Source organism: Protopterus annectens, chromosome 13.part0, assembly GCF_019279795.1.
Source record: "Protopterus annectens isolate FY-2018-M chromosome 13.part0, PAN1.0, whole genome shotgun sequence".
In the NCBI taxonomy this organism is placed as follows: domain Eukaryota; kingdom Metazoa; phylum Chordata; order Ceratodontiformes; family Protopteridae; genus Protopterus; species Protopterus annectens.
This window is the reverse complement of record NC_056747.1, coordinates 411,473,971-411,546,059: the sequence shown is the minus strand read 5'-3', so window position 1 is coordinate 411,546,059 and position 72,089 is coordinate 411,473,971.

Below are 72,089 nucleotides of genomic sequence, written 5' to 3'. Positions count from 1 at the left end.
TATTGAATCTCTACATTGGACTCTGGAACAGACTGTCTATGTCAAACAGAGCTCCTCATTCGCACTCTTTAAGAAAAATCTTGATGATTGGATGGGAAATAGGAAATTCACCCTGGGGATCACTTCTGTGTCTCTGCTTGACAGGGGCGCAGGAAAATCATTTTCTTGGGTGGCAAAAGCCAGGGTACCTTTTTGGCTATGCTTGTATAGGCCCTAGGGCCAATAGCCTAGTACCTACTTATGAATGACCTCATGTATGGTATTCCACTGAATTTCATACTTGTCTTTTTTAATATTTATAGAGTTGTTACCTGTTAATTGACTTATGTTATGTCATGGCATGCTATTACTTGCTAGTAGACTTATGTTATCTGTTGATTATATCTTTGTAACTTTTGTAATAATCGTTAATTTTCTGGAGATTTTTCCTCAGATCTCCACTAAAAATGGGCCCCTGGCTCAGCCGGACTAATCTGGTTAACAAATGTCAATAAATAAATATTTAAGTGTAAAACTCTAGATATAAAATGAATATGTAGATGTATGTAAAAATATCTTAATGAAATATTTAAAGATCATCTAAACAATAATAACTTTTGCTTAACACAATATCCAAATACAAACTTTTAATAAAGAATACACCATTAAATGAGTGTTTTTAAGTAGAGAACACCCTTTTGAGTTGGTGGGGGGGGGGTGACTCAGTGATGAAATTATGGTTGGGTGCGGTACCAAATATTCTCCCCTTTAAGTACAGGATTGGTATATTTATTAAATGACAAGCATCCTGTACCAAAGGAACCTAGGCAATTTAGTATGCTTAGTAAAAAAAAAAAAAAAAAAAAAACACTATTCCCTGGAGACAAAGATGTGATTATTTGGTGGGATGAAAAGCTTAAGCTATTTATGCTTAAACTTCTTGGTTTACATGGAGATCATTTTGATGTGAAATTAACTTTTTTTTAACATGTTTTTAGGCATTGATTTATGCTGGTTCACTGTTCTATGTATTTAGGTACCAGGAAGGCTGCTATCTCTTACCCACTTCCAATAATTTCAAACTTTATTTTTTACTAAGCTGTTTGCTCTTGTACCTTTTACTTTTATGTTTCTCTCAGAAAAGAATGTCCAGACCTCTTGAGATTTATTGTCTGGACCTCTAGTCAGCTTGTTTCCATGGAAACATAACAGAATGTATAGCTGCTGACTTATCTAGATTATGGGAGTTGCCACCCTGAATATAAAAAAAAAAAGGAGTGGTAAAAGGTCAATTGATAAGGGCAGCTAGGATGGTTAGCTCTGAAACTGATTTTTTGGTTGAGTTGGATTTTATTTGTCACATGTTTAAGCAAAGAGGATATCCTGACTGGCTTTTGGAAAATGTAACCAAAGAGGTTATTTTTAAGTGCAAGCATGGGGTATACAAACCAATTTTGGATTTGTTAGAAATACCAGTTGTAAGTGATCAATGGATGACTTTAACTTGGCTTTGGTGCTTACATATAATGGGATGGCTAATTCCATTATTGAGGTGTTAAATGACCATTGGGAAATTTTGCAGTGTGATATAGGTATAGGTTCCAAACTTGGAAAAAAACCCAAGTATGTTTTTAGAAGAGACAAATGTATTAAGAACATTCTTGAAGGGGTGAGACCTACACACAAGATAAATAGAAGAGTGGGGAATTTCAAATGTAATGCCTGTTCTTTTTGTCCACATATATTTCAAACTGGTGATTATGTTAAAATGAATGGACGAAGGCTGCATATTAGGAGCCATTATAATTGTAACAGTAAAAGGGTGATTTATATGGCTAAATGTCAGGAATGTCCTATTTTCTACATAGGTAAAACTTGTAGGAAATTAAAAACTAGAATGGATGAACATCTAGGTGACATCAGGCGTGGTAGGGCAACCAGTGCATTATCTAGACATATAAGTGAATACACCACACATTGCTTTAAATTTCTGGTCTTGCAACACCTCAACGACGAAAAAGGGGGTATTTTGGATGTACATTTAGATGTATTGGAACTGAAATGGCAATTGTTTATGGATGCCTCTAGGTATCCAGGCATTAATAAAACTATTAGTATTGCCAGTATTCTTAAACTTGATCAAATTTCAGGTTAGTTTTTGGAGGGTTAGTTTTTAGGAACATTTCTGGCCTTTTAACCTATGTGATACATTTTATAAATATAAAATAATGTAATATTTTGTTAATCTATGTTTTTTAAGATTTTTAAACGTGTTGGTGAATTATGTCATATTGGAAGCTATGATATTGCTTTAAGAATTTTAATTGTTTAATTGAACAATTGATGGGTGTATTTAACTTGGTTGGGTAAGGTTAATTTTTTTGTTCTGAAGAAGTCTCTGTAGTGGAGAGGAAAGCGCTTAACTGTTTGTGGAATAAATTTGGTGTCATTTGGAGTGCTCACTTTCTTCTGATTTTATTCTGTGGATAGCTGCTGACTTCTCAACTCACACTGAATATTTACTTATTGAAGGAAAATGTTTCAATGTTAAGTTGTCAATCTCGCCTTCATTCTTGCTGGATGGGTTCGGAGCCAATCCTCGGCTCCGACTCGGCACTTGCTTTAGCTTGAGAACTCCTTTTACCAGCTCGAGGCAACCCTATATCCCATGATGCAAGGCGGAACTACCTCAGATCTCGTTTGCCGCTTAGCGAAAGAGGTCTCCTTTGCCAGCTGAGGTAAGTAATTTTCTTGTTAAAAGAGAAAAGCTTAGTTAGGGTTTTATTTTCCCCTTGTATCCACTTTTATAGTCTGTAGTGAGTTACAGCCCACCCTATTCCCTTGTTTTTCAAACTTTTTATTACCTTTAGTGTAAAAGTTTTAGTTAGGCCTAAACCCCATTGGTTAATCTCTTCCTGTGTGTTGTGTGTTAGGGGATTAATTTTGTGTGTTTGTTGGGGTTTGTGTGTGTGACTTCCTCCTAGGATTATGTCTAGGGAAGGTAAGGTCTCAGGCTTCAAGAAGTGTGACTCGTGCTGTCAGAAAATGTCTCTGACAGACGGTCACACTTCTTGTGTTTATTGCCTGGGGCCTTTGCACCTGAAGGACTCCTGTGCTTTGTGCCACTCTTTTAGCCAGAGAGTCCTGCAGGAATGGAGGAATAAGCTTATCCACCGTGGCTTACTTAAGCCAGAAGGTTCTCCCTCTAAAGCAGGGTCTGGGAAACCTTCTAAGCCACCGAAGGCTCAGGCTTCAGTATCCAAGCCTCCTCCGGTGGCTCCGGCTCCGTCAGAGCCGAGATCGGCTCCGGCTGGAACCGATGTATCTACCTTAAAAGTAGTGGGTTCGGCACCGGCTGGTTCCGATACCTTGTCTACTGTGGCCTTGTCGGCTCCATCTGGAATTCAGGGGACTTCGGCTCCGATGACTTCGTCTCGAAAGAGATCTCGGTCCCCTTCGTTACAGAGTATCCACTCGGCTCTGGGGTCTCCTCTTTTGTCGGAGCGGAGCCATCGGAGACGATCTTCGAGATCTTCCAGGCTGTCTGACCACAACTTAGAGAGGGTGGTAAGCAGGCTGTTGAAGTCACAGGCACTGGCCCAAATGATCCATAGCCCGTCTCAACAGACTTCGGCTATAGCCTCACCCCTTGAACTTCCTCCTCCGACTCCACACCAGAGTTCGGAGCCGGAGCTTCTCGGGACAGCGACTGTTTCGGTGCCAGAGCCGATACATCCTTCGGCTCCGTCGTCCTCGGCTCCGATCTCCTCCTTGAGGCCTTCCTTGGAGGGATCCGGTCATCGGGTTTCCCTTGTCGGCTCCGAGGGGGCTAGTGGCATCGGACCCTTGTCCGACCCTGCTCTCCCTCTCGGGGCTTCGGCTTTGGTAAGCTCGGCGCCGACATCGGCCTCGAAGCCTTCCCTCTCAGTGGAGCCGGGAATTCCTGTTTCCTTGGAGCGGGGATATTCCGGCCTCCCGGGGAGGGGAGCCTTTGAGGTGATGAGGAGTGTCCTGGCCTCTGAGCCTGGTCAACGGTCCATCCCTCTAGCTGCTCCCTCTTCAGTGCCTGTAGACGCCTCTTGCCAGCCTCTTGCTCTCAGGCCCAGGGATCCATCGCCCCAGGTTTCCCCATTGGGAATTTCCTCCTCTTCGAAGTTTCTCCTGATCCAGCAGGTGAACCCCTCGGAAGAGGACGTGTAAGAGGAAACACACAGACTCCCGAGTCTACTACATCGGATACCGACTTAGATGTGTAGGAGGGTTCACCACGATCCCCCTCTGAGGATGTCTCCATTTCAGATATCCTTGAGCTCCTCAAACAGAGGGGATTTGGCCATCCATTGATCCCTCCGTGGATGTCTCGGTATACCTGGAGGCTTTGGATCCCGACCCTCCACCTCCTGGGTGTCTCCGCCTTCGACCCACATATGCAGGTAGTGGCTCGGAAGGCGTGGGCTCCAGATTCTGTGGAACCTGTCCCCAGGAGACCATCCAAATTTATCACGGCCCCTACGGACAAACAGTTCCTTTCCAAGGGTGTCTCTGTGGATGCTATGGTGGTGGCGGCCACTAAGAAGGAACTGGCGGATCCTTCAGTACCTGTCCATCCTCCTAACAAGGATTCTAGGACCATGGACAGGTATGGAAAGCGGATGTTTTCTTCAGCGACCTTTGCTATGCGTTAAGCTGAACTACCTTTGTCACTTCACCAGGCTTCAACGAGATATTCTCAAGGAACTGGGTGAAGTAGTCCAGGATCCTTCTGCTGCTGGGGCTCAAGAAAAGATTGCCTCGCAGCTTGCAATCCTGAATTCCCTATCTAACTCCTCCATGCGGCTCATATCCTATGCGGCCGATGGAGCGAGCAGGGCCGCAGGCACAGGAGTTGCTCTTAGACGCCAAGCCTGGATGCGGCTTTGTAATTTTGCGGACCCCTTTAAGGCGTCCTTCACTAATACCCCCTTTGATGGTTCGGCTTTGTTCGGACCTCAGGTGAAGGATACCTTGACCAGGTGTGAGCAGGACGGTAAAACTCTTTCTGCCGTTGGAGTCCAATTTTCCACTCCTTCTAGACCATATCCCAAGGGTCAGAAGGGGGGAAAGATGTGGTTCCGTAAAGCCCAAGGAGCTACACCGGACGCACGTGGTCAGTTTACCCCCAGAGGCAGAGGGGTGACAATAATAGACGCCGCCCTAGAGGCAGGGGGGGGTCCTCAGAACCAGGGCAACAGGGAGTCTCTTCCTGAGAAGCCCTTTCAGCATCCCTGAGGTGTTGCCCGACTGTCCACCCTTGGAGGCAGCCGGGGAAGGATTTCACTGTACCCAGTAGCCTGGCAATCCCTATCACAAGAGATGTGGGTACAGTCGATCATATCCGAGGGTTACAAAATCCCCTTCGAAAGGTTTCCCGTACCTCTACAATCCCTTCCAGACATCTCACCCGGTCAAAGGGATTTGGCAGAACAGGAGTTTTCAAAGCTCCTAGAAAAAGAGCCGTCCAGACTGTGCCGGCAGACCAGGTAGGATCCGGCGTCTACTGAGATTCTTTTGGTCCCCAAAAGGACGGGAGATTGGAGACCAATATTAGACCTGAGCAATCTAAACAGATTTGTCAAGAAGGCAAGATTCCGGATGGTCACGCTTCAGTCCATTCTGCCCTTTCTGGGCAAGGACAACTGGATGTGCTCTATAGACCTTCAGGATGCGTACTATCACATAAAGATTCACAGATGCTCCAGAAGGTTTCTGCGCTTCGGCTAGGGACCAGTCATTACCAATTCAGAGCACTGCCCTTTGGCCTCACTTCAGCCCCCAGAGTGTTTACCAAATGCATGGCAGTGATCACAGCTCATCTGAGACGTCAAGGATTCCAGGTGTTTCCCTACTTGGACGACTGGCTCCTCTCCGCCACCACCAAGTGTCAGCTTCTTCAGTCCAGAGACTACACTCTACAGCTTTGCAGGAGTTTGGGAATTTCAGTAAATTTCGAAAAATCTTCTCTGCTGCCTTGCCAATCTATCACCTTTATAGGCGCAGAATTAAACACCGTCAAAATGTTAGCCAAACTAACAGATCAAAGAATTCTGGACATCCAAAAATTCTTTCGGATTCTATTGCAGAGCAACAAGATCAAAGCCAGATTTATACTGAAGGTTCTAGGTCTTATGGCTGCGGCCATTGTTCTTCTACCACTGGCTCGCTTCCACATGCATCTTCTGCAGTGGATGCTATTCACGCAGTGGTCGTACCACAGTCTCCCGATGAGGCACGAAATCTTAGTCACACAGTCGTGCAGAGCTCATCTGAATTGGTGGATATCTTCCCCTCTTCTTCATCAGGGCCGACCCTTTATTCGCCCTGCTTCAGTTGCCACAGTGACTACGGATGCGTGTCTGATCGGGTGGGGGCATTATCAGGGCAGGATGGTCCACGGGACGTGGCAACCCATAGAATACCATCTGCACATAAATGTCCTGGAGATGAGAGCAGTGCTTTTAACGTTGCAAGCCCTCAACGACTTTCTTCCCACGGGGACTATTGCAGTACAAACAGACAACATGTCCGTGGTCTGGTACATCAACAAGCAGGGCGGGACCAGGTCCTATCCGTTATGTCGAAGCTCTCAGACTTTGGCAATGGGCGATCTCCTCTCATCGGTTTCTGATAGCAACGCACATCCCCGGCAGGTCCAACCTATTGGCGGACAGGCTGAGCAGATCCATTCTGATGCCTCACGAGTGGTCTCTCAATCAATCTGTAGTGGATCAGATTTTTCTGAAGTGGGGCACTCCTTGTTTCGATCTTTTTGCTACTCCTCAAAACAACAAGTGCCCCGATTTTTTCACTCTCTTTCCCCTTCCAGGCCAACCCCTGAGAGACTCTCTAACCCAGGATTGGCCCCGGGACTTCTGTACGCTTTTCCTCCCTTTCCCTTGATTCCACAAGTCATTCAGAAAGCCACCGTTTTGAGGGCCAAGTTGATCCTCATTGCCCCATATTGGCTTCGACAAATTTGGTTTCCGTCTCTGCATCGTCACCTTCTGGTGCAGCCCTGGCATCTGGACCCAGTTCCGGATCTCTTGATCCACCAGTCGGGTCAGCAGCACCGGGCCATTCATTCTTTCAACCTCACTGCTTGGTTGCTCCACTTCCTTCCCTAGCCAGGCTACCTATGATTTCTGACTCAGTCAGAGACATCTTAGTGTCTTCTTTAAAGTCGTCCACTAGGACTGTTTATGCTAGCAAGTGGCGACATTTTTCTATTTGGGCAAATTCCAGAAATATTGATCCCTTTACTGCTCCTGTACATTCTGTTTTAGATTTCCTGGCGGAGGTTTTTCATTCAGGATCCTCGTCATCTACAGTCAAAGTACAACTGGCTGCTATTTCCAAGTATCATGTTGGCTTGCATGACAATAACATTATGTCTCATAGATTATGCAAGGCCTTTCTGAGAGGAGTTTTTCTCCTAAAAGCCTATAAAGCATCCTCCTCTGCAATGGGATCTAAACTTAATGTTGGCATCCTTGATACTACCTCCTTCGAACCGCCTGCTTCATGTTCTTTGAAGTTATTGACCTGGAAAACTATATTTTTACTGGCTGTCACTTCTGCAAGAAGGGTTTCGAGATTCAAGCTCTCTGCATTCGTTCCCCTTATTTGGTTTTCATAAGGACAGGGTATCATTAAGAACGAACCCTTCCTTTCTCCCCAAAGTTGTGTCTCAAACCAATATTAACCAATCTATAGATCTACCAGTCTTTTCCCAAACTATTCCGACAGAGCTGAACAGAAACTGCATTTTTTGGATGTCCATCGTCAGCTCAGGTACTATTTGCATAGAACTAAACAATTCAGGAAATCGGACCAATTATTTGTCTCCTATGCAGAAAACAGGATATGTCTTCCAGTTTCTAAAGTGACCTTATCCAGATGGTTGACTTCCACCATTTCCTATGTGTACTCTCTCAGAGGCAAACAGCTATCTTCTAAACCAAAAGCACACTCAACCAGGAGTCTATCCACTTCTGCAGCCTTTCAGGATAGACTACCCATTGATACCGTTTGTGCAGCAGCTACTTGGGCCACGCCTCATACCTTTGTCTCTCATTACAAGTTGGACTTGGCCTCCAGAGATAGGGCCAGTTTTGGTTCCACAGTTCTCAAGAGTCTGTTCCATTGAGCCACCCGGGATACAGGTGCTAGGGACGCGGTCCCATCCAGCAAGAATGAAGGTGAGATTGACAACTTAACATTTAGAAGTTATGTACCTACCATAACGTTCCATGTTAGTTGTCTTCTGTCGCCTTCTTTCTTGTGTCCCTCCCTCCTTCCCCCTGGCCTGGACAGATCTTGAAGAGTTCCTATCAGGTTGTTTTCCTCCTGAGCCTTCATATGAGGACTTCTATTATGAACTTGTGTTCCTAATTATGTTAGGTTAGTCTTTAGCAGGGTAGGTTAGCTACCAAACGAGATCTGAGGTAGTTCCGCCTTGCATCATGGGATATAGGGTTGCCTCGAGCTGGTAAAAGGAGTTCTCAAGCTAAAGCAAGTGCCGAGTCGGAGCCGAGGATCGGCTCCGAACCCATCCAGCAATTGAGGTTGCCCGGTGTTTCGGCTGTTCGTGGAGTTCCGGATTCTGGTGTGCTAGCTCCTGGGACCAATCGGAGGGAGTCTGGTGGTGCTGGTGCTGCCTCAACCAATCGGAGTCGACCTGCCAGAGAGGCCTTGTCAGGGGAAGTGCAAAGTGGAAGACGAAGCCATGATTTGCAGTCATGGTTGGAGGCTCCGGTATTTTCAGTGGATGTTAACGGTTTGTTTCGTTCTGATATGCAGTCGGCGAGTTTCTACAGCTTGGAAGAGCAGATAACAAGGTATGACAAGCTCTGTGTAAAGTATAGGGCACTCCAGCTTGACAATTTGTTTCTCGAGCAGTCCAAGGCACTCAAACAAGTGCCTAAAGGGCTCCGGTTGTGGAAATTGCCGATGGGAATTGTAGAAGGCAGTGAAGCCTTCTCTGAATTGATTACTCTTTTTGACAAGGCAGGGTTGGATATGCTAGACATTATCATCAGGAACAATGTGGCTAGATTAACAGCACTGCGAGGGGAAATTTGCAGATTACACGACAGCATTACCACAGACTTAATTTTTTTTCAACATGAAGAAAAATTTCAAAGGGTTCTTAGGAACCTAGAAGCTTTTGTGGCCAAAAGCAAGGCATTGAAACAGAAAAAGTTAGCTAGGGATAGACTTGACTATCAAAATCACACTGCCTACCCCCCAGGTAACAAATTGCAATATAACCGGGTTGGTGATTCTTTTTTTCAAGGTGAGGTGGGGCAGGGAAGATCTGTCTCTGGCCATGCTAGTAATTCTGAGATGGCTAAAACTGGATTGCATGATATTGGTTTTGAAGAAGAAGTTTTTTTGGAGCAGGCAATGGGACCTCGCAGGTCCGAGAGACTGAGGAACAAAGACCGGAGGCCGATAAGGGTGGACAGATTTTTGGAGGGCAGTCCGAGGGGTTACCAATTGAGGAGGCTATAGTGACCTTTGTCAAATTGGACATTGATGTTAATACTGTCAATATTGTTTGTGTGGAGCCCGATCACACTGATATTTTAATGTGTGTCAACAATGGGGGGGGGGGTGTTCATTGTAATGAATGTATGATATTGCACGATGGTGTTATATGTAATAGCAACAATAACAATTGTTTAATCGATGGTGATGATCGTGAAGTGAATGACTCTGATGATACAGGCAATTTACATGATATAGTATCACCTCATTGTATCAGTGACAATAGTTGTAATAGACTAGAGTGCAAGCAAAAAGATATCAACTATGGGTGCACGTGACAACTCGATTGGGTTATGTGTTGAGTGTAAAATCATCAAACAACAAGGTTTTTTTATATACAATTACACTGATATGATAGTTGGGGATGTGCATTTTCAATTGTTTGCCAAAGGAACTAGTTTTGTACCTAGTTTCAGATTGGATGTTTCCCAGGTTTTGATTAACATTAAGTTGTTTATGAGGAGACTAAACCTGGAGTTGTATTTTCATGACAAAAAGGAGACGGATTGTAACAACTATGATTCCAAGTTAAAAAGGAAGAGTACATTTATACCACCTAGTAATAATGTTATTTCAGTCCTGGAAAATCTCATGGAGTTTGAGGTTAGGAGAATATGTGGTAGAAAGGATACTAGTTCTGACAACCTGACCCCTGCAGAGAGAAATGTTCTTAAAGAGCTCGAATCATCGAATAGTATTAGATGCATGAAACCAGACAAAGGTGGGGGAATGGTGTTGATGAACCAAATAGATTACTCGACATCTATGATGGGCTTACTTGCAGATGCAGATACTTACACAAGGGTATCGGTTAATGAAATGAATGTGGCCTACAAAAGAATTGATTTGTATTTATTGGATGCTTTATTTCAAGGTGAGATAACAGAATCGGAATTTGATTTTCTTACAGTTAGATACCCTGTTACCCCAAATATTTTTGGTATACCCAAAGTGCATAAAGGGTTGGAGCAGCTACAATTTAGGCCAATAGTATCTGCCAGGGGTTCTAAGACTGAACCCCTTGCAGCTTTTGTGGATGAAGCTTGTAAAATAATTACCAGTGATGTAGTTCATATCATCAAGGATTCTTGGCACTGTTTGGAGAGGTTGAAGGCTTTTGGTAAGTGTACTAGGAACTTTTGTTTTTTGACAATAGATGTGGTCAATTTGTTCTCGGTCATTCCGCATAGTGAAGGCATGGAAATGTTTCTTGACAGTTTATTGCTTAGTTCCAGTTTTGACAAAAGTAAAATTAATATTACTTGTGATTTGATGGAAACTGTTTTGAAAAATAATTTCATTAAATTTGAAGGTGAGGTATATCAACAGTGTTCGGGAGTAGCTATGGGTGCAAGATGCGCGCCAGTGTTCGCAAATCTTGTACTATTGGCATGGGAGAGAACTTGTATTTTTCAATCCAGATTTTGGGAGAAAGTAGTGTTGTATAATAGGTACTTGGATGATTTACTCATCCTATGGGATGGTGATGAGAGCAGTGTTATTGAGTTTATTGAATATATTAATTCTTCCACTAGTTTTTTGCGATTCACCTACACATATTGTGTGGATAGAGTGAATTATTTGGATTTGACAATTTTCAAGGATGGTGAAGGATTGGCTAGTACATTATACAGGAAAGATAGCTATTCCAATTCCTTTTTGCATTTTTCCAGTTGTCACCCCTATTATCAAAAAAGAAGGGTGGCAAAGGGACAAATGGTACGGTTATCTAGGATAATCAGTGATGACACTCTTTTTAGAGAGGAAATGTACAAGCTTGTGGGTATGTTCATGGATAGGGGGTATCCACTTAATCTTTTACTAAAGGTTAAAAGGGAAGTAGTTAGAAAAAGGAATACTGTTTTTGTGCCTATATTGAGAAGTGAAGTCAATGTGGTGAGTAGTATGGATTTGAATAACATGAATAAGGATATAGGGAATGATAAAGCATGCTTGATTCTTAACTATAATGAGAAGGCCACTGTCATTGCAGCATCGGTACGTGAAGTGTGGAATCACTGTATAGATAATGACACTAAGGACATAATTGGGAAGGCACCTAGGATTGTGTTTAGTAAAGGTGTAAACTTAAAAGCAATTATGGAAAGAGTGCCTAGGGTCAGGAAATCAAATATGTCCAAGTGTGGTAGCTGCAGAGTTTGTAGATTTATCAGTGAGGGTACACACTTGGTTATAAAAGGTTTTGATCGTACAATTGCTTGCCCAGGTCAGTGTAATTGTAACACAAAATTTTTAGTTTATGTAGCTTCTTGCGTTACGTGTGACGCATTCTACGTAGGGATGACTACACGTAGGCTGCGTGATCGAATAAGTGAGCATGTACGCAGTATAAAGAACAAAGATGCACACAATGCTTTGTTTATACATAGTTGTCAATGCAAGACTTTTAAAAAATTATTGTTTTTTGTCATTGACAGAGTATATGAGGACCAAGGGGGTGACATTACCAATAAGGTGGCCCTTTTAGAAGTTCAATGGCAGGTGAGATTAAATGCCATGAGGTTTCCTGGTATTAATGAATGTATATCCATCAAACCAGTGTTAAAACAAAAAGCAAGTTGTATTTAATTAAATGGGTGATTGCATTGTATTATGCTATATGCATTAAATCTGTTTATAGAGTCATCATTTTAAGGTTTTTAGGCTGAAACATGTGCATTTACATTCATACATTTGTAGGTTTTTTAACATAAAAGTGTATATGTATAAGAGTATGTGTTATAGTATGTAGTTTAATGGTTGTGACTTATTTTGTGTTTGTATGGTTGTCATTCCTTTTTAGTACTGTATTAGAATAGGTTTTGTATTTTTAAGTGGGTTGAGGCAGTGCTTGGGCTCATTGGTGCATTTAAAATGTGATGTCATTGTTTAACAAGCTTTAATTATTGTATAAATATGTTAATTGTGATGTTCAAACCGACTCTGAGGATGCCTTTTTAGGTGAAAGCGCTTAGTCGGTGGACGTGTCAGTGAATAAATTCTCTGGGTTTTTATTGTTGGTCCTGGGTTCTGGTTCCTGTTGTTGCCTTTCGTTATTACTTTTTGCAATGTTATGGTAGGTACATAACTTCTAATTATTGTCAGTGTGCTCTTATTTTTAAAGACGCCCATGCTTACACAAGAAACTTCTTATCGGATTAAGCGAAGGGCATTAATCTAGACATTTACCTTTGCAAAAGTAAGAGAAAACATCTCCAACTGTAAATATATTATCAGTGCACTTTTACACCCCATCCCCCACCCAACAGGGCAAGATTACAGCCTTGTAACTTAAGAATGCTTTTTTCAGCCTTCTGTTTGCATATTGTAATGTCTACTTTTCTTAAAACTAAAAAAAAATGTACTTGTTTATTATCTTTATCACATACAATTGCTGAAAATGCTTTTCGGTGTACAGATATTAAGAACAAAAATTGTTTTGCTTGATTAATCTTTTTCCTTTTAGTGTCTAATGACATGAAGTGTGGGGTATATGCCTTTCAGTCCCCACACAAGTTTACAAAGCCAGCAAAAGTCCAGTCTTTCACAGCCCCTCTTTCTTGTAAAGCCATAATTAACAAATGTGATTGATGCTTTATACTCTCACATTTATTCACTAATTTGACTATTGCTGGACTACTTCTTGTTAATTTCCATCTCCCATCCTCAGAGTCTGATTCAAGTCCAGGGTATGCCCAATTCTTCCAGTCAACTCCTGTGTTTTTATCTTTCTCTCAGGCATTTATCTTTGGAACATTCTAAAAGGTTTCACTGGCAAAATCTCTTTAAGAGAATTGTTATTAGAAGGAAAAACAGAGTACCGTTCTGTTTAATGGTTTATTTTTTTGTTGGACAATATTTTGGATTTCCTTCTTAGCCTGTTCTACATCAAAAAATGACTAATCCTCATGGAACAAATACTCTGAAGACAGCTAGATAGAGCAACTTGAATCTTACACCTGCCTCTTGACATTCACTGATTACTGGGATTAATTTGCTTCTCTTCTGTCTAGTATACAGTGAATAATCATTTTTCACAAACATTCCAATTTTTAATAGTTTGTCCTTCTGCCACAGTTTTGTCAGGAATAACTCATTCTGTTGGTATGATTAATTCTTTATTAATACAGGTCATGGCCAAGTTCGGGGCATACACACAAAGGGCATGCCCTTTCAATTACCAATCCAGGTGTGGAGTACCAGTCTAGTTGTGTTTTCATAAAATCACTACAGTCTATTCCTTCCACTTTCTCTGGTACAGCAAAAATCTCAGGTTTCCCCTATATTTCTGTATTCTAACACTACAGTTTTCTGAAACTGCTCTCTCTAGTAGTGTCATACTTGGACAACCTTTTCTTCATTTCGATCTCTGACTTTTTGCAGTTTTAGAGCTGCGGTGGTACAGCAGTAGTGTTGTTGCCTCATAGCAAGAGGTTCTCCTGTTCAATTCTTGGCTGGAGTGCCTTCTGTGTGGGGACTGCATGTCCTCCCCATGGTCGAGTGGCCTCTGAAAGACATGCGTGAATGGGCATGTCTTCCTGAAGGCTGGGCATCGGGCTGGCAACTCAGCACCATAAAAATTGACTGCCAATCATTAGTGGACCGGAGTTCCTCTGTGGCGACCCCTAACCGGAAAAAGCCGAAAAGACAAACAACATCAATTCTTCTGAATGGTTAAGATTCTTCCATTTTTTCCACCGTTTTGTTATTTGAGTTTATATACTCCAATGTTTCATTTATTGTAATGAGCCTTAAGCACATTTGATGTATTATCTCTAAATTACTGGAAGTATTTCTTGTCTTGCACCAAAGCCAGAGCTTGAAATGCTTTTTGCTGAACAACTGCAGGATTCTTCCTGGCCAGTGTTTTGTCCCTATATTTTGTGGTTGACTTTCTTTCAAGTTCTCTAAATTTCTTCTCTGCTGGCATCCAGGCAGTACACTTGCTAGTTAGTAACTGAAATTTAACCAGAAAGACAAATTCACTGGTTCTGTCTTCACACTGGGAGAGCTGACATTAAGCTGTCACTCCGTGTGCAGCCATCTTAGAAGTCTACTACAGAGACCTTTTATTAAACAGTTACATTGTGCAATATATACAATTGATGTGAATGAAAGATGTTATATTGTTAATCCTCGTTCAGTCATTACGCATGGGTATCGGTTCCAAGCTCGGAACCGAGCCGGCCATTTTCCAAGATCGCGTCAGCTTCAAACTCTAGAGCTAAACTCTTACCCACAATCCCCCTCTCCCTGTTACCTCAGATTTCATTTGTGTTGCCATTTGGTCGTGTCAAGCTACTTCTCTTGAGCTAAGTACATTCAATTGTTGTTTAATAGTTTTACAGATTACTTTTCTGTCAGGAAAGTTCATATTTTGTTGTCTCTTACCCTATCGCATCTAGCGTTCATAATTTCTTCAGGTTTTTCTGCTCCTTTCTTTACCACTTTTACCGCAAGGAATTCTCTCTTTACCATCATTGGTAATCCTTTTCTCTGTTCTCTCATACCTTCGGGTACTCTTGTACCATTGCTGGTACCTTCTCTATTAATTAATTTACTGTCATGGCAGATAAGAAAGGTAGTCCGGGGTTTAAGCAGTGTTCTGATTGTGGACACAAACTGCCTACTTCTGATGCACACTCTTTGTGTGTTTATTGTTTGGGAGCTTCCCATTTGTCTGTTGACCCACCCTGTACTATTTGTGAGAACTTTCCTAATAGAACCTTGTTGGAAAGGAAAAACAAGCTGTTACTGAAGGGACTTCTAAAATCTCCCTTTTCAGAGGCTATTTCTGGGTCAGAGGCTTCAACCCCACCTAGAGCCCATAAGAAAACTTTGGATGTTCCTACTAAGGCTAAATCCTTGCTTTCGTCCCTGGCTGGGGTCTCCTGCCAATCAAAACCTAAAAAGGCTAAAGTTTCGGCTCCAGAGCTGTCTGTCAGCACCAGTGCTTTTGGTGCCTAGACCTTTGGCACCGAGGCCTTTGGCTCCATTAGTGATTTCGGCTGAGTCTTCTCCTACAGCCTTCTATATATCGGCACCGAGGTGCTCCTTGGTTCAGACCATTACCACTGTATCGGCACCGACCGTTCAGTCATTGTTGACCTTGACCGCATCTGCTCCGAGATCTTCATCAGAACTGACGCCTTTATTGACTCCTGTCTTGTCAGTTCCAGCTTCAGCACAGACAACCACTTTGGCACCGACTCCTGTGTTGGTGCAGACCATGACCTTGGCACTGATGACTTCTTCGGTGCAGACAACAGTAGTCCAGTCTCTCTCGGCACCGTTGTCCTTGGCGCAGTCAGATGAGATGGCCACCGAGTCTGCCTCTTCTGTGGACAGGTCTGTTTCTCCCTCAGTCTCTGTGAGGTCCACTAGACGCCTTTCTGAACATGATGTGTTGCGTCTTCTGGACCAGGTACTCTTGGACAGAGGTATCCCACCCCCCAGGAACTATCCTTCCTTGGGAGGTGATCACCCATCTCCAAAGACCCCTTCTTATTCTCCTCCTTCATTGCCTTTGAAGTCCATGGATGTAGCACAGTCTTCCCCTTCTGTGGTTCACTTTGTGGATCTCACTAAGGAACCATAGTTGCCTTCATGGCAGGAAAGTTTTGCTACGACCCAGGATGTCAGTTGTGACGCACACAGTTTGCTGCTCCACAGCCATCCAGGGACTCCGGGTCAGCAGGCTGAGCCACTTAGGGGAGGGGTGACCCCTGCCCTAGACATGCACTCCTCTTTGGGTGGACCAGCCTTCCAACTGATGGAGAAGGCTTTCGCTGCTGCTGGCGATTCCGGACTGTCTATACCTCCGCCCTCCTCTGGTACACTGGTTTCACAAGTCGCACCTAGCGGACACTGGGAGCAGGGGCCGCAGGACATATTCCCACAGGAATCCCCTTTTCCGCTGTCTTCTCAAGCTTCTCCCACTGAGGAGGTCCACCGGAAAAGTTTGTGTAAGAGGAAGCACATGGACTCCACAGAGGCGTCCCTCATCGCAGACACAGATTTTGATGAGGGGGAAGGATCCCCTTGGTCACCCTCTGAGGTATCCTTTGGTGATATCCTCGAAATCCTGAAACAGAGAGGTGACTGGCAGTCCTCTAATCCAACTTCTGAGGAATCTGTGTTCCTGCAGGCCTTTCGTGCTCAGCCCCCTACCTCCTGGGTTACTCCACCTGCCGATGAACTTGTCCGGCTCATCGTGCAGCATGCTTGGAAGGCTCCAGATACCGTCTAAGCTATTCCCTGGAGGCCAGATAAGATCTTGTCCCCCTCCTGCTTTGGATCCCCATTGGTCCAAAGGTCTTCTTGTGAATGCTTTGGTGGTAACGGCCGCAACAAAAAAGGATCTGGCAGAACAAGAAAGCCAGACTGTCCATCCACCTAACAAAGAGTCCCAGGCCCTGGACAGGATAGGGAAGTGCACCTTTTCTTCAGCGACCTTTGCTATCAGGTCCCTGAATTATATGGCACATTTTCCTAGGCTTCAGAGGGATCTGTTTTTGAGCTCTCTGGAACCTTGGCTGGTGCCGTGTCTGATGAAGTCCGTGACAAAGTGGCCTCTCAGCTGGCCACCATTGAATCTATATCTAACTCCTCTATACGATTGATATCTCATGCATCAGAAGGAGCAGCTAGAGCAGTGGGTTCAGCTGCAGTCTTGAGACGACATGCCTGGATGCAACTTCGTGGAACCCTTTAAGTCTTCCTTTCTTAATGCCCCCATTGAGGCCTCCTTGTTGTTTGGGCCGAAAGTTAAAAGCACACTGACCAGATGTGAACAGGACGGTAAGACCCTTTCTGCCGTAGGTGTCCGTTATTCTTTCCCTCAATGTGCTTTCTCCCAAAACCAAAAGAGTGGGAAGATATGGTTCAAGAAATCTCAGGGTCCTTTCCGTGACACACAGGCCGAGTTCTCCCCAGAGGCAGAGGGGGAACCCACAGGGGAGATGCTCCTTTTGGGGCAGAGGGGTTCCGCATAATCAGGGTTCCAGGGATTCTTTCCCTGGTCAATCCTACCAGCGCTCCTGAAGAGCGTCCCAACTCCTTTCCTGCAGAGGTGGTTGGGGGACGTTTCTCCTTGTACCCTTCTGCCTGGCTAACCATCACTACCGATTCTTGGGTACAGACATCTACTGGAAAAAAACCCTGGCATACTCTCTCCTCACTGCTCAAAGGCTAGGCATAACCATAAACTGGCAAAAATCCAATCTTGCACCATCTCAGTCAACAGAATTCATAGGGGGGGTTATCTTGGACACAAAAAAATGCAGAGCTGCTATTCCAGAGCACAGAATTCTAAGGATAAAGCAACAACTAATTCCAATCCTTTCAAAGAAAAAATCCACAGCTCACTCGGTTCTATAGCTGTTGGGTTCTATGGCAGCCTCCATCACCATTGTTCCCCTGGCCAGGTTTCACATGAGGCTTCTACTTACCCAATGGTATCCTTTTCAGCATTCTCTTTCAGCCATGATTTGAGTAACCCACAGGTGCAAACAGAATTTAAATTGGTGGATGACACACAATCTCTCACAATGGTCTTGCCCCTTCTCTCTCCAGCAACCAAGGCCACAGTGACCATGGACGCAGTCCTGATGAGGTGGGGGGGCTATGTCAGGGACAGACAGTCCAAGGCACTTGGTCCGAACTGGAGTCCCACCTGCATATAAATGTTCTAGAGCTGAGGGCGGTGCTTCTGGCGTTGCAAGCATTCCATCCCCTGCTGCCATCTAGGACAATTGCGATTCAATCAGGCAACATGGCGGTGGTCTGGTACATCAGCAAGCAAGGTGGAACCAAATCTTACCCCCTTTGTCGAGAGGCCATGAGGATATGGCAATGGGTGATGGCTACCAACTGTTTTCTTCTAGCAACGCACATTCCCGGGAGTTCCAAAGTGATAGCAGACAGATTCAGCAGGTGCATTCTTCAACCTCACAAGTGGTCCCTGAATCCCTTGATAGCGGCGGAGATCTTCCACCGCTGAGGTCGTCCTTGCTGCGACCTCTTTGCATCACCGACCAACTACAAATGCAGCAACTACTTTGCCCTGATTCCCCTTCTGGGACAGTCACCCAGGGATGATCTAGTTCATGATTGGCCCTCTGGTCTTCTTTACACATTTCCCCTCATTCTCCAGTTTCTGAAGAAAGCCAGTCGGTTGAAGAGCAGGGTGATCCTCATAGCACCATATTGGCCTCAACAGATTTGGTTCCTCTTCCTTTGGCCTCACCTGCTAGATCGACCATGGATTCTCCATCCAACCCCGGAGTTGATCTCACATCCACAGTACCTGATTCATCCCAACTTGAACAGCCTGAAGCTCACAGCTTGGCTACTCCAATTCCCTTGATTGCCAGGCAGAATGATCTTTATTTACCAGTACGTGATATTCTCATTGCTTCTCATAAGTCTTCCATTAGAATTACTTATCTGAGCAAGTGGAAAAGATTTACCTGTTGGCTGAAAGATAAACAAGTAGACCCCTTTTCAGCACCAGTGTCAATAATACTAGACTATCTGGTCGACCTGTTTCAATCGGGTCTGTTGGTCTCCACCATTAGAGTTAATTTGGCTGCAATTTCTAATTTTCATGAGGGTGTCCAAGATTCCTCTCATGTCCCATAAATTGTGCAAGACCTTCATAAAAGGTGTGAATCATCTGAAGCCACCTTTTAGAAAACCTAATCAACCATGGGATTTATCATTAGTTCTACAAGCTCTGACAATGTCACCTTTCGAACCATCTTCTTGCGACCTCAAGTGTTTGTCATGGAAAACCTTGTTTTTGGTCGCTATTACTTCTGCCAGACGTATTTCTGAGCTTCAAGCTTTATGTATCGAGTCCATACTTGATTTTTCATAGAGGTAGAGTGTTTCTAAGAACTAATCTATCATTTCTGCCTAAAGTGATCTCTGAAATGTCCATTAATCAAGCCATTGAATTGCCAGTTTTCTTTCACAATCATTCAAACAGAGGAGAGTATTGCCTACATACCCTAGATATACACAGGCAAATCCATTTTTACTTAAACAGGACTAAACCTTTTTGTAAATCTGACCAGTTATTTTTGGCCTTTTCTGGACCTAGATTAGGATCTGCTGTTGCTAAGGTCACATTAGCTAGATGGTTGAAGGACTGTGTGACCTTTATTTATACACAGCGTAATATCTCATTGCCTACTACCATAAAAGCTCATTCAACAAGGTTGGTGGCAACTTCTGCTGCCTTCCATGCTAGAGCTTCTTTACATGACATCTGTGCAGCTGCAACTTGGGCTACGCCTCATACCTTAATCAATCATTACAAATTGGATTTGGCCTTCAGGGGAAGAGCATCTTTTGGTTCTATGGTGCTCAGGAATGTCCTTCCATGAGAGCCTCCAAGGAATAGAGGTAGCTGAGGACTCTGTTCCATGCGTAAGGAATGAACGAGGATTAACAATATCAGATAAAGAAGTTATGTCTTACCATAACGTTCCATCTGTATTGATGATCCTCGTTCAGTCATTACGACCCTCCCTCCTTCCCCCTCCTGTGGTTTCTAGTGGATCTCACCATCTGGTTCTCTTAGGTTATTTGACCAGAGGTAGCCTCTACCGAGCTCGGAACCGATACCCATGAGTAATGACTGAACGAGGATCAACAATACAGATGGAACGTTATGGTAAGACATAACTTCTTTTTCCTTATTGTAAAAGGGGCTTTAATAATGAAATTGGCATAAGCTAATGTGCATGTGAATGCATTAACAGTGCTGCTCAGTAGAATGCCTAACCTGCTTTTGAGTGGTCCTTCACCCAGCTCTGCTGCTACTACAGGCACTTTGACAGTACAATCATATGCCTGCAGTAATCAGTAATAGTATATGCTCATTTGATCATTGCTGCATTAGCCTTAGATATACAGGTTCTATCCTGCATATGATATAATAAGGGTGCCTTCCATTCACCCAAACCTTTGTCAGCCAAAATGTTCAAGAGCTGAATATTTCTTGTCATAAACTTAACCTTTTCTTTAAAAACTAATCAGTTTAAGTTAGGAAAAGTGTTAATAGACCATCACATGACTTTGTCACTTTTTACTGTGAAGTGAGATTTTTTTACTTTTGTAGAAAAAGGTTTTAAGTTTTTTTCTTTGTTTTTCTACTTAAAAAGTTGTGTTAAATTACTTTTATGTTCTGGTGCAAGTATAAAGTGCCTTTCACTGTGTTTTTGGTGAAAAAATGCTTTTTTAATATTTATTTTTTCACTGACTATTGTTCTTGGTCTTACCTGGGTTTTATGCATGGAACCAACTTACCATTTCTTGGGTTCTCCCTTTTAGACACACAAAAATGTAAATGTGTAGGCAGCCTTTACCCCTTCAGAAGGCTACAAATTTGCCTCAGCCAAAGATGGGTGGCTCTGCTGTGGCCATTTCTGGTTCCTCAGATCTCTCCTCTTCTACCTTAGCTCACTCTGGAATCATGTTTTCAGCAATCATGGACCACGGGTTAGACACATCCTCTGCTGCTATTGGAGTGCCCTTGGTGGGCAAGGGAGGACATAGGACCACTCTTGTTGGTTTTGAAGGAAGGAACCAGGGAATGCTTCTTTGCCTAGCTGGGCTGAGATGACTGTCCCCAGGGATAATATGATTGACAGGATTCAGTTTGCTTCTGTGGAACTTCCTTTCAAAAAGAAGTAGAAAGTTAAACATTGATGTTAAGTTGTCTATCTCGCCTTCATTCTTGCTGGTTGGGTTCAGAGCCGATCCTCGGCTCCGACTTGGCCATCTTCAAAAGCTCGAGAGCTGCTTACTGGCTCGAGGCCCCCCCCTATATCCCATGATGCCTGGCAATAGATACCCAGATCTAATTTGCTGTTTCTGCTACGAGGTTGCTTTTACTGGCTCAGGTCGTATTTTTTCACTTTATTGATACATGTTTAGAACTTTTTGTATATTATTAGTTAGAATACTTAGTGTTCATACATAGTTGTTGTATTTGTTGGTGTTTAATCCCCCCCCCTTGAAAACTCGTTTTCTTCTTAGAGAGTTTTCCCCTCCCTCCCCCGTTTTCCCTTTTAAGGTAAACCGTTTTAGTTAGAGGCTTATCCTTGTTTCCTTTTCTAAGGTAGAAAAATTTTTTCATTAGAAATTGTGGTAGTTAGTAGGTCCGTTTAGCCTTTCTTATATTATAGAGTGTGTGTGTGCTGTTAGGGTGTGGTAACTTGTGTGGACTGTTTGTGTTTTTTTCTAGTTACCTACTTCCCTTTGTACTCTTTCTTTGTATTTTGATTTTTCCTTTACAGGAATGTCTAAAGACACAAAAGTGTCTGGATTCAAGAAGTGTGACTCATGCTGTCAGAAAATGTCACTGACAGATGGTCAGACTTCTTGTGTCTATTGCTTGGGTGCCCTACACCTGCAGGACTCTTGTTTGGTGTGTCACACCTTTAGTCCAAGAGTCCTGCAGGAATGTAGGAATAAGCTTATCCTTAGGGGTTTGCTTAAACCTGAAGGATCACCGGCCAAGGCTCAGTCAGTGAAACCTTCCAAGCCATCGAAGCCGCCGGCTCCCAGTTCGGAGCCGTCGTCGGTTGTGGCGTCTGCTTTAACTTCGGTTCCGGCTGGAACCGAAGTACCTATCTCCAAGCCAACTTTGGCTCTGACTGGAGCCGAAGTACCTATCTCCCAGTCAGCCCCGACTCTTATGTCGGAACTGTCAGGGAGTCGAAAACGCTCCAGATCACCATCCTTAGAGTCGATACACTCGGCTCTGGGGTCGCCCTTGTTGCAATCGGAGCGAAGTCATCGACCCCACTCTTCTCGGTCGTCTAGACTATCTGACCATGATTTGGAAAGAGTGGTGAGCAGGCTTTTAAAATCGCAGGCCGTGGCTAAAATGCTATCCAGCCCCCCTCATCAGGGTTCGGCTCTACCTGTCTCTGCAATAATTCCTCCTTCGACTCATCCCTTGAGCTCAGAGCCAGAGCATGCTGAGGCTGGGATCGTGGGACTGTCGGCACCCACACCTCCCCTTTTGGTTCCGTCATCAGCTCCGATCTCTTCCATGGTGCTGTCCTTGGAGAATCTGGGCACAGGGACTCCCTCGTCGGCTCTGAGGGGGCGAGTGGCATCGGACCCTTGTCCGACCCCGTTCTCCCTCTCGGAGCTTCGGCGCAGGTGTGTTCGGCTCCTACATCGGCTTCGGAGCTCTCTCTCTCAGTGCCTGGAAGGATTCCAGTCTCTTCGGAGCCAGAGCCTTCTCCGATATCGGGAAGAGGCGCCTTCGAGGTCATGAGGAGTGTGCTGGCATCTGAGTCAGCCTTATGGTCAGCCTCATCGGCTCCTCCCCCATGATGCCTGCTCCTGCCACTGCCCCTCCTCCAGACCCCAAGCGTGGGGAACAAGCGCTCCAGGGCACCCCATTGGGTGTATCTTCCTCTTCCAAGGCCTCCCCCGTTCATTCAGAGGAGCCCCCTCGAAAGAGGAAATGCAAGAGGAAGCATGTTGACTCCCCCTGAATCTGTCACTTCAGATACCGACTTGGAGGAGTCAGAAGGGTCCCCAAGATCCCCCTCTGAGGACGTCTCCTTCTCAGACATCCTTGAGATACTTAGGCAGAGGGGGAACTGGACTACCCTTAACCCTTCTGAGGATGAGTCGGTATTCCTGGACACGTTTGGATCCTGACCCTCCACCTCCTGGGTGTCTCCCCCTTTCGATCCACTGATGTCTGTGGTGGCTCGAAAGGTGTGGTCAGCTCCAGACACAATGGAACCAAGTCCCCGCAGGCCCACAAAATTTATTACTGCCCCACAAGACAAGCAATTTCTGACCAAGGGTGTTCCTGTTGATGCCATGGTGGTAGCAGCGGCCACAAAAAAGGAGTTGGCTGAAACTTCTTCATCTGTCCATCCCCCTAATAAGGAATCTAGGACAATGGACAGATATGGGAAGCGGATGTTTTCCTCAGCGACCTTCTCCATGAGGTCGCTGAACTATTTGTGCCACTTTACCCGCCTTCAAAGGGATCTCCTTAAAGAGCTAGGAGATACCCTTCAAGATCCATCAGCTCTGGGGGCCCAGGCTAAGGTTGCCTCCCAGCTGGTGACTGTTAATTCGGTAGTAAACTCCTCCATGCGGCTCATCTCTTATGCAGCCGATGGCGCGAGTAGTGCCGCAGGCACAGGCGTGGCTTTGAGGAGGCACGCTTGGATGCGGTTATGCAACTTTGCGGAACCCTTCAAGGCATTTTTCACCAACACCCCCTTTGATGGTTCTGCTCTGTTTGGACCACAGGTGAAGGGGATACCCTTACCAGGTGTGAACAGGAAGGCAAGACTCTCTCTGCTGTGGGAGTCATTTTTTTATTCCTTCAAGACCGTATCCCAAGGGTCAGAAGAGTGGGAAAATGTGGTTCCAGAAACCCCAGGGAGCCATGCCTGACACACGTGGAGAGTTCCCCTCCTGGGGCAGAGGAGGGAACAACAATAGACGCCACCCTAGGGGCAGAGGGAGTCCGCAAAATCAGGGCCAAAGAGAATCTTTCTCTGACAAGCCCTTCCAGCATCCCTGAAGTGATGCCCAGCTGTCCCCCTTCAGAGGCAGTCGGGGGAAGATTATCGCTGTACCCAAAAGCCTGGCAAAGTATAACACAAGACAAATGGGTACTGTCTATCATATCCGAAGGCTACAAAATCCCCTTCATTCGCACTCCACACATTCCCAACAAATCCCTTCCAGATGTTCCACCCAATCTAAGGGATCAAGCAGTTCAAGAAATTTCAAAACTGCTAAGAAAAAGAGCCATCCAGTCAGTCCCAGCAGACCAGCAAGGATCCAGAATTTACTCAAGGTTCTTTTTGGTACCAAAAAAAGACAGGGGACTGGAGACCCATTCTGGATCTCAGCAGACTAAACAGATCTGTTCAAAGAACGAAGTTCTGGATGGTCACGCTACAGTCCATTTTACCCTTTCTGGGTCAGGACAATTGGATGTGCTCCATAGATCTTCAGGACGCGTACTACCATATCAAAATGGACAGATGCTCCAGAAGATTCCTCCACTTCCGATTGGGAGCCAGTCATTATCAGTTCAGAGCTCTGCCCTTTGTCTCACCACAGCCCCCAGGGTGTTCACCAAATGTTTGGCAGTAGTTACTGCTCACCTGAGACGGCAAGGATTCCAGGTGTTTCCATATTTAGATGACTGGCTCCTTACTGCAACCACCAGGCATCACCTGCTGCGAGCCAGAGACTACACCATCCAAACTTGCTCCATACTAGGCATCACAATAAATTTCGAAAAGTCTGCATTGTCGCCTTGTCAATCTATCACCTTTATAGGCGCAAACTTAAATACAAAGGACATGTCAGCGAGATGTCCAGTAGACAGAGTGTTAGACATTCAACGACATGTGCAGGTCTTATTAGGATGCAAACAAATTCAGGCCAGATTCATCCTAAGAACATTAGGTCTCATGGAAGCGGCTATCATACTAGTCCCTCTTGCGCGTTTTCACATGAGGATTCTTCAGTGGATGCTGTTCACACAATGGTCCTTCCAGCAACTCTCAATGTATCACATGATAATGATCACACAGTCGTGCAAAAACCAACTTGTTTGGTTGATGGTTTCCCCATCATTACACCAGGGCAGACCATTTGTTCTTCCTCCTCCAGTAGCTATGGTGACCACAGATGCCTCCCTGATCGGGTGGCAGGGGTATTTTCAGGGCAGAACAGTCCAAGGCACCTGGCAGCCTCACGAGTACCATCTGCATATCAACGTCTTGGAGATGAGGGCCGTGCTTTTAGCGTTGCAAGCTCTTCAGAACTCTCTTCCCACTGGGACCATTGCAATTCAAACAGACAATATGTCAGTAGTATGGTACATCAACAAGCAGGGGGGAACCAAGTCCTACCCCTTATGTCGAGAAGCACTCAGACTTTGGCAGTGGGCGATCTCTTCCCAGCAGTTTCTGGTAGCAGCGCACATCTCTGGGAAGTCCAGCGTTATAGCAGACAGGCTGAGCAGAGCAATTCTCATGCCCCACGAGTGGTCTCTCAATCAGACTGTGGCGGACAAAATCTTCCGCAAATGGGGTCAGCCTTGCTGCAACCTTTTTGCCACCCCCTTCAACAGCAAGTGTGACAATTTCTTCTCTCTCCTCCCTCTTCCCGGACACTTCCCCAGAGACGCTCTAGTTCACGATTGTCCTCAGCAGCTTCTTTATGCATTCCCTCTGTTTCCCAAACTAATACAGAAAGCTACCACATTGGGATGCAAGATGATCCTCATTGCCCCTTACTGGCCTCGACAAATTTGGTTTCCGTTCCTGCATCATCACCTTCTGGAACAGCCCTGGACCCGCTTCCAGACCTCCTGATCCATCAATCGGGCGGGCTGCACCAATCTCTTCAATCTCTCCAGCTCACTGCTTGGTTGCTTCACTTCCGACCTTAGCCAGGCTTCCGAACATCTCCCACTCGGTGTGTGAAATCATCTTATCCTCGCATAAGTCTTCCACTAGAAAAACTTATGCTAGTAAGTGGAAACGTTTTTCCTTATGGGCAGAGACCAGGAATATAGATCCCTTTTCAGCCCCTGTGCACCATATTTTAGAATTTCTAGCGGAACTTTTTCGAGCTGGATCCTCTTCTGCCACGATTAGAGTTCAGCTAGCTGCAATTTCAAACTTTCATACGGGCCTATCTGATACAAGCATCATGTCCCATAAGCTTTGTAAAGCCTTTCTTAAAGGGGCAACTCTACTCAGGCCCCCAGTAAGAGATCTCCCACATCCATGGGATCTGAATTTGATATTAGCTTCCCTGATACTGCCCCTCTTTGAACCTGCAGCTTCTTGTTCTTTGAAGTTTCTTTCTTGGAAAACCCTTCTTCTGGTTGCAATTACGTCGGCTAGAAGAGTTTCTGAACTTTAGGCTCTTTGTGTTTGTCCTCCTTACCTAGTTTGTCACAATGACAGAGTTTCTCTTCGGACTAACCCTTCCTTTCTTCCAAAGGTTACTTCTGATAATAATTTGAATCAGTCCATTGACCTACCTGTGTTTTTTCCAAATTATTCCAACAAAGCGGAATACAAATTACATAAGTTGGACGTTGATAGACAATTTACGCTTTTACTTGCATAGAACCAAGCAAATCAGAAAATCAGACCAGTTGTTCCTGTCCTGTGCTGAGGGTAAACAAGGTATACCGGTGTCGAAAGTAACCTTATCTAGGTGGTTGACCTCTATTATTACATTTATATATCAGTTAAGGAATAAAGAGCTTCCTGCTAAACCAAAAGGTCACTCCACTAGAGCTCTAGCTACTTCAGTGGCCTTTCAGGTAAGATTGCCAATGGAAACTATTTGTGCGGCAGCTACATGGACCAATCCTCATAACTTCATTTCACATTATAAGCTGGATGTGGCCTCCAGGAGCAGAGCTGATTTTGGTTCCACTGTTCTGAAGAGTCTGTTCCGATGAGCCACCCAGGATTGAGGTGCTAGGGACGCTGTCCCAACCAGCAAGAATAAAGGCGAGATAGACAACTTAACATTAAGAAGTTATGTACCTACCATAACGTTCCATGTTAGTTGTCTTCTTCTCGCCTTCTTTATTGCGTCCCACCCTCCATCACCCTATCCTAGTAGACCGAGAAGAGTTCCTTATTTTTTTTATCACTGGCTGAGTCTTCTCTGGCTATTACTTCTCACTATCAGTCTCTCCAGTAGCTTCATGCATCCTACTACAGTTTACTGTATTATTATTATTATAATTATTATTATGTCTGTAGTTAGGTTTACCAAATGAGATCTGGGTATCTAGCGCCAGGCATCATGGGATATAGGGGGGCCTCGAGCCAGTAAGCAGCTCTCGAGCTTTTGAAGATGGCCGAGTTGGAGCCGAGGATTGGCTCCGATCCCAATCAGCAAGAAAGAAGGCGAGAAGAAGACAACGAACATGGAACGTTATGGTAGGTACATAACTTCTTAATCTTCTCCTGTCTTTGTTGCTTCAGATGGGAGTGATTTTTTTGGGTTTACGTCAGGCTCTTTACCTTTCAAATTCTGGTATTACTGGTAAGAGAAAAATGTCTTTATTTTCTGAAGATTCCCAGTATATTGAACAGGGAAATGATTTTGAGGGGACAACTGCTTTCTCTCCTCAGGTGACTGCTGCTGATTCTGAGGAGAGTGTTTTTCTTAATCCCTTAGAATAATTTACTTTTTCTGAAAAGATATCCGGATTTAACCATTTGTTTCATTGGGAACATAATATTTCACTGACCTTGAAAAAGTATTATGATTTATTACAACTGGAATTTCCTGAACACATTTGTGTTTCTCATGTTCTTTCTGCATTGCAGGGTGTTTTTATTACAGTTTGTAACTTGCCTGACAGCCACCCTGTTGCCCCTAAGAAAGCAGATAGATTGTATAATGTTCCACAGTCATACAAATTTTCATTCACTAATCCCAGAGCTGAGCCTGCAGTGATTTGTTTAGAAAATCCTGCTGCTGCTAAACAGTTGGTAATTGCTAATCCCTTCCTTTCTGACATAGAAGGGAAAAGCCTTTCATAGATTTGGTAAAAAAGTTTATCCTATTGCCACATTTATTTCTAGAATTCTTAATTGCCATGCTCATATGTTAACATTTATGATTGCATCATTTGGGAATATGAGGAACATTATAGCCATCTTTTCCTCTTCTGAGGAAAATGTTATAATGTTATACCTTCTGTGTCTTAAGTGACTGAACACTTTCTGTAGTGTGCTTTGAATTCAGAATTCCAGAGCAGGTGCGACTGGGATTGTTATGAAAAGGGTGGCTTGATTACATGCCCAAAATGTACTTGAGGATGCTAAAGCTAAAATTTTGAACTCTCCTTTAGATAGAAAACTAATTCCAGGTGTTACTCAGACCCTTAGTCTTCTTCTTCAAGCTGACTCAGGAGGTGATAGAACCTGTGTCTTTTCTGCTAATAGGGAATTATTTTTATTCAAGAATGTTCTAGTACCAAAGAAAGATTACTCTTGGAGACCAGTCTTTGATCTTTCCTTTCTAAACTAGTTTATAAAAGTCCCAAACTTCAAAATGCTATCACTTCATGACCTGTTACACCTGATTCGCCATTTGTTTTTTATTAACTATATTTAAAGGATGCTTGTCATTACATTCCTATAATCTCAGATTTCAAATATTTTTTTTTAGGAATTTGGGCATCTGGATTACACTTTCAGTTTTCTGTTACCCTTTGAATTATCCACTGCTCCAAGTGAAGTTACAGAGTGTTTAACCCCAGTTATAGCCTATTGCAAACTGTATAATATTCACGTTTCCTTATTTAGATGATTCACATATATTTGCAGTCACTTTTTCCAAGTGTTGGGAGTTTCTCATATGGATTTGAGATTTCGTTCACAGACTCTGACTTCAAGAGAACATACAAACATCTTATTTGACTCCTCCTCACAGAATTATTTTCCTGAGGTGTCTCTTAGATTTACAGTTTTTGTTGGGTGCTTCCTAGACACCTCAGTTCAGTTTTTCCTCTACAGGAAAAAGCAGATCTATTCCTGAACTTTTCTTTTTTTTTTTTTTTTTTACTCAGTTCAAAGCTTCAGCAAGAAAATTCCAAAGGATACTAGGATTCATGGCATCAATGATTCTCCTAGTCAGACTCCACATGAGAAAGATTCAGTGGTACCAAACATCTATGTGATCCCAACATCAACATCCACTGACATTCTAGATTCCAGCATTTGGGATTTGTAAAGGGGGAACTGCTCTGGTAGAGAGAAGTTTCATCTGAATCAGGGTCTCCCATTTTCCTTTCCAGTTCCAGCACAGTCTGTAACTATAGATGCCTTAGACTTTGCTTGAGGAGTGGTGTCTATAGGAGTAAAACTGCAGGGTCTTTGGAACAAAAAGGACAAACCAAAACATGCAAACATAAAAGAGCTGCTGTTAGTGATAAATGCAGTCCACACACTTTGTCATTTGCAGTCCCATGAATCTGTTAAAAGTGATTGCATACAACACCAAAGTGATGTGGTATATATACAGGAGAACCAGATCTTATCCTCTGTGCAGACTAGCTTGGTAGCCTGGGATAGAGCTTTTCAGCACAATTTCACTATACAAGCATTTAAAAGAGCACAGTTTTGTGGCAGACAAGCTGAGCAGGACTAGTACCAATCCTCACAAATGCAAATTGAAAGAAAGATTTTTTTTAGGAATTGATTCAGCTGTGAGGAACACATCAGGTAGATCTATTCACCTCCATCCACAACAAACAGCAAAATTCTGCTGTGGAACTCCTTGCAAGCAGTCCTGGAAAATAGATTCATTTTCATCTCCTTAGACAAGAATGTTCTTGTATGTTTTTTCCACCCTTTCCATTGATATCCAGAATCATTCTGAAGATTCAGAAGGACTCTTCAAAGGTCACTATAGTGACTCCCTTCTGGTCCTTCTTTTTGAAATTCCAAGGTCAATTACAGTAAGCTTCCTCACAGACGGGACCTACTCACACAAGAAAGGGGTTATCTGATACATCCCAACCTGAAACAGATTCAACTAACTGGTTGGATGATAGAGTTTTAATACCTTTTAAGCATCTGTTTTCTTAGGGCATGAAATAGGTATTATTGAAGGCAAAGAAACATGCTACTAGGGAATCATATATTACTAAATGGAAATGATGTTCTAGTTGGTGCCAAGACAAAAACAGGACTTTTTTAACGCTAGCATTTCTTTGGTTCTATAATATTTGTGTGAGCTATTATCCTCTGACTTTTCTTACACCTTTATCAAGGTTCATTTGTGAGTTATTTCAACATGTTTCTCCATGGATTCGAAATTTTCTCATGTTAACATTTTTTGGAATGGTTGTTGCATACTAGACCACCTAGAAAATATGTGGCTGTTCCTTGGGATCTCAACTTTTTTTTTTTTTTGAAAACTTAAATCTGATATTGTTAATCCTCGTTCATTCCATACGTATGGGTATTGGTTCCGAGCTTGGAACCGAGCCTGTCATTTTCCAAGCTCGCGTCAGCTTCAAACTCTCGAGCTAAACTCTTACTCACAATCCCCCTCTCCCTATTACCCCAGATTTTGTTTGCTGCATTGCCATCCGGTTGTGTCAAGCTACTTCTCTTGAGCAATTGTTTAATTGCTTTACAAATTACTTTTCTGTCAGAAAAGTTGATATTTTATTGTCTCTTGTCCTATCGCATCTAGCGTTCATAATTTCCTCAGGTTTTTTCTGCCCTTTACTTACCTTTTTTACCGCAAGGTAATTTTCTCTTTACCATCATTGGTAATCTTTTTCCCTTCCTCTTTCATACCTTTGGGTACTCTCTTGTACCATTGTTGGTACTTTTCTATTAGTTAATATGGCAGATAAACAAGGTAGTCTGGGGTTTAAGCAGTGTTCTGATTGTGGACACAAACTGCCTACTTCTGATGCACACTCTTTATGTGTTTATTGTTTGGGAGCTTCCCATTTATCTGTTGAACCTCCTTGTACTATTTGTGAGAACTTTTCTAATAGAACCTTGTTAGAAAGGAAAAACAAGCTGATACTGAAGGGACTTCTAAAATCTCCCTTTTCAGAGGCTATTTCTGGGTCAGAGGTCTCAAACCCTCCTAAAGCCCATAAGAAAATGGATGTTTCTACGAAGGCTAGATCCTTGCCTTCATCCTTGGCTGGGGACTCTCAACAACCAAACCTAAAAAGGCTAAAATTTAGGCTCCGGAGCTCTCTCAGTCAGCCCCAGTGCTTTCGGTGCCCAGACCTTTGGCACCAAGGCCTCCAGCTCCACTAGTGATTTTGGCTCGTCCTCTCCTTCAGCCTTCTACATATCGGCACCAAGGGGCTCCTTGGTTCAGACCATTACCACTGTATTGGCGCCGACCATTCAGTCGGCGCAGACATTGACCACGTTGGCTCCGAGATCTTGCTCGGAACCGAGGCCTTTATTGTTGACTCCAGTTTTGTCGGTTCCAGCTTCAGCACCGACAACCACTTTGGCACCATTCCCTGTGTCGGTGCAGACAATGACATCGGCACCGGTGACTTCTTTGGTACAGTAGTTCAGTCTTTCTCGGCAACGTTGCCCTCGATGCGGTCAGATGAGATGGGCACAGAGTCTGCCTCTTTTGTGGACAGGCCTGTTTCTCCCTCAGTCTCTGTGAGGTCCACTAGAAGGCTTTCCGAACATGTGTTGCATCTTGTAGACCAGGCATTCTTGGCCAGAGGTATTCCACCCCTCAGGAACTATCCTTCCTTGGGAGGTGATCACCCATCTCCAAAGACACCTTCTTATTCTCCTCCTTCATTGCCTTTGAAGTCCATGGATATAGTACAGTCTTCCGCTTCTGCGGTTCCCTTTATGGATCTCACTAAGGAACCGCAGTTGCCTTCATGGCAGGAAAGTTTTGCTATGACCCAGGATGTCAGCTGTGACATGCATAGCTTGCTGCTCCACAGCCATCCAGGGAATTCGGGTCGGCAGGCTGAGCCACTTAGGGGAGGAGTGCCCCCTGTCGCAGACGTGCACTCCTCTCCAGGTGGACCAGCCTTCCAACTGATGGAGAAGGCTTTAGCTGCTGCTGGCAATACCGGACTGTCTATACCTCCACACTCCTTTGGTACACTGGTTTCACAAGTCACACCTAGTGGACACCGGGTGCAAGGCCCTCAGGACATATTCCCTCTGGAATCCCCCTTTCTGTTGTCTTCCCCAGCTTCTCCCACTGAGGAGGTCCACCGGAAAAGTTTGTGCAAGAGGAAGCACATGGACTCCACAGAGGAGTCCCTCACTGAAGACACAGATTTCGATGAGGGGAAAGGATCCTCTTGGTCACCCTCTGAGGTATCCTTTGGCGATATCCTCGAAATCCTGAAACAGAGAGGTGACTGGCAGTCCTCTAATCCGACCCCTGAGAAATATGTATTCCTGCAGGCCTTTCGCGCCCAGCCCCCTACCTCCTGGGTTACTCCACCTGCCAATGAACTTGTCAAGTTCATCGTGCAGCGTGCTTGGAAGGCCCCTAATACCATCTAAGCTACTCCTCGGAGGCCAGATAAGATCTTGTCCCCTCCTGCTTTGGATCCCCATTGGTCTAAAGGTCTTCCTGTAGATGCTTTGGTGGTGGCGGCTGCAACAGAAAAGGATCTGGCAGAAGAAGAAAGCCAGACTGTCCATCCACCTAACAGAGAGTCCCGGGCCCTGGACAGAATAAGGAAGCGCACCTTTGCTTCAGCAACCTTTGCTATCAGGTCCCTGAATTATATGGCACATTTTACCAGGCTTCAAAGGGATCTGCTTTCTGAGCTCTCTGAAACCTTGGCTGGTGCAGTGTCTGATGAGGTCCATGACAAAGTGGCCTCTCAGCTGGCCATCATTGAGTCTATATCTAACTCCTCTATGTGATTGATATCTCATGCATTAGGAGCTAGAGTGTCAGGTTCAGCTGCGGTCTTGAGACGACACGCCTGGATGCACTTGTACAACTTCGCGGAACCTTTTAAGTCTTCCTTAATTAATGCCCACATTGAGCCCTCCTCGTTGTTTGGGCCCAAAGTTAAAAGCACACTGGCCAGATGTGAACATGACAGACCCTTTCTGCCATAGGTGTCTGTTATTCTTCCCTCAATGTGCTTTCTCCCAAAACCAAAAGAGTGGGAAGATATGGTTCAAGAAATCTCAGGGTCATTTCTGTGACACAGGCTGAGTTCTCCCCCAGAGGCAGAGGGGGAAACTCACAGGGAAGATGCTCATTTTGGGGCAGAGGGGGACCGCGTAACCAGGGTTCCAGGGATTCTTTCCCTGGTCAATCCTACCAGCGCTCCTGAAGAGCGGCCGAACTCCTTTCCTCTGGAGGTGGTTGGGGGATGTTTCTCCTTGTACCCTTCTGCCTGGCTAACCATCACCACCAATTCTTGGGTACAAAGGATCATATTCGATATTTGTCCTGTCCCTTCAAAAAATCTTCCCAACATTCCACCCAGTCAAAGGGAAGAAGCAGCACTAGAGATAGAAAAGCTGCTAAGAAAGAGAGTCATCCAAATAGTCCTTCCAGACCAGATAGGATCCAGATTCTACTCAAGACTATTTTTTGGTGCCAAAGAAAAACGGGGACTGGAGACCAATTTCTGATCTCAGTGTATTGAGCATGTTTGTGAGAGTACAAAAATTCCTGATGGTCACTATACCGTCTATCATCCCGCTTTTGGAAAAAGACGATTGGATGTGCTCTATAGATCTTCAAGATGCATACTACCACATAAATGTGGACAGGCCATCTAGATTTCTGCGCTTCCGTGCGGGAGCCAGTCACTACCAGTTCAGAGTACTGCCCTTCAGACTCTCTACAGCCCCCAGAGTGTTCACAAAGTGCATGGCAGTTGGCACAGCTCACTTGTGACTTCAAGGATTCCAGGTGTTTCCATACCTAGACGACTTGCTCATTTCCGCCCCCACCAGACATCTACTGGAAAAAGCCCTGGCATACTCTCTCCTTGCTGCTCAAAGGCTAGGCATAACCATAAACTGGCAGAAATCCAATCTCACCCCATCTCAGTCAACAGAATTCATAGGGGTTATCTTGGACACAAAAAACTGCAGAGCTGCTATTCCAGAGCACAGATTTTTAAGGATAAAGCAACAACTAATTCCAATCCTTTCAAAAGAAAAACCCACGGCTCACTCTTTTCTACAGGTGGTTGGGTTCCATGGCAGCCTCCATCACCATTGTTCCCCTGGCCAGGTTTCACATTAGGCTTCTACAGTGACTACTGTTCACCCAATGGTATCCTTTCCAGCATCCTCTTTCAGCCATGATTCGAGTAACCCACAGGTGAAAACAGGATTTAAATTGGTGGATGACACACAATCTCTCACAATGGTCTCGCCCCTTCTCCCCCCCAGTAACCCAAGGCCACAGTGACCATGGACGCCTCCCTGATGAGGTGGGGGGGGCTATGTGAGTGACAGACAGTCCAAGGCCCTTGGTCCCAAATGGAGGCCCATCTGCATATAAATGTTCTAGAGCTGAGCGCGGTGCTTCTGGCGTTGCAAGCATTTCATCCCCTGCTGCCGTCTGGGTCAATTGCATTTCAATCAGACAACATGGCGGTGGTCTGGTACATCAACAAGCAAGGTGGAACCAAATCTTACCCCCTTTGTCGAGAGGCCATGAGGATATGGCAATGGGCGATGGCTACCAACTGTTTTCTTCTAGCAATGCACATTCCCGGGAGTTCCATCGTGATAGGAGACAGACTCAGCAGGTGCATTCTTCAACCTCACGAGTGGTCCCTGAATCCCTTGATAGTGGTGGAGATCTTCCACCACTGGAGCCGTCCTTGCTGCGACCTCTTTGCATCCCCGACCAACTACAAATGCAGCAACTACTTCGCCCTTATTCCCCCTCTGGGACAGTCACCCAGGGACGCTCTAGTCCATGATTGGCCATCGGGTCTTCTCTATGCATTTCCGCCCTTTCCTCTCATTCCCCAGTTTCTGAAGAAAGCCCAGCGGTTGAAGAGCAAGGTAATCCTCATAGCACCATATTGGCCCCGACAGATTTGGTTCCCATTCCTTTGGCCTCACCTACTAGATCGACCATGGATTCTCCATCCAATCCCGGAGTTGATCTCACACCCACAGACCCTGATTCATCCCAACCTGAACAGCCTGAAGCTAACGGCTTGGCTACTCCAATTCCCTTGATTGCCAGGCAGAATGATCTTTCTTTACCAGTACATGATATTCTCAATGCTTCTCCTAAGTCTTCCACTTGAATTACCTATCTGTGCAAGTGGAAAAGATTTACCTGTTGGCTGAAAGATAAACAAGTAGACCCCTTTTCAGCACCAGTGTCGATAATACTAGACTATCTGGCTGACCTGTTTCAATCGGGTCTATCGGCCTCTACCATTAGAGTTCATTTGGCTTGCAATTTCTAATTTTCATGAGGGTGTCCAAGATTCCGCTCTTATGTCCCAGAAATTGTGCAAGACCTTCATAAAAGTTGTGAAACATCTGAAGCCACCTTTTAGAGAACCTATTCAACCATGGGATTTATCATTAGTACTACAAGCTCTGACAATGGCACCTTTCGAACCAGCCTCTTCTTGCGACCTCAAGTATTTGTCATGGAAAACCTTGTTTTTGGTCGCTATTACTTCTGCCAGACGTATTTCTGAACTTCAAGCTTTATGTATCAAGAGTCCATACTTGATTTTTCAGAGTGATAGAGTCTCTCTGAGAACTAATCCGTCATTTCTGCCTAAAGTGAGCTCTGAAATGTCCATTAATCAATCCATTGAATTTCCAGTTTTCTTTCCCATCCATTCAAACAGAGGAGAGTATTGCCTACATACCCTAGATATACACAGGCAAATCCATTTTTACTTAAACATGACTAAACCCTTTCATAAATCTGACCAGTTATTTTTGGCCTTTTCTGGATCTAGATTAGGGTCTACTGCTGTTGCTAATGTCACATTAGCTAGATGGTTGAAGGACTGTGTGACCTTTATTTACACACAATGTAATATCTCATTGCCTACTACCATGAAAGCTCATTCAACAAGGTCGTTGGCAACTTCTGCTGCCTTCCATGCCAGAGCTTCTTTACATGACATCTGTGCAGCTGCAACTTGGGCTACATCTCATACCTTCATCAATTATTACAAATTGGATTTGGCCTCCACTGGAAGAGCATCTTTCGGTTCTATGGTGCTCAGGAATGTCCTTCCATGAGAGCCTCCCATGAATAGAGGTAGCTGGGGACTCTGTCCCATGTGTAAGGAATGAACGAGGATTAACAATATCAGATAAAGAAGTTGTCTTACCATAACGTTCCATCTGTATTGTTGATCCTTGTTCAGTCATTACGACCCTCCCTCCTTCCCCCTCCTGTGGTTTCTAGTGGATCTCACCATCCAGTTCTCTTAGGTTATTTGACCAGAGGTAGCCTCTACCTTCTTTAACTTGCAAACTCAATCTGAGGTAACAGGGAGAGGGGGGATTGTGGATACGAGTTTAGCTCGAGAGTTTGAAGCTGACGCGAGCTTGGAAAATGGCCGGCTCAGTTCCGAGCTCGGAACTGATACCCATGCGTAATGATTGAATTAGGATCAGCAATACAGATGGAACATTATGGTAAGACATAACTTCTTTATATTGTTCCATTTAAACTAGCCCATCTGACTGATTTGAGGTTCATAACATGAAAAAAAGTTCCACTTATTGTTCTGATGTCTTCAAGAAGTCTGTCATGAGTTGCAAGATCCAATGTTACATCAATCATCTCATTTTCCACAAACATAGGGCTTCCTTGAGAAGTAATTCTTCATTTATTCCTGAAGTGGTAACCAAGTTTACTTTGAGTCAAGCTATCCAGCTCCTTGTTTTCTTTTCAGAACCTAAAATGAGGGGGAAAGGATTCTTCATTTTCTGGATGTCCAAAGACAACTCTGATATTATTTTGACATAACTGAAACCTTCAGAAACTGGTCAATTACTAATTTCTTACAAAGGTATGAAAAAAGGACAACCTATCTCAGACCATCTCCAGATACGTGTAACATGATGTTCCCTTGTTATACACAATGCAACAAGGAAATTCCCAGCAGGTTAAAGGCAAACTCTACAAGGACCTTGGCTTCATCAGTTGCTTTTTGAATAGGGATAGTTTCTAGAAGTATTATTGAAGCAGCAACTTGGTCCTCTGTGCATTCCTTTGCAAAGCACTACAAACCAGAATCTTTTTCTTGGTCTATAGCAAGCATGTTAGCACTATTCTTCAGAGCCTCAAACACCCTCATTGTTCCTCCTCCTAGTCAGGATAAGGTATGGTATTCCACCCATATAACTAAGGCTACTGCAGCACTGATCAAATGATGAACACAGTATACTTGTGTAAGTAAACCTTCCATAATAGTAGCTGGTCACGCTCTACATCTACCTTACTTTTATATATATTTGGTTGCCGGGGTGAGGACTTAATTTTTTAACTTACCTAGCACTGACCTCTTTCAGGTCTTTTATCTTCCCTCTCTCAGCTGTCAAAAAAGTTTTGAAGAACTTGGCGCCCAAACTATTGATTTTTTTTCAGGTCTGCTCAAGCTGACAATGATTTGGATGCATAGAAGGTGCCTTTAAGCTCCGAGAGCTGGCTGTTGTATCCTAAGCAGAATATAACCATTATAGCTAAAGCAACTGCAGCAGTCATTATTTGAACATTTACTGTTATGGTTACTTTACTTAGACAACTATACTTTCTTGGTACAGCACTTGATGTAAAAGGACTCCTGCATCATTATTTCATCAGATTCAAAAATTGCTTACCAATGATTGTATGGTCCTTCTGTATCTACCACTGGTGCCAGATGGCTCAAAAGCTTCTCAGAGTGCCTGCTGGAAATAATAAGCTGCTTAGTGTTATGTCATGAGTTGCACAACAGTGCCCATTTTCCAAGAAAAAAAAAACAATTTTATCTCACCTAATCAGGAAGGCAGTTAAACTTGGTGACATCTGTGCTTACCCATTCTTGGCAAGCTTGCTTTGCCTTCCTCTGCTGTGCAGCTGATATCTGTTGTTGTTTCAGTGTTGACTCCATGGCTGAAAAACACAAACTCACAGTATCAGTAAATGCACATTCTTGCAGCGTAGTACAAATAAATGTAATACAGTGAAAACTTACCTTTATGTGATGATGCCTTTAAAACTTTACAACTGGCCCACAGTGGTTCATTTCTTGCCATGACCTTATTTCAGTACATGACATCAACATTTATTTATTTTTGTTAACCCTAGTCTACGCATCAAAGTCAAGCAGGAATATAAAGAGTTGTATAGGCATCACAGTCTGCCAGCAACCTCAGAATGAACTCTTATGTAACCTAAACAATGAAATAAGCATCAAGAATGTATCATACTAAAACAACAACCTAGAATGCTGGATCTGTACCATAACATTAAACTGCAAAGACCACTTCAGCATGTGAACTTTGGGGTAAAGAAAAGTGACCTGGTTCTTGGACACCAGTACATGAAGTACTGCACAAATGGATTAATCCATTTATTAGAAAATTATAGATATTTACAAATATTTACAAGAGTTTGCATATTTCAATAAAGAAATTTTCATTAATTTTGATTAATAGTTGATAATGAATTAGTAATTGTTATATAATGTCCATTATCCAACTAGTTTGATTTAACCATGCTGAAAGTCTGTTAATTAAATACTGCGCCAGTAAAGCTTTAACATTTCTCACTTCTGTACCTTGCTATCCATAGTAAATGCAGAGCAGAAACCAAAAGGAAGTCCGTGTTTTTGATTGTAGAATTCCAGTATCTTCTAAAGTCCCTAAATAAACATTTTTCAACAGTCAATGGAAATAAATATGAAACATATTTGTTTTGTAAGTACCACCAAAAGTATTGAACTCTAAAACATTTTAAGAAAACATGTTTCTAGTTCTATGCACTCATTTCTTATACATTTCCTAAATGAAAAAGCTTTATTAACAGAAGTACATCTTAAAGGTAATTTATTTAGGGAACGCCTCCAAACAGACTCACCCCATTGAGGACCTTTTTAGCAAGCTTATCTCTATTCTTATGCCATGTAATCTAAATATGGAATATTAAATATTTTTCTATAATTTGTCTGTACCATTGTTTTCTGGAATCTGTTTTGGAAGTATTGTGTATTCTATACAAGATAACCAAGCTGTCTATGAAAAAGCATGTGAAATCGATATCAGGGAAGGATTTAAGAGCAAACAGAGGTACTGCAAAATAATTTCTCCATAGAGGAAAGAGGTGTGTTAGCTGAAATTGCCCAAGATAGGGATATGCGTATAATGAAACCTGATAAGGGAAACGGGGCAGCAATAATGGATAAAAATTATTACTTTGACAATATGGCAGTGCTTTTGATGGATAATACTTATAGCGAAAGTAATATTAATGAGATTCACATAGCTTACAAAAAGTTGGACTTATTGTTGGATGACATGGTATATCAGGGGCAGATAAATGAAAATGAACACAGATATTTGAAAAAAATGAATATCCCATGGTTTCCAATATATTTGGAATATCGAAAATATACAAGGGATTAGAAAATTTAAAGTTCAGGTCTATAGTGGGTGGGAAACATGCTAAGACTTGTTTTATTAGTAAATATTTTGATTATCATTTACAAAAAGGGCTGGGTGTGCTTTCCTATATTACCAAAGATTCATGGCACTTTTTAGAAAAGTTAAGAGAGACAATTATTACTGAAGACACAATTTTGGTTACTGTGGACGTATGTAATTTATTTTCCGTGATACTTCATGTAGTTGGGTTAGAATGGTTGGAACAACAGTTAAGGTATTTGACCAAGACCAAATTAATGTGCTTACTATGTTAATGGAGGCCATGTTGAACAACAGTTTCTTGCATTTTGAGGGACAGTTCTACAAACAGCTAACCGGTGTGGCTATGGGGGCTGCATGCACCCCCGTATATGCCAATTATGTTATGTCATACTGGGAACAGGAATATATATTTCCTAGTATATTTATGGCCCACACCAAGCATTATATGAGATTCCTGGATGATGTCTTTATCATTTGGGCTGGGCCAAAGGATGTGTTGGGAATATTTCTTGTATACATCAACCAGACGGTGGAATTTTTTAAATTCACCTATGAATATAGCCCTGAGATGATATCCTACTTAGATATGAAGTTAAGGATTGACAGAATAAATGTTTGGTGTCAGGGAAAAGCTACCTTCTCAAATTCTTATTTGGAATACCATAGCTGGCACCCTTATCACCAAAAAAAGTCTATAGTAAAAGGGCAGTTGGTAAGGACAGCTAGGATGGTTAGTGATGAGTTGGAGTTTCTTGGTGAAACCAACTGTATAATAGATTTATTCGTGAAGAAAGGTTACCCTGAACCCTTGTGTACTTTGGTAAAGAAGAAATTATAAGAAAAAGGAATGAAGGTTTCTATAGACCCATTTTAACAGGAACTGCAGCAACAATAATGAATAGGAATGTGCAAAGGTATAGGGGACTGAATAATGATGGAAAGGAGAGGGAAAGTTGTTTGGTGTTCATTACTACATTTAATCAGGATGAGAATGGGTTATCCAGGTCTTTCTAAAAAACTAGGGGCTGTTGCAGTTGAATAGGGATGTTGAACACAAATTGGGAAGACCCCAGAAATTTGTCTTTAGGAAGGATAGATTCTTTAAGGACATTTTGGAGATGAGTAGCCGGATGAGACCCCATGGTACCAATAGAACAATAGGTAATTTTAAATGTGGAAGATGTGCAATATGTAAACACATAATGGAAACTGGGAGTAGGTTATGTATTAATGGAATTAGGGTGCAATTAAATGGGCATTTTAATTGATTAAGTCAAAATGCTGTCTATATGGCTAAATGTGAGCACTGCCTGGCATTCTTTGTAGGAAAGACTAGTAGGCATTTTAAAGATAGGATGTACAAACATTTATTAGATATTAGAAAAGGGAAACCTACTAATGCCTTGGCTAGACACATTTCTGCACATCAGGGACATGTTTTTAGTTTTTTTGTTTTGCAACAATTGGTTAAGGATGTGCAAGGCAGGGTTTTAGATGTGCATCTTGACATTTGCGAATTAAAGTGGCAATTGTGTCTGGATGCAACTAATTTCCCAGGAATAAAGGATAATGTGAGTATTTATGCTTTGTTGAAATTGAAATACATTTTAGGGTAGATACCCAAGTTATTTAAATGGCTTGCGGTACACATTTTAATGCACACAATTTTGTATTGTATTGTATTTTAACTCTGTCTTTAAATGGCTTTATTGTGATGTCACTAATTAATATGTAATTAAGATTAAGTAGAAGGGCATGGGTATTTAATGGTTGGGATTTTAGCATTATGTTGTTCTGAGGACGTCCTAATAGTGTTTGGATGAAAGAGCTAAACCTGTTGGTAAAGACTGCTGTTGGTTGACAATAAAAGTTTGGAATTCAGTTGCTGTGGCCAGTGTTTCTTCTGTTGTTATAATAATTGTGAAAATAATAAGATAAACTTCCTTGTTGTGGTGTGTAGTATAATATTCCTCTTTAAACTGAGTTTATTCTTGTCTTCCAGAAGAATTGAAACACTCCACTTAGTGGATCTTTAGACCATGTTGTTGGGAAGAAATAAACGGTAAACGTAAATATGTTTGCTGAGAAAAGCCCCATTTATCGAATTCACTTTTTTTGCATATGAAAGTGAGAAAGTATTCCAAAAGGCTAATGTTCTACAACTTTTTTCTAATATATCTTTATATTTATGTACTCTTCTGTACCATAAGGTATGCCTAGTACTTGTATTCTGGCATTTTAATGTATAGTCTTTTAACTCTTTTATGTTTTCTTTCCTCATGGTAAAACCAACAGATTTTTTTGTATTTAATTGTAATCCCACTGCTTGAATAATAGTCATATTTCTAAAGTAGCTTTAGAAATTGTTGACTTTCTGCCACAGTAGTAATGTCATCTGCATACTTTATCATCCTTGGTATTAGTACCCTGTTGCAGTTAAATAAATGAGGAGATATCTTTGTGATATTTCTGTATTTGTAGAAAACTGCTCCTACCATTAAAGCTAATAAGTGCTTAACGAACATCCTTGCCTAATTCCATTTTTCATGTGTACAGGTTTTCCAATCCAACCATTTACTACTGGTATAATTTTTGTTTGTGAGTGTATTGTAGTAATACATTTTTTAAAATGTGTCCCAGATCCAAATGCATCTAATACTTCAAATAATCCTTTTTTGAGAGGTTATCAAACGCTTTCTGTAAGTCACAAGAAAACATTATTGCTGTAGTAGATTTTTTAACGTGTGCAAATGTTTTTTAATACAATTTTATTTTACATTTGTTTACCTGGAAAGTCAGATTGGGCATGGATCCCATTTTCAGTGGAGGCCCAGGGAGAAAAGCTCCACAAAGATTAGTACAACAAATACAGTAAATATAATACACATGTTAATAAAGTACAGTACAGAGACAAAAGTTAAAGTACTATTTCAAGGCCAAGAAGAGAGCAAAAATTAAATATACTATAAGGAGCACAGTGTGTTACAATGAACAATACAGTTGAAAGGACATTTTATTCAGTCATTTGGTTACATTCATCAGTGGCTAGTACAGTAAACACACATTGATTATAGAAAGGTGTTGCAAGCTTTCATAGAAGGTGTGATATGATCTAATTAAATGAAGCTACCTAGAGTCAGAACAATTACATAACCAAGAACTATGTAAATGGGACAGGAGGAGTTTTTTTAATTATTTTTGTTTTTCGTGGTCCTAATATCTGCAGGGATGGTATTCCATGCTTTTGCAACAGAAATGGAAAACAAGAAGTCCCCAGAGCTATTGTTGCTTTTGCCTATATCAGCCTGTGCTGTACTGGTGGATCTTAATAGGCATTTGTTAGAGTAGATATTAAGTAGACCTTGAAGAGCAAGAACTCTATTGGGGTAATATAGGATTTGGGCTGTTGTAAGCTGGTTATATGTGAGCACGTTGGGTAATTCTAACCAGGATAGTTGCTTGATTGCTATGCAGTGATGTGTCCTGAAGGGTGAGTCAGTAGCAAACCTTGCTATTTTATTGTAGCAGGTGTTTAGTTTGTTAAAGTCGGCCTTGTTTATCTTGATGCGTATGGGGGAGGCATAGAAGAGTGTGGATAGTAGGTGGATTCTTGGAATGGTGGCTTTACTGCCATTGGTGAGGTACTTTTTGCATCTATATAGGGTTCCGAGTTTTTTATGGACTTTCTTTATTGTCTGTGCAATGTGCACATCAAATTTCATGTTGTGATCTATGTTAACCCCTAGAAATTTGGTGTTTTGGACAGGTGTGATAGGGGTGTTATTGGCTGAGAATATTGTAAATGGTGGTATAGGGTCTAAGGTTTTAGTGGGATGGAATATTATTAGCTGTGTTTTATTGGGGTTAAGATGTAGTTGAGAGTTGGATAACCAGGTTTCAACAGTGGTAAATGCCTCTTGTGTCAATTCCTGAGGTTGAGGGAGTGATGGGGCGGAGCAGATGGAGTCATTGACCTACTAGACTAGAGTGGCATGCTGGGTAGCTTTGTAGGGTTGGTTGGTGAATATATTGAAAAGAAGGGGTCCAAGAATGGATCCTTGGGGGACCCCTAGGGTGACAGGTAGAAAATGAGATAAGGAGTTTTGCCATTTTACTGCTTGTTGGCAGTTGGTTAGATAGTCTTGAAACCACACTATTGTGGAGTGGCTGAGATTAAGATTTGAGAGTGCAGAAAGGAGTTTGGGATGGGGACGGTATTGAAGGCCTTGGAGAGATCTAGGAATACAGTGGATACTAGGTTACAATTGTTTCAATGTTGGTTTACTGTGTTGGTAAAGCTAATAAGGTCTGTGGTAGTACTGCTATTAGGATGGAATCTGTGCTGGGTGTTGGTTTGCTGTTTATTAGTGCGGAGATACTGCATTATTTGGGAATGTATGCATTTTCCGAGGATTTTAGATAAGGGGGCTAGAATGGCAATTTGACATTAATTAGATAGTTCCATAGAGTTACCTTCTTTTTGGAGTGGTATTACATGCAAAATATTCCACAAAAAAGGAAAATGTTCTGATAAAGAGCAGTTAATGAACATGGAGACTGGGTAAGAGATGGCTTTGGCTGCAATCTTTAGATATTCTGCAGGTAATTTATCAGTGGCCAGGGTTGTGGGTTTAAGCCTATTTAGGTATTTATATATTGTGCTAGCTGTAAGGAGAAGTTTTGGTCTGCTGGTAAGGAAGATAGGTTTGGATTTGAAGTGGGATAACTACTATTGGTGAGGGCTAGGATGGATTTGGTGAAGTGTTCATTGAATTTGGTAGCAATATTATTGGTGGTGGTGTCAGTGTCTGGGGGTGGAGTACTGGTCTTTCTTGGTTGTAGGATTTTATTAATGGCAGCCCAGAATTGTTGTGGGTTATTTTTGTGTTTAGTTTGAATGCCTATATAGTAGTTCCTTTTGTCTGTCCTAATTTGTTTTTTGGCTTTGTTCCTTAGTTCCTGGTATGCCTGTCTATTAGTTTGAGTTTTACTTTGATGCAGTGAGTCCCATAATTTATCTCCTTGTTTTAATAGTAGATGGGAATCACTGGTCAGTCAGGGGTCATAGTTGGATTTAGTTCTGACAGTTCTGATAGGGGCAAGATGATTTAGAATGTTTAGGAAAGCATTATTGAAGTAGTCTACAGCACTTTCCAGGGGGAAGAGATGAGAGTGGTCTCCAGTTGCAGTCATTAAGTGCAGATATGAAGTCATGGGTTTTGAAATTCTTTTTATACTGGATTTGTTGGAGGGTGGAGGATTTTAATGGATTCACTTGGTGTCTAATTGTAAATATGGAAAGGTGGTCGCTGAGGGTGTCTGGGAGGGAGCCTGAGAGGTAGGTTTGAGATGGTCTATTAGTAAGGATCCAGTCTAGGATGGACTCCTTTTTTGATGCTTTATCTATCTGTGTTGTGGTTTTGATTAGTTGAATTAAACCATGTAGGTTAATGTGGTTAGTGGGGAGGACCGAGTTACAGGAGGACCAGTTGATATTAACATCTCTGATTATGATTATTTCTTGGGGAAATTTTTGGGATGTCCAGTCTAGAATGGATTCTACTGTTAATGCTGGGGGGGTATATAGGTACCAATTATATGCAAGTGTTTTATGAGTTGATATTTATCTTAGTGAACATAGTTTCTGCAGTACTGAACTGGGGTTGTTCGGTGGCTAACAATTCAATGGTCAGGTTGTTTTTGAAGGGAAGAGCAATGCCTCCACCTCTTTTGGACATTCTGTCTTGTCTAAGAACATTGTAACCAGGTGGAACACAGTCATTATTATTGTTTAGTGGTTTTATCCAGGTCTCTGTGAGGAGGACTATGTCAGAGTAGTAGAGGGCCAGGGTAACGTGTAGCTCTGAGATTTTGTTCAGTATGCCAGTATGCTCCTTATGTTTATGTTGAGTATAGGGAGATCTGTTGATTTCTTTGGGGAGGTTGGAATGTTATTTGTCTGGTAGTGGGGGGGTTGTTGTTTGTAGGGTCAGGGTTTGGGTGTACATCTCCACTAAATATGATTTGGGATGTTATTTGGATTATAGACTTTAGGCATTTGATTATAGATGTGTTATATTTTGAGGAAATGTTAAGTTGGTGTGGGGTACTTTGAACATGGCAAGGTCAGGATTTGAGATGTTTTAGATAGAAGGAGATATTACTGAGAAGGCTGGTTTATCTTGTGAATGGATAGGGCAGATAGGGGATTTAGCCTGAAACTTTGACTTGCTAGTGCAGTGGTAGGAGGTTAAGTGTGAGGTGATGGCAAGGCTTATTAATGTAAAGGTTAGGGGCCACATTTTGCTTAGACAAAGTGTTGCTGTATTGTTGTAAAGCTTTAGTAGGTATTTTTACAGGAGTGAGTAGGGATTTAGGTGTGGCTATACTTTACATAGGTTATGGTTAAAGTGGGGGGATTAGGTAGGGGGTATTAGCCTGACAAGATAGTACAATTTGGGTACTGTGTGAGTGAGATGATGTGGAGTGAAGGTAGATGGTGATATGGATTGAAGAGCGTGAGAAGAGGAGTGGCTATATAGAAATGAGGTTGGTGTGAGAGAGAGGCTTGGGGGATTGGCTAGTTAGATATAAAGGTCAGTTGCCTGGGGGGGTGGGTGAAAATGGAGGTAGGGTAGGGGAGCAGAGTGAGCCCAAGCATGGCAAAGGCTGAACAGAGCGGCAAGAGGCAAATTCCAGGTATGTACAAGCAGTAAATCTTTCATAGGTCTTCATGGAATTCCGTATAAGTTTAGATCCAATAAGTGATGTAGTTTTAATCATAATCTCATTTGCAGTATTGTACAGAACAATTTATAATCAGTATTACATAAAGCTATTGGTCTCCAAGTGGAGAGTGAAGATCTCCTTTTTTTCCAAATAAAATGTAATGCTATCATCAAACATTCTGCATTTGTTATTCCATTTTCCAACCACTCATTGACTATATCTGCAATAACTTGTGTTCATCATCTAACAATTTATAAAAATCATAAGGTATTCCATCTGTACCTGGTACTGTATGTTTGGAAGACATCACAGCAATTGCTTTCTTAACTTCTGTAACTTTAGCATCAAAAAAGGATTTGAATGCAGTAGGCATGGTGGGTGCACACCATTTTGTAATTGAAATGATTTTACCTTTATACAGCTCTGTCAAATAAAGTATCTACCACTGTCAAAATATTCTGTTTACTGTTAACCAGTTTTCCTTTGTTAATTTTCTAAACAATGTATGTGTATCTCTTTTTGTATGTTTTTCCCCTCTGTATGGCAAAATAAATTTTCCTCTGCCTTTTAATGAGCATCTTAGATTATGTAGCTTGGATATTACCCTCTGTAATTTAACTCATACAGTTTTTGTAAATATATCACTGCATTATTCATGCCATTAGAAGCATGTTTCTGATATAATGTGTGCATATTATTTGTTTCTTTTTTAGCACCTTATGATAGTGTAACATATACCATTTATATCTGTTAACTTTTCTTTAAAGTCTAACCACCATTCAGAATGTGATTCATATAAATCTTTTAATGTACTATGTTTGTCCCATAATTCCTGTATAATGTCCCTCCAAATATTTGTATTGAGGCATGTATTCACAATTTGTGGAAAGCCTCTTCCTTTAAGTTTCTGAGTGTGTTTACTAAAGAAATACTCCATGACTGTGTGATCAGTAAATGATGTTAGTGATGATTTGTGTTCATTGCAAGTTAAGGATAAGGAATGCCAACAATAAAAATAGTAGTAGTTGTGGAGCAATGGAAATAAATGAAATTGTTTGGTTGTGTAATATTTAGTGATGCAATGCTCATTGCTTTATAACAATCTCTTATGTCTTTGTGTTTGCTATAAGGCCCCTCATTCAAATGACAGTTGAAATCTCTGCATACTATTATTGGATAGTCTACTAGTAAATAAGGCTACAGTAAATTAAATATTTTTGTACGATCTGTTGCTTCTTGATATGCATATAATATTATTAGTCTGATATATTGACCTTGTACCTTGATGTCTAACAATAAGAGCCTACGTGGAATAATGTGTAATACGTCACTTATATTATGGTGGAAGATTTATACAAAAAATTATGCCTGAATGTTTTTCTGTACATGTAGACCATACAACTCCATTATTCCATAAACCATTCCATTGTACCATCTGTTCTGTTGATAAAGGCCCTGTATCTAATAAACAAATCATATCATTAGACAAAGCTTGTACCCATTCAAATATTAATATACATCTTTTAAATGAAAGAATATTGTTGATGTTGCAACACAACAAAGAAGTTTCAGCCATGGTTTTGTTTCTTTGCTCATAACTTTCTGAAACTTCTTTGTCTTACCTTTTTTACATTTATTACTTAGGTTAAACCATTGTAATGCATCTTTTTTAATTATGCTGGAATAAATGGTGGGACTGTTTGTGGTGATAGAAGTAAACTCATCATCTGATGACTACTTGTATTTATTGTTGCTGAACTGGGGGAAATTGGTCTTATTTTTTTTTTTTGCCATTTTCTATTACTTTTGAAATTCTGATTATTTGGTGTAGATACTACATCCATTATATCCAAATCCTCTGTCACCGGGCGAATAGGCTCCTTATGCATAGGTTCACATTCAGTGTCACTATCCTTGTTAGTAATACTGTTGCCTTCAGCTCCTACTGTGCTCTCATGTCCTTCGTCTTCATCCATGTCCTTATTCTCCTTTTCTATGCTGCTTGCTGTGGGTGTTTCCATTGTATTCCCTGTTGTAGTTGCAGTTGTCATATCAAGAGCTGTCTCATCATTTGTATTTTGCATGAAAACTGCCCTAATCTGCCCACTGATGTGGTCCTGCACAATATTGGAATTCAATGGGGCATGCTCTCAAAAAATGTTCTGTTGACCCACATCTAATGCATAGCATATCTTAGTATGTCCCTTTGTCCTGCCACAAAACAGACACCTGATAAATGTTGTACACCTGTACCTCAGACATGCAGTGCTGTCCAAGCTTCCCAAGCTCCATCCCATATTCTTCCAGAATCTTGGTCATATGATTTGTTAATTATAAATACGTCAGCACACTGCGATGAAAGATACTCTCCTATTTGTTGTTCTTTAATGTATGTTGACCTAAACTGCAATGTCACTTTTTTCTAAAATTCATGTCCAGTTTAGATACTTGAACATTGCACCATGGATCCCGTTTTTTTTTTTGTTGTTGTTTAAAAGCAGCATGAAAATTAATGGCAGGTTCATTAGTTTCAAAATAAATGTCTGCAAAATTCTCATTGCCCCAGTGTATTATTGCGCACACTTACTTTAACCAGACTCCTAAGGGTTTCATTATTTCTTTCCATACTATTCTTCTATTTATTTTTCCTGTGTTACCTGCCTTTATTCTTATTAAAGGCTTTGGTACCATTCAAGGCCTTGCACTAGACCCTTTTAAATCCCGAGCAGTTCATTTGACTGCATCTGCATACCTCCTGTCAAAACCTGGCTTAAACTCTGTGAAAAAAGCTGTTTCTAACTGGCGTATTTCTTCTATCATATTTCTCACATTTGTGGATTTATTTGAAGTATTTGTGGATTGGAATCCACTTGAAATGTGTTCTGGTGCTTTAATTTATAAGTTTTCTTTTTGTTTTGTTTATTTTCAGTTTTATTACTTCCATGTCTGTAAAAACAGCCAAAAATGGTAGCTGTGTATTGCCGTGAATCTCTCTAGTGTGTGCCACATTGTTTTCAGTACTGGTGGATTGTAATCCACCTATTTGTTTAATAGTGCTGCTCTTTTGATTTTTAGTGTTATTTTTATCTGTAGAGCCATATTTGTTTGTTGCTTGTTTCTTTTGGCATTGTGGAAGTAACCACACATCCGAGGCTGTCATCTGATGTAATACTAATACTCGGCTGAATTCATCTGATGTAATACTAATACTCGGCTGAATAGAAAGCTTTTGAATTAAGTCTTTTTGTGAAAAAATCGTTTACCTTGTGATTTTTGTTTTAACAACTTCTGCAAAGTTGATGAATCCACTGCTCTGTCGTCGTCCTGAATTGTGAAGACCTCTTCTTCTACATATGACATTTCAGGAGCCGTTTCTTCAGTGAAATGCATTTCCTCAGCCCAGCTCAGTATTATTCTAATTTGGGCTTCTTTAAATGAGCCAGAATTGTTAAAATTATTTTCTGAAACCGGAAAGTTATTTTTGTTATCTGAGAAAGTTTTAACTTCAGTAGCAAGCTGACATTTTTGTTATCTTTAAACAAATAAGCTGTAACTACCTCCAGTAAAATGTTGTACCTGTGTTAAGTTAACAGAACAGACTATTAACTGAAATAACTGATCAGTAAAATGCTGTACCTGTGTTAAGTTAACAGAACAGACTATTAACTGAAATAACTGATCAGTAAAATGCTGTACCTGTGTTAAGTTAACAGAACAGACTATTAACTGAAATAACTGATCAGCAAAATGCTGTACCTGTGTTAAGTTAACAGAACAGACTATTAACTGAAATAACTGATCAGCAAAATGCTGTACCTGTGTTAAGTTAACAGAACAGACTATTAACTGAAATAACTGATCAGCAAAATGCTGTACCTGTGTTAAGTTAACAGAACAGACCATTAACTGAAATAACTGATCAGCAAAATGCTGTACCTGTGTTAAGTTAACAGAACAGACTATTAACTGAAATAACTGATAAGCAAAATGCTGTACCTGTGTTAAGTTAACAGAACAGACTATTAACTGAAATAACTGATCAGTAAAATGCTGTACCTGTGTTAAGTTAACAGAACAGACGATTAACTGAAATAACTGATCAGTAAAATGCTGTACCTGTGTTAAGTTAACAGAACAGACTATTAACTGAAATAACTGATCAGCAAAATGCTGTACCTGTGTTAAGTTAACAGAACAGACTATTAACTGAAATAACTGATCAGCAAAATGCTGTACCTGTGTTAAGTTAACAGAACAGACTATTAACTGAAATAACTGATCAGCAAAATGCTGTACCTGTGTTAAGTTAACAGAACAGACTATTAACTGAAATAACTGATCAGCAAAATGCTGTACCTGTGTTAAGTTAACAGAACAGACAGACTATTAACTGAAATAACTGATCAGCAAAATGCTGTACCTGTGTTAAGTTAACAGAACAGACTATTAACTGAAATAACTGATCAGCAAAATGCTGTACCTGTGTTAAGTTAACAGAACAGACTATTAACTGAAATAACTGATCAGCAAAATGCTGTACCTGTGTTAAGTGAATGCTTGTGTCAGTCTACATTGTTGTCTCACCAATATATAATGGGTGCTACTGATTTCAAAGGCAAACTTTCTGAACTAACTGCATTTTTTTTAATTTTTAACAATAAATATATTAAAAATTAAAAACACTGCAGTTAGAAAATGCATATTTTTTTAAATGTATTAGACTAAATATTGTACCTAAAGGTTTGAGCATGTGGCACTTTCCTATTTAGTAGTTATTTGATAAACAAGGGATTGCATATATGCACTTAGTGGTCAAACACAATGAATTACTAACTGATGCACTGAGAAGTCGTGTGACTCAGCTGGATAATATTATTGTGCAAAGTTCTCAGTTTAAAATTAATGGATATGAGTATACCTGTATGTTTAACAGGCATTCTTTAAAATAAGCAATTTCAAGCTGTAACTTTTTAAGTTTGACTAACTGGTTAATCTGGTCGCAGACACTCTTGCTGAAAACAACGGAGGTAATGAGTGTGACTTAAAACCTGACATTGTTGAACAACTTAAACATTTGGATAGTCAGTTAGTCAAGCTTAAAAAGTTACAGCTTGAAATTGCTTATTTTAAAGAATGCCTGTCTTGTAAAATTGTTCCAAAAGGTTTACGGAGGTTTCAGTTTCCGACAGGCATTGTCACTGGCTCTGACTTTTACAATGATTTAACATCACTTTTTGACAGACAAGGTTTTGAGCTACTTGAAATAATGATAAAACACTACAGTATATGGATTACTGAGCTTAATGTCAGGGTTACGGACTTGGACTGTAAAATTAAACATCACACTGAATTTGGCCGATACAAATATGACTATAGTCGTATTTTTGCCAGCATCGAACAATATTTAGGTAAACTGAAGAACAATAAAGTTAAAAAACTTGACCGTGACTTAAAAGCTTATAAGGATAAAAAAGCATATCCATCCCTTTCTAATGCACAAGTTTGGCAAGGTGTTAATCATTTTCAGGATGGTGCTCGTGGAACTTGTAAAGTTCATGTCACTCCTTCTGCACCTCATGGTGAAAATTTGGGGTATGCAACTAATAACATCTTATCTGATGATAATGTGGTGTCCAATAATGACTCATTTGAGGCACACCAGGAGGTTAGCAGAAGTGAGAGGTTAACTAACTGTAACCAGTTTCATGGTAACAATGCACAACAGAATTCAAATTTTCGGGAAGTACATCAGACTGGTACCAGGCCCAAGCAACAAAACAACTTTGCTCAAAACAGGGGGCCCAAATTGAAGTCCAAGACATACAGGACTTAACCATGACTGATGTTTGTGGACATTTTTGCTGTGATTTTATTTATTTTTTATTTTACATTTTATTTATTTTACATTTGTTAACCGGGCTAGTCCAACTGGATATATTTCCATTTTCAGCAGAGGCCCGGGGAGAAAAGCTCCACAGTAACATTTAAATGTTTATAATGTACAATTTTCTGAGAAAAAGGAAGTATGAAAGTGTAAGACAAACAGTACATGAGAGAACAGTAGTTCCAAAGTCAAAACTATCTAAGAAACAATACTATATAGAAAGAGAAATATTTACGCCAATATAAAAATAATACAATCGTTAGAAATCTGTAGAGAGCCTTAGCTACAGTAAAATAAGCTAATTAAGAAATACAGGAACTTTGAAAGGAATAAGTTACTCCTACAGTAATGTATGTGAGGTTGTTAACAAATATGTTCACAGATAGTTCATCTCCTATTTTTAGGAAATAGTTTAATGTAGTTTACGCTACTAAGGGGTAAGTAGTGATTGAAAAAGTAAAAGGGGAGGGAGGATATAGAAACATGGCAAAAAAAAGAATGCAGACAATTAGTCAGGGTAACAACAAGGGCATAACCAGTTCGTTATAAGATGTTGCTTCAGCCTTTGTTTAAAGAGTGGGAAGGAGGGAAGTGCAGTTAGATCTGATGGCAACATGTTCCAGAATTTCCCAGTGGTATTTGAAAACAAGGAGTCACCTGCCATGTTATTAGATTTGGTATTGCTAGCCAGTAGTTTAGTGGAGGAGCATAAGGAGTTGAGGTTTACATAGGGGGTAACAAGGTTAGTCAGTATCGGTGTGTTCTTGGGCTGGTAAAATATCCTATGAATAATGGTAAGTTGGGAGAGTATCAGAATGTTTTTTAGATCAAGCCAGTTAAGTTGCTTTAAGTTCAGACAGTGATGGGTTTTAAATGGGTTCCCAGTGGCAAACCTTGCAATATTATTATAGGAGTTAGTTTAGTGAGATTACTTTTCTTCAGGTTGGTGTAAATGGGGGAAGCATAGAGAAGAGTGGAGATTAAATGTGAGTGGGCAATAGTAGCTCTGGCTGTTGGTTTAAGAATGGTTTTATTCTATATAGGGAGCCTAATTTTCTATTTATGGATTTTATAGTGTTATTGATATGATTATCAATTGTAAGGTTATTGTCAGTTAAGACTCCTAATAGTTTAGTGGTAGAGTCTGGGGTTATAATGGTACCATTATTTGATTTGATAGAGAAATTGATTGGGGGGATTTACTGTTAGGTGTAAAGAGTAGTAGCTTGCTTTTTTGGCATTCAAAAGGAGGCAACGTTTAAGGAACCATGCCTCGACTGAGTTGAATACTGTCTGAGTTAGGGATTGTAGGTCAGATGTGGAGTTGGCAGAACATATAAGAGTGGAATCATCTGCATATTGTATGCAAGTAGCTTGAGAGATTGCTAAGTAAAGATCGTTGATGAACACTGAGAATAGAAGTGGGCCGAGAATGGAGCCCTGAGGTACTCCAAGGGAGACTGGTAGGTGGGAGGATAGTTTATTCTCCCAAAGGACTGCTTGTTTCCTATTGTTAAGGTAGGACTTAAACCAATGGACAACCTTGGTGTCAAGAGCAAGGGATTCAAGAGTTTTTAGGAGTAGTGGGTGGTTGACCATGTCAAAAGCTTTTGACAGATCAATAAAGAGTGCAGATGAGAGGAAGTTGTTGTTACGGTTTTTATTGATAGAGTCAGTGAAAGATAGGAGGGCTGTGGTGGTACTATGAAATGGCCTGAAACCATGCTGACAATCTGCTAATATATTATGTTGGGTTAGGTGGTTGATAAGTTGATGGTGAATACATTTTTCCATAACTTTTGCTAAGGGTGATAAGAGTGCTATTGGCCTATAGTTGGAATATTCATTGGAGTTTCCACCTTTATGTAGAGGGATAATGTGGGAAATTTTCCAGATATCTGGGATGGTTCCGTCATTTATGGTTCTGTTTATAAGGATGGATATAGGATATGCAACTGCTTTTTGCAGGTATTCAGATGGTATTTGGTCTGCAGAGGGAGTACATGGCTTTAGTTTATGTAAAAGTCTTTGGATATATGTGGTAGCGATGGGTTGTAATTGGAATGTAGGGTGAGTATTAGGTAAAGAAGTTTGGAGATTAGAGTTGTTAGTGGACAGTTGGGAGGCTAGAGATTTTATGGTGTCAGTAAAGAAGGTATTAAAGGCATTGGCAGTTTGAATGGAGGTATTGTTATCAGCCCCAAGAGGGGGTGGTGTACTGGAATGTCCTGGGTGTAGGAGTCTATTAACGCTGGACCAGAATTTTTGTGGGTTGTTTTGGTGAGATTGCTGTAGGTTACAATAGTATATTTTTTTTGTCAGTCAGAATAGCTTTTTTAGTGGTATTCCTTAGCTGTCTAAATGTTTGTTGCTCTGAGGTATTTTTGGATGCTCTCCATTTGGCCCAAGATTTATTTCTAAGTAATATGAATTGTCTAGTTTCTTTAGAAAGCCAGGGGGCAGGTTTGGATTTCATTCTGATAGAACGTTTAGGAGCATGTTTGTCAAGGATAGTTAAGAATTTTGAATTAAAATATTTGACTGCCTGCTCAAGAGGGAGAGTTTTTAGTGGGTACCAATTACAGGCACTAAGTTCATTTTGGAATAACACAGGGTTAAAATGTTTGTTGGTTCGAGAGATCTTGTAAGTAGGGGTGTTAGGGATATCATTCTTTTGTCTTAAGATGTAAGTTAACATATGATCACTTAAGTCATCTGGTAGAGTTCCTGACTTGTAAACATGTTGATGTTTATTAATGAGTATCCAATCTAGGATACTCTCTTTATTATTGGGTTTGTTGATTCTAGTGGTGATGATAATAGTTTGACTAAAGCCATGAAGATTGATATGTGATGAAGGATTCTCTGTGTTTACACGTTTCCAGTCAGTATTGAAATCACCAAGTATAATGGTTTCTTGTGGGTAAGAAGTTGATACCCAGCTCAGAATGTCTTCAATTATAGAAATATTATCGCAAGGTGGTAGGTAGATGCAGATAATATATAGGGCTTTGGAAGCATTTAGTTGAAGTCAGGAGATCAAAACTTCAGCTTTACTATCCTGAGGTGGGTTGCAAGATAGGGAGGAGATCTGTAGAGTGGATTTATACAGTAGAGCTACTCCCCCACCCCTACGTTTAGTGCGGTCGAGTCTTAATATGTTGTAACCTGGGGGAATTATTTCATTATCTTTAGTTGCTGGTTTTAACCAGGTTTCAGTAAGGCAGAGTATATGAAAGGAATGAGTATCAAGAAGGGCATGGAGATGTGGAATTTTATTGTTTATACTGCGGATATTAAGATGACCTAGAAGTAAAGAATTTGAGAGACAGGTAATGTGATAATGTGGTTAACCCAAGTACTTTTTCTGACATTAGGGTAACATTATGTAGCCATGACCTCCATTATGTTAATGACCACTTGCATCTAATTGATGATGGTCTGGTTATGAATGTTGTGAAGTCAGATTAATTACTACATCAGGACATGGCTTTGTCTAATAGCAACACGTCTACAGAAGTTTTAGGGCCTGTAATAATTACGAATTTAACTGGTGACTTTAAAGTGTACAACTTTTCTTCTGCTTCTATTTCTTTGGATATTGTTGAACTTTTATCAAAGGGATATACCTATGTCCCTCAACAAAGATTTAACTTAGTTCATTCAATCATAGACATTAAACTATTTTCAAGAAAGCTGAATTTTAACTTAATTATGGGTGGTAACCCTTATGTCATGGATCTTGACCCATTCAGAACTGCCAGTATTTATAATCCCCCTTTACACTCACTAGTCCATGTTTTTGAACAGATGTGTGAGCTTGATATTAGACAGCTGGCCAAGCACACACACAAAGCCAATAGGAATGACTCTAGTAGTAGAGCTGAATATGAACTTTTGGACTTTATTCGTGCTCAGAACATACGTGTGTGTAAGCTGGACAAGTGTGGAGGGTTGGTGATTTTTGACAACTCAGATTACCATGAACGGATGTCTAACTTGTTAGTCCTTCTTATTCACCTAGTTCACTTTCTGAGGTAAATGGTGCATATAGATCAATAAAAAATAGTATTGAGGATATGTTTATTGAAGGTAGGATTGAACAGAAAATTTACAATTATTTGACCACTACCTTTCCTAGGTTCCCGTATCTTTTCGGGATACCTAAAATTTATAAAAGCATTATCGACCCCCCCATTGAGACCATTGGTAGACGGTCGCGGTTCTCCTACCTATCCATGTGCCAAATTCATAGACTCCATTATAATGAAGTATTTGGCCTTGGAAACCCAGATTTGTAAAGATTCATGGTCCTTTTTAGAAAAAATTGATAATTTAGTGTTTGACAATAGTTATAAGTTTATCACTATAGATGTTAAGGACCTGTATACCTGCATTCCTCATGTTACTGGCATTGAATGGGTCATGTTAGTCCTTAAGAGAAATGGGGCCTCAAACATGGAAATTTCTGTGGTAACAGAGTTGCTTGAAATAATTTTGTATAATAACTATTTTATGTTTGATGAGAAATTATTTTTGCAAAAAGTTGGTGTCACGATGGGCTCGCCATGTGGGGCTAGTATAGCCAATGCAGTTATGGCGTATTGGGAGAAAGAATTCGTATTTAAGGATGTTGAAGTTATGGAACACATTGCATTTTACACATGTTACCTGGATGATATTTTCATCTTAGTTAAAGGTGACGTGGTGTTTAGTAACCTGCTTCTAGATAAATTTAATAATTCTACAGATTTTTTGAGATTTACATCCATCTTTAGTAGCACAACTATAGCTTATTTGGATATTTCATTATCAAAAAATAGTGACGCTTGTAGTTTTAAGGCTAATATACACCGGCAAACTACATATTCAAATTCTTTTCTCCATTTTTCGAGCTGCCACCTGACTTACCAGAAACGCTCGGTAATAAAGGGACAACTGGTAAGGGTGGCCCGGATAGTGACTTTAGATGACGACTTTCACACAGAATGTGCACTTTTGAGGAACATGTTTATCCATAGGGGTTACCCCATTACATTATTAGATGAATTGATTAACGAAGTCACGGTCAAAATACTTAATGGTACTTACATACCTCTATTAACCTATAAGGAAAGTCACCTACTTCAGGTCACGATTAACAGCTCAGTATCTCCACAGGTTTGTTTGGAGACAAATCAGACTAAGATTGAACACATGGGCATGAAACTTATTCTAACTTATAGCCCATTTAGTTATCAATGTATTGAAAGTATTAAGAAAAATTGGGCATTATTTAAAAGTAACCCATCTATTTACGCAAAGATTGGAGAATATCCTACAGTTATTTTTAGGAGAGGTAAAAATCTGAAATCATTTTTGGAACAACCAGTGTATAATTTTACCAGAACTGTGGGTATGTATAAATGCCAAAATTGTAACTTTTGTAAATACATTTTGGAGACGAATAGGGTCAGTATACCAAACTTTCAATGTAAATTAAAATCTAGATTTAACTGTAACTCTAAAATGGTTGTCTACTTAGCGTTGTGCCAAGGATGTCCTGCGTTCTATGTTGGCAAAACTGAACGCAGGATCCGTGAGCGCATCTATGAACATCATTACGTGATAAGCAGAAATAAACCGCACAATGCACTTGCTAAGCATCTATACAAACACACGAATCGCAGCTTTAGATTTTTGGTACTAGACCAGGTGACTATTAACAAAAGGGGGGGCACCTATGCCATTATTATTGGAGGAATTAGAACTAAGTTGGCAAATTAAGCTTAATGCGTACATATTCCCTGGTCTTAATGAGTCGTGTTTGATTAGCAGTGTTTTGAAACTGCATAGTTTGAAAAGGTAAAAGTTAGATGCCATTAGTCAGTTTTCCTGTTGTTGTTGGTAAGTTTGTCCTTAGTTATTTAATTTTTGATTTTGATTATTACTGTAATTCGAAAGTTTAGATGAGTATTTATACTTATATGTTTGATTATATAATTTGGGTTAAATGTAAGGCAGTTCACATGTTGGGTGCCTGCATCTTATTTGTACTTTTATTTTTATCTTTATTCTTATTTTTATTTTATGTTGCAGTGTTATGTAAGATGTCATTTTCCGTTTATATCAACTAACACTGTTATAATGCTTAACGCTTTAAAGGTTTTGCCAAGTTTAAAGATCTCTTGCAACCTTGACCACCATTTATTCTGAAGAGCTTGTAAAGTTGGATGTCGTGTTTTTTATGAATTGTTTCTTACGAATTATTTTTGAGTATATTTTTTTATGTAAATGAGTAGGTGTTTTGAATAATGCTTTAAATGGATTCACATGGTTTATTTATTAATTAACCATTGCACATGATTGGTTTAGAATGATTGCTCTTATTTATTTAAAGTGATTTTTATGTTGAGTACTTTATCTGAAGAAGTCTGTACAATGTACAGACGAAAAGCGCTTAATTAAATTGTTTGGTACTGGCTGACTCTTGTGTTTGATCCCACTTGCCTTTAGCAACTTGTTTTTGGATTTGTTCAGTGTGTTTGTTGTTTAATTGACCCTCTAATATACTTATTCCTAATCCTGTCCACCCTCGTCACACCCAGTGCAAATCTTAACATCTTTAATTCTGCCACATCCAGCTCAAACTCCTGTCTTTTTGTCAATGCCACTGTCTCCAACCCATGTAACATAGCTGGTCTTACTACCCTCTTGTAGACCTTCCCTTTCACTCTTACAGGTACTCGTCTGTCACAAATCACTCCTGACACTCTTCTCCACCGACTCCATCCTGCCTGTACTCTCTTCTTCACCTCTCTTCCACACTCACCGTTATTCTGAACTATTGACCCCAAGTATTTAAACTCATCCACTTTCACCACCTCTACTCCTTGCATCCTCACCATTCCTCTATCCTCCCTCTCATTCACACACATATATTCTGTCTTAGTCCTGCTGACCTTCATTCCTCTTCTCTCTAGAACATATCTCCATATCTCCAGGGTCTCCTCCACCTGTTCCGTACTCTCACTACAGATCACAATGTCATCTGCAAACATCATAGTCCACGGGGACTCCTGTCTGATCTCGTCTGTCAACCTGTCCATCACCATTGCAAATAAGAAAGGGCTCAGAGCTGATCCTTGATGTAACCACACCTCCACCTTAAACGCATTCGTCACTCCCACCGCAGATCTCACCATGTCACACTACCCTCGTACATATCCTGTACCACTCTTACATACTTTTCTGACACTCCTGACTTCCTCATACAATACCACAACTCCTCTAAAGGCACCCTGTCATATGCTTTCTCTAAGTCTACAAAAACACAATGCAACTCCTTCCGACATTCTCTGTACTTCTCCATCAACACTCTCAGAGCAAAGATCGCATCTGTAGTACTCTTTCCTGGCATGAAATCATACTGCTGATCACTAATCATCATGTCCCTTCTTAACCTTGCTTCCACTACTCTTTCCCATAACCTTTTTTTAACTGTATATTTGATATTTCTGAAACTACAAATAAAAGACCGCTGCATAAATCTGCTGTATCAAAAGATTTAAACAAGTGGGTAGAATCATTTCATCTTGTAGATACTTTCAGATTTAAAGAAGATAAATCTTTGTTGTTTTCCCATCCAGATCAAAGATTTGATACCCAAACTAGAATAGATAAAATATTTGCTGCCTATGACTTACACTCTAAAATCTATAACTTCTCAATCACGTCCTGCCCCTTTTCAGACCATAATTCATTGATACTAAAACTTCAAAATAGGTACAAACCATTAATCTTTAACTCCAGAATTCCAGCATATATAACTAAAATTAAAGAGTTCAAACCCTGATTATCTGAATTACAGTTCTTCATAGATATTAATTACACCACGGAGATAAATAAAATAATGATATAGGATTCATTAAAAGCTTACATATATGGTAAAACCCTAACTTGGTATAAAAAATTAGAGAATGGGATTCTGAATTATTAGATCTACAATCCAAACTTCTGTCAGTAAAAGCTGAAAAAAATCAAAATCATTTGGAGTTGAAAAAGAAAGTAGAAGTATTAAACAATAAATACAATGAAATTCTAACACATAAAACTTTTGCTTTAGAAAAACTAAAAATTAATACCTTGGCCACTTCTCTCAAATATCTACATAATTTATCCACAAAAATCAAAATACAATCAAAAGTTAATAAAATTAAAAGTATCTTTGAAAAGAAAGGGGAAAATGTCTCTGATATAGGTGACATTCTTGATGCCTATAGAAATCACTATATGAAACATTTCCAAAAGAAAATATACATATCGATCAATTACATCTAGATGAAAAAAGTTCTAATATTAAAAAAAACAGAAAAATTAAAACTAGATGTGCAAGCACCCACATCCTGCAAAGAAATTACAGATACAATAAAAGAGGGTAAAAATAATAAAGATTCAGGTATAGGTGGCATAATTATGGAAATAGATAAATGTTTCCTTCAAAGATACTATCCTTCTTCCATAAAGCTCTATTAGAAATTCAGTCACAAGCTTTAATACCACCATATTGGACGTATTCCTTAATCCCACCAATCCTAAAGGAAAACAAATCCCCAAACCTCTGTACCTCATATAGACCTATATTATTATTAAATAATGACTATATTTATGACAATATTAACTAACAGAATGAAAATACCACTATCCAAAACAATAAATAATGATCAAGCTGGATTTATATATCATAGACACACACATGACAATATTAAAAGGATAATTTCTCTTATAGATTATGATAAGATAATAATTGGCTTAGATATAGAGAAAGCCTTTGATTCCCTAAATTGGGACTATTTATTCAAAATTCTGGTGTTATTTGAATTTCCTCCTTCCTTTCTTCATCTACTTAAGAATATATATATATATATATATATATATATATATATATATATATATATATATATGTATGTGTGTGTATATATATATATATATATATATATATATATATATGTATGTATAAAATTTAGCATATGTTAAGCTAGGTCCTTTCACCTCTGAATCTATACATATAACAAAGGGTACTAAACAAGGATGTCCCATGTCACCGATTCTGTTTGCTTTGACTATTGAAATATTGGCAGATTCAATACGTAACAATACAAAAAACAAAGGAGTAGATGTTTATGAACAATACAATTTTAAAGTAATGCTCTTTGCTGATGACATATTATTAATATTATCTGATACAAAACAGACATTAGAAGAATTAGATATTTTAACTGACACATTTTACAGGACTTCAGAACTCCATTTCAATAAATCAAAATCAAAATGTTTATTTAAAAAAAAAAAAGAAGAATTGCAGATGAAGGGGAATCACATTATAGGGAAACAAGAATCTACATTAAAATATCTAGGAATTGAGTTATGCAGAGATAATAATGAATTAGTCTCAAAAAACTACAATAATATCAATACAATTAAAATATATGTGGAAAAGTGGACCAAAATAATATTAACATTTGAAGATAGACTACAGTTAATAAAAATGATTTTACTACCCAAGATTCTCTATATAGCTTTGGCAATACAACTGTTACTAGAAAGGAATATACTCAAAGAAATAAACTCATGCCTAATAAAATTTATATGGTTTCCCAAAAGAAACAGAATAGCTTTAATACATCATATCAGACCATGGAAACAGGGATGATTAAACTTTCCTGATATAGAAACATATATAAAAGTATCAATATTTAAAATAATCTCAGATTGGATAAGTCCAAATTATTCTGCAAATTGGAAAGAATTACTAACTGTAATATCAATGAATGAATTTGATTTACAAAAAAAAATTTCAAATAACAGATAAAAACAATTTGCCATGGCACATATGTATTAGTATGCAATATAACATAACTAAGCCCACTAAAACTCATATGATTAATTATTACATTGACTCATTTAGGAAAAGTATTAATGCAAATATAGATTTAAAAATCTGGTTTGATCTTTTAACACCATTCATAGTTACAAAGAGCTATCCACATAAAATATACAGAGAAACAATTAATTCCTGGGAACAGAAAGGATTTGTTTGTTGGTTTCAATGTATCAAAGAACTAAAAGTTCTGGATATGCAAACAACAGAAACAACATACAAAATTCCACAACAAGATTGGCTAACTATGCAAAGCATTCTGACATATTTGCAAGATTTATTCAGAATAATTAGTAATTCTTCATTTAAAGAAATACCTAAACTTACAAAATACCTATATGAAATCATATATAATAAGTATGACATGGGAAATAGTATTTCAAAATTTTACAAGATATTGATAAATTATAAAACACCCAAATCCTCATATTGCAATTATATAACAAAAGGACACTCATTACAGCTAACTGAAGAAATTAAATCAAATATTTTATTATCAATAAAACATACATCCTTTACACAATACTGCAAAGTTTTTAATTGGAAATGCTTGCACAGAGCATTCTTAACTCCAAATAGAATTACTAAAATTAATTCTTCCACAAAGGGAATATGTTGGAGGTGGAGCAAATACACAATGCAGATTGGAATCACATTTTTTCGACTGTGTTAAAATTACACCATTTTGGAATGGTATTAAAAACTTTTTACAAGCTTTATTTAATGAATCTTTTAACTTATCTAAAGCTCTAGTATTATTAAATGTGCACAAAGGTCCTTTTTTGAATGAGTCAAATTTGTATCTAGGATGGACAATACTTGCAATCTCAAGGAAGTGCATAACAAGAAGATGGAATACAAACACAATACCAACTTTCGAAGACTTCTACAGCCTACTGAAGATGACAGCATTGTTGGAAATTAAAATTAAAGAATTAAGGATTCATCCTAAGCCATTTATTAACAATCCATGGAAAAAGTCTTATCATTGACTGACACTTTACAATAACTGAACAGATACACTCTAATAACTGGATTGTTATACCTATAAAGTAATTGTATATATTGAGCTCTGTTATAATGTCAGGCTGATGTAAATAGTATACATAGTTATTTAAGATGTTATATACAAATACTATGGAATTTATTCAACTGTATTTGAAAAATAAAAAAAAATTTTGAGAGAAAATCAGCTTATAGCACTGGTAAAAAATAGATGTCTATTTTTGGATAGAAATAAATGAAAGGACTTAATGGATTGCATTTAAGAGTATTTTAGGGATGCAGGTTTGCTACTGAAATGTAAAACAGAATGGTGTAGCTTAATTGTAGTCTGATGGTTTAGAAGTTGTGTATGTATTATTGTGACTAAGGCAGGGCTTTATATGTGTGCATTTTTGCAATTATGTGCATGCTTTTATGAGGGGTAAGTATTAGGTGGAGTCATGAGTGGAGAACAGTTCCAATAAATGTAATAGTATGGGGGAGCTGGGGAATTGGGGGGTGAGAGGAGAGCGAGTCAGGCAACAGCTCCCAAACTGGCAAGAGGTAATCATTGTGGGGATGCTTAGAGTGAAGAAGGCAGGAGGTATGGATTATCAAACAGGTATCTGCATTGGGTATTACTTCTGTCTTTAAAATACATTTAAAATTAAGAAAAATATATTACTTTACACAAATACTACTAAAATGTTATTTATTTATTGGCATTTATATACTGGGCTAGTTTGAATAGGTCTATAAAGATACCACTTTTCAATGGAGGCTAGAGAAGAAAAATCCATGTAAAGATATGATAACAAATATTAAAGCACCCCTACACCAGATAACCAGATACACAAAATAAACCACTTTCCTTTCTCTTTCTTAGGCTGCCAGGGGAAATAAGTTCTCCAGAGTGGAGAAAGTCATAAAAGCAGCCTGTGTAATGTGCTCAGACAAGAAGTAAAAGAGTTAGCACTTTTACAAATTCAAATAGTGGGTAATAGTATAGCATGCACACTGAGCTATTGTGCCACAATGACCTTGGATAACCTACATCCAGAAAATGTGACATATGAAGTATGTATAGGAGGGTTTAGTGTTTTAAAAAAGATTGTTAAGGCTGTTACTGTTTTAGATTTGAATGACCTGTAAGGGCTTCTTGATGTTACAACAAAAGTGGGGCAGTGACATGCCTGAATATAATCAGCTGTGGGAGAGTTGATGCTATACCTGATCCTGGATTGCACAATTAATAGTTACAACTGTACTGCTGTTTTTAAATACATTGACAATTTATATTTGGAGAAAATCTGTTGCTAAGATGATTGGTATATATTTGCATTCACACTGGGGTTTTGTAGGTGATTCCCAGATTGTAGTGTGAATGATGGCTGGCAAAGTGTTATTTTTTAGGACCAAATTATGGATGGTGTATATTTGGAAAATATTTGTTGCTGGGATGAGTGGTATACATCTGCACTGACACACACTGGTTTTGTAGATGATTCACAGTAATGGCAGGTAAAGTATTTTCTAGGGACGGATTATTGACAATTTATATTTGAAGAACATCTGCTTCTAGGATGACTAGTATACTTCTGTGCTCACCCTGAGGTTTTGTCAGTGGTTCACAGATTGTAGTGAGATTAATGGCAACTAAAGTATTTTTTTTTTTTTAGGGACAGATTCCTGAGGCGCAAACAGCTGATGAGGTGATCATACACCTGCTAGGGAAGACAATGAAATTAAAATTCTGGTCGGAATTAACTTTACTTTTAAACAGGTGTAATTAAGATGGTTTGTGATTAAGAGTATTGCTAATAACTCAGCTTAAAGGACCACTATGGGCAAACAATGAAAAAACATATTTTTTATCTTGCCATGATTTACTGCACCTCCCAAAGCTGCCTCCAGCAAATTAATGACTTATTCCTAATTTTATTTTTTTTTTGTACTCTTGTCTGCCCTCATGGGGGCAGACATTGTGATTCCTTTGGAAAGCTAAATCTGTCCCATAATGCATAGATTGTGAGAATAAATAGCCATATAATTTGTTGCCAGACTAGACTTTCATTCACTTAAAATGGAACACCTGAAAAAAAATGCCAAGTTTGAGAGTCTGCAGCTCATGTGTCATTGACTGGTCTGCACTGAGTTTTACAAATGTTGTTCCCACTGATGTATTCACATTCTCTGAAAGAAGCTTGCAAAAGGGTCACCAAATTACTGAGATAAAAAAAAGACTTTTCACAAGGAGCAGTTTTGCAAGTTTCAATTCCTGGCCAAGTTACTCCTCCCATCTCCCCTCCTTCAGTGGGCTACAGTCTCACATTTCCAGCTTGGGTAGATTCAACTATTTAGTCAGCTTTGCATGACAATAGGCATCAAACAAATCACAGCCTGGCGTGCCACTAAAACTGTTCCCTCATACATCTCTTCACTTCTGAATAGCATTTTGCAGGAATAAAAAAAAAAGCACACACATCAGTCCACAGTTTAGGCCAGTCTATCCATTTCTTAAAATGTGCACAGTAAAATATTCAACTTGTAATGCATTCTGATTGCTGACATGGTTATGTTTACATAGTTATTCTCTTATAGTATAACCTGAACTTATGGTATTTAATGCTAAGTTTTACAACAGTTCTCAGTTTCTTAACAAATGACCTCTCAGGCCTCTGATGTGACCCAGTACTTTCTCTTACTATTGCTTTATGTAGTTTGTCTTAGTTGTATACTTGCATGTCTCTCATCCTCTCAGCAACAGACTCCTGAAGAAAACTTCCAAATCAGATACTTGTATTGAAAGAGTACCAGCAGCTGTAGCAGGGATACCATACTCCAAACAGGGCATTCAAACAGTGCTGACAAACACAGGGGAATGTATATGTCTCAATCAAGCAATGATGAAATCGCTAGGGACTACACTGAGCAACCCCCCCCCCCATAAAATACATATACTCAGGTGAAAATTTACATCATATTTCAATATACTGTAAATACATAGATAAATACAAATATTAGTGCACATATATGTACAATAATACACATATGCCATCAATAAAACAAGATAAATACAATATCAATCATATCAATATATTAAGAATAATCCAAAACCTAAGAAAAAAACACAGAAGGAAGAAACATGTTTCCTTGATGCTGTCATCAAAATCCCACTCACTTATTCAGATATTAGACTAAATACAATATTATGTAGCATTGACATGTCCTGACGTTATAAGTGCTAAACTTCATTATTCACTCATATTCAAGCAAATGTCAGAGTGGAATATTTCAAACAGTGGATAAGGAGGAGGAGAGGAAGAGTGAGAAAAAGTATTTGCTAGAAGAAATAATTAGGGTAGATATGGGAGGCAGAAGAAAAAATGAGTAAAAGCAACATTACAAGTAAGAGAAACGAAACCAAGGAAAAGAGAGATAGCCTGGACAGCAAGATTTGCAGCTGCAGACTGACAAGGGGATTGGTAGCAGGTGTCATAAAACTGGGTTTGGAGAAAAGTTTGGTGACATTGAACAAACAGATTTGTCCACATTAACCATGTATCATTGTTTTGTGTGTGTGTGTGTGGTGAAAAGAACTAAAGCCAACTTTGGGTTCCTAAAAACAGAGGTGGCTAACTTCACAGCACCCATGCAAATGGAGCATAGTGGTATGACCACCGAATCATACACCAATGCACTGTACGAACACGTACACAAATACATGGATCTTGCCATACCCAATAGAACCAAGATGCTCTCCTCCAAAAAAAGGAAGACAATCTGCTGGTCCCTTGCTATAAACAAACTATACAACAGAAGGACGAATAAGGTAAAGTCCCAAGACTGGAAAAACTCCCTTATCAGCCTCAACAAAAAGTTGAGATCCCTCATCAAATCCTTTAAAGCTAGCTATGAAAACAGAATTGCAGTAGATAGTAAAGAGAACCACAAGGCAGACAACAGTATGCATCACACTTCTACAATTTACCTTCACTCTATACATCAAACTTCAAACACACTATCTATCCATCTTTCTCTTCTATAGCCCATGAGCTGTACTCTTCAAACACTACCCTCCTATTTAATTTCAAAATAATTCCCATCCTACCCCAACCTCTTCTCCCTCACCCCAACCCATCCAAATACATCATTCATCACCACCTATACTCACCCTCTTTAACAAACTATATTAGACTCATACTAGACAGGCTCTCACTGTCTCTCTCCAGGGACATCCACCCCAACCCTGGCCCTACCAATGCCACACCCAACTCTCATCTCCATCTACCACATTCCCCCACCCCCAAGAATTTTCATTTTATTACAATCAATGCCCAAAGCCTTAGAAATAAAATTCCCATCCTCCATGCTTGGCTGTCCCATAACCAACCTGACACTGTTGCCATCACAGAGACCTGGCTTCATTCGAATATAAAAAATCCTGAAATTCTCCCACCAGGCTACCAAATGCTACGCTCTGACAGACCCATCAAAAAAGGTGGCAGAGTAGCTATACTCTAATCCTCTTCCTACACTGTTACTCCCTACACCAATCCCATTCCTAAATTTGCCAATTCTGCACTCTGTATTGCCCTCCTTATACTCAGTAAACAAATCCATATGTATTGCCACCCTCTATATTCCTCCAGGCAACAACATCCCTATACTTGAAGACATATTCTTCTGGTTTTAAACTAACATCAAAAATGAAACAGTTATTTTAGGTGACGTAAACATAAACTGGGCCATGATAAACTTTGAATCCCCCCTCCCTAAATATCAACCTTTACAACTACACCCAATTAATAAACTCTCCTGCCAGGCCAAACAAAGTTGAAACCACTGGTACCATCATTGTCTGGATCTTAGTGTCTCATCCTAACCTTATCTCAGATACTGGCACCTTTCCTGACTCTCTCATTGACCACCTGCCTGCATTTGCTAACCAGCCCTCCTCTCCTGCTCAAAAGCTACACCACTATGTAATATCTTGAAACCGCTCCAATTTCAACCCGCAAATATTCATAGACTGCCTAAAAGTAACAGACTGGTCACCCTTATAAACCTTGCCTCTCAACAATGCCATTGATTACTTTAATAAAACCTTCCTGAACCTTCTTAACAACTTTGCTCCACTAAAAACTAAAAGAGTTAAAACTTTATCCTCCCCTTGATTAACCAAATAAACTAAACAAATTATGCACCTAAGAGAAAAAAAGTGGAAACTTTACCATAAAAATAAATTACCCCATGTCCTAACAGAAGTCAAACAACTTCATAACACTGCAAAAAAGCTAATAATCAGGGATCAAAAATCATACTAAAATAAACTTCAATCAGAAAACTTATCCAACCCAAGAACATTCTGGGACTCTATCTCCTCCCTTCTCCACCCAGGCAATAAGGATAATCCATCCCCTAACCTAAATCTTAATGATCTAGAAAATGCCTCTAACTTCCAATACCTTCTTCATAGAATCCATAGCTAAACTCACCACCAACTTCTCTCACCACTCTCAACCTCCTCCCCCAACCAACCCCTCTACATCTCCACACAATCTGACTACCCCTACTCCTACTTTTAGCTTCTCTCCTGTCTCTATAAGCAAAATAAAGAAGCTCCTCCTTCAACTCAAACCATGCTCCCCTGCCCCAGATAATCTACCTACAACTTTCCTCAAATTGTCTGCAGACATCATTGCCCATGCCATCTCTATTTTAATAGACAGATCCATACTAGAATCATACACCCCCTCATTATGGAGACACGCCTTTATCATTCCACTCCATAAAGGAGGCAAAAACACTGACGCTTCAGATTTTGGCCCATAGCCATCCTATCCTCATGATCAAAAATCATGGAGAAATGTATTCATCCCAAATGATGTCATGTATGACCCAAAACAACCTACTAACCCCTACACAACATGGTTTCCATCCCAGGCATAGTACTAACACTGCCCTCCTCTCCTTTCTAGACTCCATAAACCTTGCTTGCAACTATGGCAAAATAGTTTCTACTCTGTTCCCTGACCTCTCCAAAGCTTTTGATACCATTTCTCACCCCTTACTATTATCCCAACTCTCCTCTCTCAACCTCTCCCCCTCCCAACATCACCTGGTTCATCAGCTACCTCTCTGAAAGACAGCAAGCCATCAAATGGAAAAACTCACTCTCTTCCTTTCTATACGCAGCTACCAGAGTTCCCCAAGGTTCCATCCTAGGCACCCTCCTCTTTAACATCTTCATTAATAACTTCCACCAGTCTCTCTCCGATGTCACACTAATTCAATATGCTGATAATTTGACCATAATTTGTACAGCAGACACCATCTCTAACCTACTTCTCAAAACTCAGTTAGCCCTCTCTAATACCGAATCATGGATGCATAGTATTCACCTCACCTTAAATGGCAATAAAACAAAGTTAATGATCTTCTCCCCATCCAGAAACACCAATACAGACAGAAACATTTAAGTAACTACTCAGAGTAACAGCTCCACAGAAACAGTATCACATACCAAACTGCTCGGTGTCATAATTGATGAAAAACTAAAATTTGACATCCATATCCAAACTAATATTAAAAAAACTCACCAAAAACTAGGTCTCCTGTATAGACACAATCATTACCTTACTCCCCCCTCCACCAGACATACTCTTACCTCTACTTACCTTCTTCCCTCTCTTATATATAGTGCCCCCTATTCACTAATCTTCAGCTAGGCTTACAGGCCAAGTTGGAAGCCTGTTACAATAAAATCTCCAAATTTGCCACTAACTCCAGAAACTCATCACATCACTGTCTCTCTCTCTCTCTACTCCCTGAAATGGCTTGAACCTCCTAACTACCTCAAACCCCTTAGACTTACTACTGCTCACAAGCTCATATTCAAACCTTCTAGTTGTCCTTCTCTGTCCACCTCTTTAACCCCCTACATTCCCAACCGCTCTCTAAGATCAGAAAACCACAATCTTCTAAACATATATAAGTCTTGTCGACCCCCTGACCACCTACTATTATCCTGCTCCCTAGTTAAACTCTGGAATTCTCTCCCTACCACCCTTCAAATTGCTCAGAGTCTCTCAAACTTCAAAACTATTATTTATTTATTTTTACATTTATTTTTATTTATTTATTTATTTATTATTTATTTTATTTTACATTTGTTGACCAGGCTAGTCTAACTGGATATATGTCCATTTTCAGTAGAGGTCCGAGGAGAAAAGCTCCGAGTCAAAAACTTTATACATACATAGAGTCCACAAAAACAGTGGTAAAACAACAACAATTTACATAAGTATGGCAACAGCTTAGCAACATTTTTTAAAAATCAGTTATAGGTTACACATAGAAGACAGATTGTTATATTACAGTTGTATTAAGAAAGAAAAATAACAAAAAAAAATTACTGTACATGAGTTTCCTCAGGACAGCAGGGCAGCCAATAAGCAGTCAGACAAAAAACATTTTTTTGATTCAAGGACAGTGTGGAGCATAGAGAAAATATCAGAAAAAACGTTTTTAGTTGAGAAATATTTAGACAAATAGGAGAATTAGTTAACCTGTTCAGCAGTAATACTGGTACCTGGCAAATCTACTGGTATTGTGATTGCCCCTTTGGGCAATCTCCAATCTCACCTTCTTTCAAAGTGGGAATTTTCCTGTATCTCTACCACATAAACTCTAACACCATCTCCCATGCACTAAACACCTCAAATTTCTATCACTGTGCTCTCTTACCCTTTGCCTCTACTTCCTCTCCTACCCTATACCTCATAAACCTCCCCCCAACCCACTCCCTTTCTCCATTATATACCACCTTTTACCTCTCCCACCTCACCTTCTCTCTGTCCCTATCCTCATATTTCTAACTTCCCAAAAGATAAATAAATAAAGCTTGTTTTTTTTATTAGTACATAAATGTTTTACTTGCATGTTTTTTTCATATGAAATGCCTGTATTTTTAATATGTTTAGACAACATGAATCTCACTTTTGTAAATCATTACCTAAGATTTGAAATGTTATGTCTTTTTTTTTTTAACAAACTGTATATTATCTCTGTATTTTTCACTGTTCTACTACTTTATTTACTTTTATATAACTATTGTAAAATTGTCTATATCCTGTGGAGCTTTTCTTCCCGGGCCTCCACTGAAAATGGGCTCTTCCAGGCTAGCGGCTGCACAATGGTACCTCCTATACTGAGCCAACAGATATTGCCAATATACTGGCCGACAGATTCAGTGCCAACTTTACCCCCCTCAAAGGGGCAATCACAATACCAGTAGATTTGCCAGGCACCAGTATTACTGCTGCACAGGTTAACCAGCACTGTCCAAGGCCAAGAATACAGCTTCTATGGGACCTGACAAGACGACTGCAAGTTGGGAGTGATTATTAACTCCCCAAGTGATGTTGACATTCTACAGAAAGGCCTCACTGAGACCAACGACTGGTGTCAGAACCATGGCCTTACTCTCCATGCCAAAAAATGTGTCGTCATCCCCTTTGGGAAAAACTCTGTTCCCATGAATTACCACATTGATGGTAGTCCATTGAACACAGAGGGCATTATAAGAGATCTGGGAACACAGGTTGACAGCAACCTCTCTTTTGACCACCACACTGCCACTGTGGTCAGAAAGGCCTTCTATGTGGCACATCTCTTTACTCTCATTACACATCTCAGGAAGAAAGAGATCATTGTCTCCCTCTACGCTTCCCTCATCAAGCCAATCATCAAGTACAATGCCCCATTTGGCATGTACCTCACCAGACACCTGCAACAACTGGAGAGGCTACAAAAG